The sequence below is a fragment of the Nuphar pumila genome, chromosome 5 (genome assembly GCF_984573655.1).
Source record: "Nuphar pumila chromosome 5, dmNupPumi1.hap1.1, whole genome shotgun sequence".
Taxonomy (NCBI): domain Eukaryota; kingdom Viridiplantae; phylum Streptophyta; class Magnoliopsida; order Nymphaeales; family Nymphaeaceae; genus Nuphar; species Nuphar pumila.
Window position 1 is genome coordinate 36,190,868 of NC_143253.1, and position 72,089 is coordinate 36,262,956.

Below are 72,089 nucleotides of genomic sequence, written 5' to 3' on the forward strand. Positions count from 1 at the left end.
GGATCGTACAATGAAAAAACATATGAAGATCTCGAAGAAGCGAGTTCAACACAATGACACCTCTGATGAAGCAGAGCAAGTGGGGGACATCGATGAAGAGCAGGAATCCATCATTCAGACTCAGGCGATACTTCAAAAGTCGGCCAACAAATCCAAAGAGCAATCAATAAATGACCCAGTTCAGACCCAGCTGAAGGAGATGGCCAAGATGGTCAAAGATTTGTAGGCCCGCAACAAGGTCAAGAAGGTCTTCATGAGTGAGGACTTCTATGATGGTTTAGAAGGGGATGATAGTCTTGAAGACCTTCCTCATAAATTTATCAAGTTCGATGGGACTGGCAATCCCAAGGCCTATCTTGCAGTGTTCTTCATCGAGTGCACCAAGTTCCAAAGAGACAATCATGCTCTCTTTCAATGTTTTTCATGCAGTTTAAAGGGTATAGCTGTCAAATGATACTCAGAGCACATCAACCCCATCAAGTTGAGGGAGTTCGACAAGGTGGTCAATCTATTTATTGAATGTTTTTTGTTCAACACCAAAGCACTGCCAACATTAAATCATTTGTGCAATCTGAAGCAAAAAGAGAATGAGAAAGCCAGAGACTTCATTTGCAGGTGGAGAAGCATCTGCAACAAAATGAGAACCCCCATTTCAGAGAAGCACACACTCCAGATTATCCTGAACAAGTTCTCATAGCCTTTGAGAAGTCTTATTTCCACCTCACCCTTTAAGTCTTTCATTGAGCTCACTGAACGAGCTGAATGGCTCGAGATGGGGATGGAGAACAGAGTCTATGAGGGCATCACTGTAAAACCCATAAAATTTCGATAATTATCAAAATAAATAAATGGTATAATTCTTTAGAATAAGTACGGTAACGTGATATAGGGTCGCTCTAAATGGATCTTAAATCCAAACAAGATCAAATGAATCCAGTGTTTGGATTTGGATACGATGTATGGACTCGGATCCTGGATGGATATGAAACTCAATTAGAATACAATTGGATCTTAATATGATTGAATCTCAATCAAGATCCAAAAATGTAGTTAAGAAGTTTAGAATATCTAAAATATATTTTTAATCCAACTCGTAATTGAGATTCATCAAAAAGATGAATTCATATATAAAAGAATTAACAAAGACCAATAATGCAACAAGAGGTGATGTGGTATAATAGCAAGAGGTCTTGTCTAGTTAAGAGGCAACCTGAGTTCAAATCTCATTAGCCATATACATGGATTTTAGAAAGAGGACATGTCTTTTTGTCAAAAATGTCAAACGTCGGAAGGAAACAAGAAAATTAAGGTTGCAAAGATATGCAATGAAGTATACAATGGCGCATTGGTGAGGTTCATTGCCTTTAAGGGAGGAGGACTCTGGTTCAAATCCTCCTGTGTGCCAAAAGGTTTTGCCAAAAAATGTCATTTTGTAAAACTCATCAAACTGTTAAAAGAGGATAAATACATTAACATTGCAAAAATATGCAACCAAACAAGCAATAGCGCACTCGTGGGGCTCGTTACCCCTTAGGGAAGAGAACCCATGTTTAAATCCCCCTGTGCGCCATTATATTTTTTCTAAAGAAAGCTTTTATGAGTTTTTTTTTTGAAATTCGAAAGGGCTCATAACCCCTCATTTAAGAAGGACTTAAATTAAGAAATTCATTTTTCCAAGAAAAGGGGGGCTGAATAGATGGTCTTGATGGGAAACCCAACAGCCTGAAATGGGAAGGTCCCCTTCCCACGATTTTCAAAATGAAAAGGGGAAGGTTTTAAAGAGGTAATAACGTCTCCCATAATTTTTGAAATCATTAGGAGTTTCACGACCTCAATTAAGGAGGACGGTTACAAAGAAAAAAAATATACCTAAGACGTCATTTTGGAAAGATCCACTAGACGTCTATAAGAGGATAAATAAAATTTTGTTGCAAAGATCTGCAATGAAATTGAATATGGCGCACAGGTGGGGCTCGTTACCCCTTAGGGAGGAGAACCCCAGTTCAAATCCCCCTGTGCGCCAGGGAGATCTTTTTACCAAAACATTATTTTGAAATAGGGTTTTGAAATTCGAAATACACCATAAATCAGGTATTGAAGAGAGCATTAAAGAGTGCATTTTTTTTGGAAGGACGACTGGGTTGGGTGACCAAGGCTCGAAACCCAACAACCCAGATTGGGAGGAGTTTTAAGGTTGGGGAGTTATGAGGGCAGTTATAGAAAAAAAAATGAGTTTTAGAGAGGGGGGTTTCATCTTCCTCCCTCTTCACGTCTTTTCTTTCAACTCCAGCCATTCTCCATCATTGTTCCTCTCATTTTCAGTAAGAACCCGCAAAGGGGAGACATGCAAAGCAAGAGGAAGCCCTTTCACAAAACTCCTTCGACCTTCAACGAGGTAAGGGCATGCTCTCTTTATGTGGGTGTGCATGGCCATGGGGTATCTGGATGGGTTGAACTAATTAGATGAATGAATCGTCATCTACACATACAAGTTTTTTTTTTTCGATTTTAACTAGCTATCATGATCTAGTGAGTTTGTTCTTTCGAAAATTTTCATCCTGCATGCATTTACCTTTATTTGAATGGACTGGCCTGTGTAGTAAGGAGAGGTTAGTCGTAAATGGGTAAATGTAGGCATGTGATATACAAGGTACCATTAGATTATTTAGATAATCACATACTTGACGACTCGATCGGGATTCAACTATACTTCTGTCGTGAAACCAATTACGATGTAGAGGAATTAGACCTAACCATCTTGGTTGGTCCGATTCAGCCTGTCATATGCTGACCCGAACCCAACCATGACCAGCATAGTAGAGGGAAGGGATAGTTGTACCCTATAGTTGAGGATATCACGGTCAGCAGGGGAGCACAGCAGACCGAGGCCTGTTCCAACTCCAGCCTGCTGTAGCGTAATTGTTCTTAATCGACTTGGCTTACACGGATCCCAACCTTGGTACCTTGCGTGTATGTGAACCACCACTAGGCTGTTTTGATAAACAAGTATGTATAATGATGTTGGAATACATATTGGTTTGGGTATCGATTCATGCTAAACAGAGGGGTCGACTGCATAAGTCTTGTATCAAATGCATGTAAAGAAATAAGTGTATCTCCTAATGTTTAGCCCATAATATCTTTTCATGATTTATTATGCAGAATTGCGATTCATCATTTAATAAACTATTTAGGCTGTTGTGATCGTTGCAAAAAATTTTCCTTTGTCCTCTTTTCCCTTTTCCTTTCAGCCTTTTTCTCTTTTCAAAGGAGAAAAAGAAAGAAAGAAAGAAAGAAGAGAAAGAAAGAAGGAAGGAAACTCTTTGCAAGGTCTCACTTGACCTTTATTTGAAAAAGATTTTGAAAAATTACTCGCCTCTGCTTTGAAAATTTGCAGAAAAAATGGAGAAACGCGATTCGCTCGTTGGTACGAGGTTCAACCGTTCTTGGCGACTTTACCAGGGGTAATTGAACCAAGGATCAAATTTATGCCTTTTGCTTTGCCTAAATTTGTCTAAGTTATTATTCTAAAATCCTAAATGCACATAGAATCATGCTTGTGCAATGAATTTTGAAAATGATGATGATTGAGAATATGACATATGCTTTGGAAGTATTTCAGGAATTTGGATTTTTCCAAGTGACTTTGAAATAAGTTTGAAAATATGTTTGAAGAAGTTCAAAAATTGAACTTGATTTAGAAAATTTAAAATTTTAGATCAAAACTTTGATCTGAAATGAATTTGAGATTTGAAAAGGAAATTTGAAAGTTGAAATTGCAACAGAAGTCAAAGGTAGAAATAGAATTGAGATTTTGAGAGTTTCTAGATTTGAAAAATGAAAATAAAAAATGGAATTGAAAGAGAGAGAAATTAGAAAATAAGAGGCTGTATTTTGAAGTTGGAATCTGGAAATGTTGAAGTTGAAATCTGGAAATGGAACTTGAAATTAAAAGATTTGAAATTGAGATTTAAAATTGAAGTCTAATTGAAATCTAGTTTTGAAATTGGACTTCAAATTTGAATAATCTGAAATTCTCTCATGGTACAGATGATGTTGAAAGCAAATTCATTGCCTTCGAAGATTGTGACTGAGAATACCAGAAATAACTCTTTTCTGTGCCATGAGAAATTAGCTGCCTTAAATTTACCATTTCTCCTTTTCTTTTTATATACAAAACAGAGTGACGACCATTAATGTCTGTAACCTATCCTCTTTGTGAAATCCACTAGAAGAGCATAGAGTTGTCTCGGCTGAAATGGCAAAAGCTGGAGAAGAAATGCATACTTTCAAAAGATAGAATAACCAAATTCGCATGCACCAATGCCATCACGTTTGTGTTCTATAACGCAGTGATATGGTCACCATCATGATCATCAAAAGATTTTCCATTGGATCTAATGGAAGAGGCACCGCTAAGTAAAAATGCTACCATGAGCCCCCTAATCCTTCAATTATCTTTCGTGGTTCTGATTTCATGAACTTCAAAAAGCTCATATTTACACATGTTTTGAAGAGGATTAGAAAACAGAATCATGCAAGCATAAAACCGTAGAAGAACTCACATGAATTCAATAGGTGAATATTATCAGGGAAAAAGCAGGAAAACAGATACCACCATTTTTCAAGAAAAGAAAAAAAAGAATGAGAACAACTAAAAGGAGGATGTATAAGATTTAGTGCTCAGACAACCAAGGGTTCTGTCTTCAACCACTAGATCAGAATCTCCAGTCCACATTTGGCTTTATCACAACACCATTAAAAGAATAAAAGGCATCAAACATTCCTGGGCAAAAGAGTACCCCAAAAAGAACAAATTACAAACAAAAACAAGGGGATGGATGTAGATAGAGGAGAGAAGACAGGGCACTGTGGTGATGCAAAAATTTTGGATGAAGCAGGAAGATTACAATGCTACGAAAATGATGTGAAGATGATGGCAATTCACTATGAACGAATTTAAGCAGGAGACATGATGAACAAATGTATTCACGCAACATAACAAGTTATCAAAATAAAACATGAAATTAGAGGCAAACAGGAAATCAAGATCAACAGATAATCAAGATCAACAAACGATCAAAACGAAAATAGGAACTCAAAAATCAAAAGATGATTAAAACGCAACCAAAAAATCGAAAAACCCAAAAGAGAAATCAAAATGCAATCTGATTATCAAAATGGAATAAGACATTAGAGGAAAACAAGGAATCATAGCAACTTGAGTATGTAATACATTGTACTATGCTATAGTGATGTGCATCATGGGATTGTTGTATATACATGATGTTGAATATACGTATTCATGACAAACAAATAACATATACTAATGAGCGAGCACAACATGACAGATGCATTCATGATATGATACACAAGTGAATGTCCTTGTGCGTGAGAAGACTAAAAGCTCGCACAATGAACTGAGCACCAAAATAGATGTTTAGGTGCAACATGATATGTAAACTGCATTATTCTACTAGCACCATGTGGATATACTTGTTGTTTTATGTGTGTTGTTGTTACAAGTATACATGAATAGGTGATCAGCTCATGTACGAGCCTGCAGTTCTGTGGAACCTTTATAGTGCCATATGAGCACTTATGAGAAGTTATACTTGAGACATGCTATGTGAGTGCATGATCAGTGGGGTATGAAACATACACCCTAGCTCAGAAATGATGTTTTAAAATACTGTGAGTATAAGTACTTGACTCAGAAGAAATATTGTTTGTGCCTATTGGGTATTGATTTGGTATGTGCATACACTTTATCACCCCGAGTGTGGGTTTGGGATTTTGGAAATCCTTTGTGGTGCAATGACTCGCATGGAGCAACAAACAAAATGTAATATATGCACATATAACTTAACTGCAAGATTCTGGGTATACCTGAAAGATGGTATATGTTACCGGTTTCTCAGGATTCTAGGTATACCTGAAAATGATATATGTTACTGGTTTCTCAGGGTTCTGGGTACACCTAAAAGACAGTATATGTTACCGGACCCATGGTCTACCTTGGAGAGGGTAGGTGGTACAAGCTCCATGGGACAATTATGTTTTTGTGAGAGCTAGGTGTCTCACTCGGTTTCGAGTCCTCAAAGTTAGGGGGCAGGACTACCAATGCATCCTAGGTGGTAGATTCAAGTCTTTTGTAGAAGTTACTAGGTGCATCATAATTCTAGTTTTAGCCACTGAGGAGTATTCTCTCAATCGTGAACCATCCCCTTTGGATATCCATACAGCTAGTCATACGGGGTATTAATTTGAAAAACATAATAGACCCCCATGTGGTCTCGGCCCGCTACAATGTCGAATGCCTGTGTGTACCCACAGGATAATTAACAAGAGAAACATAAAGTTAGAATACATTTGAGAGTCTTCAAGTATACACACAATGCTTGACGTTGCATTTGTTATAATATGATTGTGATTCATTTATGTGATGCATAGCTTATTCATGCTTTCCTTAATTTTGCAATTATTATAGTATAAAGGTGATTTCCTTCATATGGTGTGTAGCTTAATAACGTTTTTCCTTTATATTCAAATTGTTATAACATTCATTCATATGATGTGTCTCTCATTAATGTTTTCCTTTATGTACTAAACAATGAGTTGTTTTGTATTGGGTGAATCTCATGGAACATATATGAATTTTATTAGTTCATATCATTATTCAAATGTATTGCATATATACTTGTACACATGACACTGAGCACATTTATATTGATATTATGCTTCTTACTCAGATGGGGTGTAGTATGACCCCATCTGAATTATTATTTTTCAGGAAACAAATAAAGATATCGAGGCAATTGTGGTCGTCACTATGAATAGTGCCATGAGACCATATCTTTTGTGGATGTACTAAGAAACTCTGACTTTAAATTCATTAATTGTATTATTTATGACATGTAATATTTTAAGGCAAGGCTTTAATGCACCTAATGAGATTGAGTTTGTGTTATCACCTGTAACCCGCCCAAATTATTTGACAGAGGGATTAATAAAATATTTCCGCTATGATTTAAGAAAAAAATATATTTCAAAATTTTTGAGTTAAATATTTAGGGCGTTACAAGAGAAGTAGAGGTGTCAGACTACAACCAGTCTGAGTAAGCAACATTCTATAATTATATATGTGTATAGTGTCATGTATATAGGTAAACATGCAACTATCTAAATTTTAAATATATACTTTTGTGTAATCTATACGAATTACATCAACAATATTCCATAATCATCTAAACCCAAGTATCACCAGCTCGAAACTGCAAGGTAAAAATTTAGGTTTGTCTTATTAACTCGCATTGTGGGTAGACGCAAGCTAAATGTTATAGCAGACCAAGACCACTCGGGGGTTCATTAAGATTTTATTGACTGTTCTCATCGCAAAATTTTTAACTTTTTGCGAGTCAAACTGACCTTTGAAATAGTTTTTAAAAATAACTCACCTCCGTTTTTAAAATGCGGGATAATTCCGAAGAATGGGACTCGCCTGTCGGTACGAGGTTCAACCGTTCCTGCCACCTTTAACAGGGGTAATTGAACCAAGGATCAATCTTATGCTCTACTCTATTCAACTTGTCTAAATCATATTCTAATTTCTAAATGCACATAGAATCAGGCATGTGCTATGAATTTTCAGAAAATGCACATTTGAAAACATGATGTTTGCTTTGAATGATTGAAATATTTAGAAAATATAAATCTTGGAAATGATATCACATGAAAAATCGTGAAATGGGATTTGAAATGTACTTCTGAGAGAAGTAAAAATCGATTTTGAGGAATCCTTGACATTTGGTGAAAATCGATTCTGAGAGACTTGGTTTCTCTGAATTCAAACTTTGAAATTGAAATTCTAACTTAGAAAATTTGAATTTGGAACTTGGGAAATACTTGAAATATCATTGGCAAATCCATATTTTGAGAAAATCGATTTTTGAATAAGACTTAGAAAAAATTTGATTTCTCTAACTTCAAACTTTGAAATTGACTACATAACTTTGGAAAATTGAGTTTATGAACTTGAGAAATACTTGAAATATTCTTTGAAATTCAATGCTTTTGGGAAAATCGATTTTGCTATAAGACTTAGGAGATTTTGAGGAATTCAATTTCCTTGACTTGGATTTTGAATTGGAGTGGGCAAATGCATGAAATGAATGAATATGAATTTGAGGATTTGAGAAATACTTTTTTTGTATTTTGAGAAATGCAGTGCATTTTGAAGTTAGCCTAAGAGTGTAGGCTGAATGTGGCTAATGTGAAGATCATAAATCTAAGTATCATTCATATTCTGACTATGACCATAAATACGAATTCCACCAAGTTTATAAACTTCATATAAGCTAGTGCATGTGCCATTCGTGTAGACCATGGTGAGTTTGAATATGCATGAATCATCATCCATCACACATTGACATTATAAAAAAATAAACTATATGCAATGTTGTCTAAGCTAAGCAGGAAATGTAAATTCTTATTCCAAAGTTTAATTACAAATTACATCACTATTGAAATTTAAATACATGAAAAATAAAGTCTTCAATGTACCTGCAAAACTAGAAATCTTGGTTAGTGAATATATGTTGGCTTTTCTAGGTTTATCCAGTAATATCTAGAAATTACTGGATTTTGCTAGATATAAGCCTTTTTGCCAAGATTCCCTTAAATCAAAATGATGAAATATGAAATAAAATTGAATAAATAAGGAAGATAAGATATGCAATTTCGAAATTGGGGTCAAAATGACCAAAATACCCCTAATAACAAGACTATGGCCTTGAAATTAGGGTTTTTAGAAAGATATTTTGATAAAATGCAAGTTTTGAAATTTGAATGGAATAAACTAAGCTAAATATGATGTGACATGCTTAAATATGTGAAAATTAGGGTTAGAGATTTCGAAATTGAGGTCAAATGACCAAATTGCCCCTGATAGCAAGACTATGGCATTGAAATCAGGGTTTTTTGAAATAGATTTTGGTAAAAATTTGGGTTTTATGACCTAAATGAAATCAAATAACAACAAAATTAAACCTAAAGTATCTTAAGATGCTTATGAACATAATAAAACCCTAAAACTACATGCTTATGCACGAAAATCCAATAATATCACAAAAGATATGATTTTAACAGTGTTTTTGGAATTCTTCGGGTACCCTGTTTTGCAATTTTATTAATTCAGACATCAGATGGATTCCAAAATTCATCAAATTTGGTACCTAAACTTTTTATAATCCTAATGTAGAATTGGAATTATAAAAATATTTTTTTGACATTAAATTAATCCGAAAATTGCATTAAACCCTAAAAATATGCTATTTTTGACCTAGTTCACCAACCAGTCTCAGTCCAAGACCCGAACCAGGGGTCAAATCTCCATGAAATTTTATGAAATTTTACAGAGACTAACTAAGAATAAAAACAAAGATTTCTCAATTTACAGATTGGAAAAAGCATCTCCGGTTAGGGAGAAACCCTTCCGGCAATCTGAGCTAAAATATATCACTTTTAACAGGGATTAAAACAGCTGTTTCAGATTGAAAATACAAACATAAATAGAAAATCTAAACAAAAATCTATGAAATTTTAATAGTACACAGTATACAGAAAAATAGCAATACTCACTTTTTATAGATCATAAATCGGATCTGTGGTTTGGGATTTATGACTAACACAAGTCTGATTAGGGTTTTGGTAAACCCTAATGAGTTTTAAATTTAAAAACAGATTCTATGAAAGGGAAAAAATACTAAACAGTGATCAAAAAATCTGAAAATTTCACAGCAGACATATCTACTCAATGTGAATCCATATCACTTTACAGATCTAAAATCGGATATAAGATGAGAGAAATATCATAACAGCAAGTTACCTTCTTGATTTTAACCATGATTTTAAAGCTTTAAAAACCCGATTTTATGTCTGATTTTTTTTTACAGGGTTCCCGAGATCCAAAACCTCTGATTTTTCTACAGTAACTCAATAGCTCATGCATGCATCACATATAAAAAAATCAGAAATAAACAATGAGTACTTCAATCCGAAATAACATTATCTTTACTGTTCTAAACCTAAAACACACAGAAATTTAAGAAACTTGGAAAACCATGCATTAACTAAGGTAAATCAATAAAATAAACCATAAAACAGTAAATAAAAATTATTTCTATGCTATAGAACGTAAAACAAACATGAATAAACCATGAAAATAAAATAAAAACAGGGAATCAATGGCTGACATTTGATATCACCTTTAAAACATAGATTTAACCTATTAAAAGGGTAAATCATATATTTTATTGGTTAATAATGTAAAGAATCATATTAAAATTAATTCTAATGGATTAAAATCCCTGTAAATCACCCAAAACAGGGTTAGATCACCTTCTTAGATCGTTTTTGCTGATTCTTGATGGTTCTTGAGGTGAAACCATGGTTGAATCCATGAAATAGGAGGTATTAATGGCTAAAATTGATTTAAAACTATTAAAAACATGAAATAAAAGCTAAAAATTAAACAAAATAATTACCTTGAGGTGGCTGCAATGGAGGAAGGGCTGGAGAAGAGAGAGAAGCTCCAAGAATCCCAAGGAGAGCAAGTTGGAAAAATCGACCCCCCTATGGAGACTATTTATAGATTTTTTTTAGGTTTAAAAATTGGGAATTTTGAATTTTTTGGACTCTAACAAGGGGGGGGGGGGGGGGCGATTTTTGGGTGGAAAGACCTAACTACCTCTAGCCTAAATTATCTAAACTAGTGCCTAATTAACCCCTAGACTTTCCTAAAAAATCCCCAAATGTAATGCCACTTGGTATTTTTTAAATTTGGCTTTTTAAAACACCTTTAAAAACCTTTAAAAACACTAGTTTTAAAAACTAACTTTCAAAAATGAGTTTTTCAAAATGGTTTTGACTCTTCTAAACCTCTAACACTAACCAAGACATCAACTAACCCTAGTCTAGCCCTGACTGACTCGAATATGGCACCACCCCGAGTGGGCCCTACTTGAGTTTTTCAAAAAGCGATTTTAAAACTTGAAATTGAAGGAGTTTTCAAAAGGATTTTCAAAGACAAACTTCAAAGTTATAATTTTTGAAATGGCATAGGGTCCTAACTAGGTTAGAACTCCTCTGGATATGGTGCCAACTGAGTGGGCCCACATCGAATTTTGAAGAATTTTAAAATAAACACTGAAAATGACTTTGAAAAAGGGTTAAAATCGACATTTGAAATTCAAGATCTTTGAAAATAGGGTCTCAAGCGAACTGGAACTCCGAGTTAGAGTCCTGAACTCTTAGGACTCTGAGATCTTAGATTTTAAAAGCCAAATGAAAGAATTTTCGAAAGATTTTATCAAAAAATGATGAAATAAGTCAGAAAACACAGTCAGGGTTAGACTCCTAACTCGACCGAACTCTAAAATAGAGTTTTGAACTAACTAGACTCTGTAAAATGACCTAAATTTTGACAATAATCGAAAAAGACTGAAAATGGAAGTAAAACAGATTTCAAAACAGACTCCTGACTGGATTAAGACTCCGGGACAGAGTCCTGATCGGACTGAAACTTTCAAAACTTTGAGAAACTTGATGAATAGAGGAATTCAAAAGCGACACCACCTCAATGGGTCTCATCTGTGAATTGAAATCGATTAAAATTTGAATTTGAAATGAAGCCAGATTGTTTTCTTGAGAAAATATTTTGAAATATAAAGTCCTGGGGTTGGAAAATGACAGATTATTGAATAAAAACCCAGGTTTTGAAATTGATTTTGAAATAAAAGCTTTAAAATTCAAATCTGGATTGAATGTTTTGAAATAGGAGTGCTGGATCTCGAAAATGAGATGAGATAACATGCGATACTATGCAATGCAATGAAATGGTATGCCGAATGCATGCAATGATATGCAATGACACATGAAATGTAAGTACTGGATGAGGGTGAAAATTTGGGGTGTTTACAGATGCCCCTCTTTGCTACTAAGCCGGTATAGGGCCGAGCTTAGTGGCAAAGAAACATACCAAATTTGAACCATAAAATGCCCCAGTTAGATAAATCGGACTGGGCATGAAAGAATTAATTCAAATGACGATGGTAGATATGAAATGGAGAATAAGGAGAAAATTTTACTTCAAAAAGAAATGAGATTCAGGTTTTGCCCTTAATCTGGATGGGATGAGAAATACCTCGTATTGAACGAAGCTCAGGCTTAACCTTTAACTTGATTGGGAAATAAAATACCTCATCACGTGAGGCTCAGGTTTGTACCCTTAACCTGATTGGGAAGAAAATGGTCGGAATCCTCAAAAGAAGAGACCGTGATGGAACCTTCGGATTTCCGCACAATGAATTCGATAGGGTTTTTGCAAAAGGAAGGAAATTGGGGTCCCTAAAGTTTGAAAATGGATTGATTTTGGGCGTCTCATTGCTGAGACTAATTAACTTTTGAAATTGCCTTTTGCTGAAATTGGTGGCTTAACCTCAAGCCAAAATTGGACTGTCTATGGTGGGACAGTGGGGACACAGGGAAGTGTGCGAATCTGAGAGCCCGTGCGCTCAGATTATACCAAAGAAGGGAAGGAATCTTGAAAACTCCCGTAATCAAGTCCTAAAAAGGGACGGTGTCAGGATGCGCCAAAGATGAACCTCAAGCTCTCGCTTCATGCCAGGATAGCTAGAAAATATTGTCAAAATGTTGAAAATTGTTGTTGATTCAAAATAATTGAAAATGATGCACATTGTTTTGAAAGTATTCCGTCTTTTCTACCTGAAGTATTACCTCCGACTGGGCTTAACTCCGTAGAATCAAGATTCGAATTCAAATTGCTTGCGATTGACTTTCTTTCAAAGAAGCTATCAATTTCCTTGATATGGACGGAAAAGAAAGTATTCTTGATATTGCGAGGGCTATTGGTGAAAGAATATTGATAAAAGAATTTCACAAAATTAAAGAAGATTCTTGATAGATTTGGAAGTCTGATATCCTGAGATTCTTTTCTTATGATGATCTTTCTGCACTCTCTTTTTAGCAGATTGGAGCTCTCTTGGATTTTTCGGGAATTACATCATTCTTCATTTTGGAGATGTCTTGACTTTTCTCTCTTTTTTTCTTTTTGGAAGGGTACGTCACAAACTCCTTCATCTCAGAGATGTTCCAATCCTTCTTTTCTCTAAGGGATTATCATGACGATTATTGGCTCATTGGTTGGGATTCTCTTGATGATAGCAGAAATTAAATATCTTTTAGGGTTTGTCGGTAGGCTCATCACACTCGCCTTCATCTCGACGGTGATCTGAACTTTCCCTAGAAGGATCCATCACAAACTCCGTCATCTTGGAGATGATCCAAATCTTCTTTAGCCCCGGGGGTCGACTCGCTTAATTCGCCTTCATCTTGACGACAATTGAGAGATCCCTTTTGCAGATATTTAATTACAGCTTAGGTGATTGAGGAGATATGAAAATTGAGTGGATTTTTCTGTATCACCTAAGATATTTCAACTGCTTTATTTTTTCAAGAATGATCTTTAAAAATGTGCCATTGACTACGATCAATATCGATCACTCATGGCTTTGCAACAACATTAAATTTTCTTTGTTGGCCATATCGCGGATTTATTCTTCATCCTTTTGGTTGGCCAATAAAAAGATTTTGAACTTTGAATCCTTTTTCGTGAAAGCATTGTCCTTTTGGAAGTAATACTGAAGGTATTCTGAAGTAATAATTTTGTGCAATAAAGATTTTTGAAATCAACAAATATTTAATGACAAATTGACAAGATTTTCTTGAAATCCTTTTGTGAAAGCGAGCATTTGAAGCACAACGCAACACATCCATGACAAAAATTCTCTTCTCCTTTCCCCAAAGGAGAAGATTCAGAAATTAGAATTGGGAATTACTCCTCTCTTCCCTGAAGATGAGGTGTTTGCAAAACGAACTTTCGAAGAGAAATTAAGCTTTCGTCAAAACTTCCTAACATTAGGCTTCTCTTATGGAAAGGGGGCCAGAATTGGTGAGGTTGGTAAATTGGTCATGAAGGAACGAATTCATCACACTCTCCCTGAAAAGAGGGTCCTTCATGATGAAATGGCCTAGTCTGAAATTATGGGGCCACAAGGAAAGCAAGTCTTCGTCGAGTCTCTCCCTATAAAAAGGGTTCCTTGTGTGAAATTTGGAATTTTGTTTTGCAAATGGTTCACAAAGACACGAGTCCCTTCAAACTCTCCCTGAAAAGGGGCTAAGTGAACGAATTGGATAGCATGCGAAAAGCGCGAGCTCCCTCGAACTCTCCCTATAAAAAGGGTCTCTCGCAAGAGAAATTTTTGGAATTGGTATTGAGTGACCAAAAGGTTGAAATTTGGAATTTGGAATTTGGAATTTGGAATTTTGAATTTTTGAAATTGGAATTTTGATATTTGAAATTGGAATTTTGATATTTGAAATTAGAAATTGGAAGTTTGGAATTTGATATTCGGAAATTGGAAATTAGAATTTTGGAATTTTGGAATTTGGAAATTGATATTTGGAAATTGGAAATTAGAAATTAGAAATTAGAAATTGGGAATTTTGGAAATTGATATTTGGAAATTGGAAATTGGAAATTGGAAATTAGAATTTTGGAATTTGGAAATTGATATTTGGAAATTGGAAATTAGAAATCGGGAATTTTGGAAATTGATATTTGGAAATTGGAAATTAGAAATTGGAATTTGGAAATTGATATTTGGAAATTAGAAATTAGAATTTTGGAATTTGGAAATTGATATTTGGAAATTGGAAATTGGAAATTAGAAATTAGAAATTAGAAATTAGAAATTAGAAATTAGAAATTAGAAATTAGAAATTAGAAATTTGGGAATTGGATGAGTGATCAGTACGAAGACTGAACTCAAGAGGTCGACTGACATGACCATTCAGTGGAACACTAACACGAGTGCTCGATTTTGAAAGGATACCGGTATGCATACCGGTTTTAAAAATGTACCAATTTGGATACTGGATTTTGGTTCAGTTCTGGTGATTGTCTTTCAATCTTGAATCGTTAGGAATTGTGATGGGATTGATAGTTGAAATCTCAATACTGACCAGATCGTTATTAATGCAATTGTATGCAAATGAATGCAAATTGATGCACATGAATGCACAAGTGCGTGAAATGAGAGATTTGTTTTTCCTGCCTGCATACAGGGTATTTGTAGATAAAAACAAAATTTTAAAATGCCCCAGTGTAACTGGGAAAAAGAATTTTGATCATTATTGAAGAAAATTTGGAAGAATTACAAAGAATAGGAAATTGTTCAAGTATAGAATTTTTTCAAATGTCGAGCATTGATGGGATCTGGTAATTCTATTCCATCAGTATTGATGAGCCGATATGAATTGCGAGGTAGTGCCTCTTTGACAACATAAGGACCTTCCCAATTTGGCGACCATTTGCCACCCGGGCGGTGCCTGAGATAAGCTGTTGATCTGAGCACTAGATCATTGACCCGAAATTTTCTCTGAATGATAGATTTTGCATATTGTCGGACTATCCTCTGGCGATAGGATTAAGCATGCTCTGCTGCTCTGAGCCTTCTTTCATCGAGCAAATCAAGCTGTACCAGTCGCTGTTGCTGATACTGATCAAGAGGTAATTCTAGAAGTGATGCAAATTTCAAAGCAGGTTTCTGAACATGTAGAGGCAGTACTACTTCAGTTTCGTAGACAAGTTCTGACGGAGTAGCATTCGTTGGAGTTCGAATGGTGGTTCTGTATGCCCATAATGCATCATGAATCTTTTCATGCCAGTCACGGCCCGTTTCGAAAGTTCACTCCAGGATTCGGATCCGAATCTTGTTGGTGGCGTCTGCCTGACCATTCCCTTGAGGATAATAAGGAGCGGAAAAATGATGATGAATTTTGAATTTTGAGCAGAATGTCCTCATTCTCTCATTCTTGAAATGACTGCCATTATCCGACACAATATCATGCGGTATACTGAAACAACAAAGGATATTCTTATGGATGAAAGAAACCACATGTCGACCTTCTACTGTGCGTAGAGTGACTGCTTCTACCCATTTAGTAAAATATTCTGTTACGGCAAGAAAATATTTATGACCATTGGAGGCTGAAGGAGTGATGGGGCCTACAACATCGAAAGCCCACATGGAAAATGGCCATGGCGAGACGACAGATTGCAAGTATGTCGCTGGCGTATGTATGGAAGGCGCATGCATCTGACATTGAACGCACTTCTTTACAAAACGATAGCAATCTTGTTGCATAGTTCTCCAATAATATCCTGCTCGGATGATTTGTTTGACGAGAGTCTGATAGCCAACATGACCACCGCAAATGCCTTCATGTGCTTCTTGCACAACTTCTTCGGCTTCTTCTTCGTACAAACATCTGGAATACTCAGAACTGAATCTACGACGATAAAGGACGTCAGCAAGAATAAAATATCAAGCAGACATGCGTTGAATTGCTCGCTGCTCTCTCTTTGATAATTCTGGAGGAAATTCGTCAGTTTTAATGAAATTCTTGATATCATGATACCAGGGCTTCTTCTTTTGCTCAGCCTGGTTTATCTGCTCTACTGGGACAAAAGCAGGTTGATCAAGTCTACCAATTTCAAATCAGCGACAAGATTCTCCACTCCTAAAAGACATGATGGATCTCAGATTAGCTAAATTGTCTGCAACTTGATTGAAATCTCTCTTGATATGAAAAAGTTGGAATTCTTCGAATTTGTTGGCAAGAGCTGAGACAATCTTCTGGTAAGGAAGTAATTTCTGATCTTTTACTTGCCATTCGACTAGGACTTGATTGACGACGAGCAAGGAGTCGCCATAAGCATGCACTCTTTTGACATTGAAGTCCTGTAGAATTTTCAGACCTTGTATCAAAGCTTCATACTCGGCCATATTGTGAGTGCACTGAAAATTCAGTTTGAGAGAAAAGGGAATTATCTCTTTCTCTGGTGTGATTAGCAGAATTCTGATTCCTATGCCTGCCATATTCTTGGAACCGTCGAAGAATAAATTCCAAATTGGGGATTGTTGAATATTGCAGATCCGCTCATCGGGGAAATCATCCTCAGCTTTAGCATCCTCTGCTAGAGGAAAATCTGCTAATTGGTCTGCAATTGCTTGGCCTTTGATAGATTGCTGAGAGACATATTCCAAGTTGTATTGCATTAATAGGACTTGCCATTTGGCGATTCGTCCACTGAGAAATGGTTGTTCAAGAATGTACTTGAGAGGATTTAATTTAGATAGAATCTTGACTTCAGACGCTAATAGATAATGTCTCAATTTCTGACACATCCATACCAGAGCTAAACACGTCTTCTCTATCTGAGAGTATTTCTTCTCGTAATCAATAAAGGTCTTGCTCACATAGTAAATGGCATGTTCTATCAAGCTGCCTTCTTCGTATTGCGCCAAGAATCCGCCGCAAGCAACTTGATTAACTGAAATGTATAACAATAGGGGTTTCCCTAATTCTGGCGGCTTTAAAACAGGAGGATTGAGAAGATATTTCTTGATGCGTTCGAATGACTGCTGACACTCTGGTCCCCATTCGAACCTCACTCCTTTTCTGAGCAAATGATTGAAAGGCTCATATCTCATGGCCAAATTAGAAATGAATCGCCAAATTGATTGCATGCGTCCTTGAAGGCTACGCAATTCTTTGAGATTAGTCGGGGGCGACATGCCAATGATAGCTTTGGCCTTAGCGGGATCCATTTCTATCCCCTTTTTGCTGACCAAGAAGCCTAGCAACTTGCCTGATTCGACTCCAAAGACACATTTTTGTGGATTGAGTCTTAGCTTGTAAAGAATGAGTCGCTTGAAGACTTCATTAAGAGCTTCGATGTGATCTTTCTCTTCTTTGGATTTCACCAGAATATCATCGACATATGCATCCATAGTCTTGTGCATCTGATCATGGAAAATAACGGCCATAGCGCGCTGATAAGTGGCTCCAGCATTCTTGAGCCCAAAAGGCATAACCGTGTAACAGAAAGTGCCCCATGGCGTGGTAAATGATGTTTTGGATTGGTCGCGAGCGGCCAACTTGATTTGATTATATCCGGAGTATCCGTCCATAAAGGAGAACATAGCATGTCCGGCTGTGCTATCGACTAGGAGATCAATGTTTGGGAGCGGATAGTCATCCTTCGGGGTGGCTTTATTGAGATCACGGAAGTCGATACAGATTCGTACTTTACCATTCTTCTTAGGAACTGCCACGACATTCGCCAACCAATCTGGGTAATCAATTGCTCGAATGAATCCTGCTTTAAGCAGATCCTCAAGTCCTTCCTTGACCTGCTGCTCGATTCGAGGATCCATTTTTCTCAACTTCTGCTTGACTGGTTTCGCCTCAGGCTTCAGAACGAGGCGATGTTCCACCAATTTCGGATCTAAACCTGGCATATCCTCATAAGTCCATGCGAATACTTCTTCATGCTACTTGAGGAAATTAGTGAGCCTTTCTTTCTCTCCTGGATTCAAACCACTGCCAATCTTGAGAATTCTAGGATCATCTTCTGATCCGATATTGATGTCCTCAGTCGGATCCTGAACTAAGGATGATGGCTCATCTTGTTTCTGAATTGATGCAAATTCTGGTAATTCTTGAAGAGCTGAATCGAACTCTGCGGATTCTTCTGATTGCTTTGCAGTCTGACTACATTTTGTTCTTATTTTGACCTGATGAATTATTGCTGATTTCGAACAGGCTTTTGGATTAAAGACGAGCTTCTTGATAGATCGGGAAGACATTCTGAAAATTGGAGGATAAATTGATTTAGGGAAATTGCTCATCATGAAATAAATTGCTTTTATTGAAAATAATTGGAAAGATAAAAGAGCAAAGTGATTTCAATTTTGTGAAGATTTAATATTGAGAAGTAAAGAGACAAATGGCACCAAGATAGACAAAGGAAACTTGCAACTTTATTGAAAGATAGAATTAATCAAAATGACAATGATGAGAATGAAATGGGATATTATCCCGACAAATGAATAGAAAAGGAAACACAAATGAATTCTTCTAATGCGTTCCCTTAATGAAAACAGTCCCTTTCTGAGATCTTCGGCCAATAAAGCCCAATCCGGCCCTTTTAGGGCAATGCTGAGGAATCACTGGTTCAAGACGACCATCTTCATTTTTGCCTAAGCCTTGGAAAGGCTGGTAGCCGTGCTTTACTAGTAAATCAAATCCCTTTTTAGCCTTCATAAATTGCGAGAATAGAGGATGACCCTTAAGTGTGCTGTAATCAATTCGTTCTCCAATCTTGAAGAACTGTGGGCCTCCCCATCGGGTCGCAGCCACTGTATGCTCGGGTTGCCCTGTCATCTGTATTATTCCTGAATTCTCTTCAAAGCTGACCTCTTCAATACCCCTAATGCTAGGGATATCAGTAGTGAAAGAGGGCCTGGGAACCATGGGCTGTGCCAGCCTCTGCTCAGGATCCTCGCCCAAGACTATCGTGATTATACCACCTTTTGACCACTTGATGCACTGATGCAGAGTAGATGGTACTGCGTTTGTGTTGTGGATCCATGGTCTCCCGAAAAGCAGATTATAAGTGGGCGGCACATTGACCACGTGAAAGAGAATTGAATGGACCGAGTAGTCAATGAAGATCTCCAGGAAGATTTTTCCTTTCGCTGTTTGGCCATGATTGTCGAACCCATAAATGGTGATTGGATCTGGAATGTATTCTTCTTTAATGCCCAAAGCTTTGACGGTCATTTCCGGACATATATTGAGGCTGCTGCCTCCATCGATCAGCACATGAGGAACTGTCATCCCTCTGGTTCGAACCACAACATACAAGGCATTGTTGTGAAATACATGAGGTTTAGGGAGATCCTCATCGGAGAAAGTAACTGGAGCATTAGTCATGGCCTGATTGACTATGTGGGCCATGTCTTCCGGAGTTATGCTTGGTTTCACCTTGATTTTCTGCAACAGATTATTTAATACTTGCTGATGTTTAGCAGAAGCTTGGGTTAAGTCCAAATTTGAGACATTGGATAATGCTGTAATAGGCTTTAGAGTGGATGTCCCGCTTTTCTTTGGGGTGGACTTAATGAGATGCTTAGGGAGCCATGGTATACTTCTGGCTACCTCGGGAGATACCCCAGCGGGCTTGTCAGATACTTTCATTTTGCCGAAAGCTGAAATAAGGTCCATCTTCTGGGCCTTGGACTGAGCCTGTTGCAATACCAGGACCCAATGCTGAGCTTGCATATCATTTTCAGAGCATGGCCTGATATGCTCCTATGGTTGAAACGACTGTTCGGTAATGACTACTGTAGAATGACGAGGAAATGGCTCTTTTAGAATATCTATATTTTCATCTTCCGCACCTTCTACCAGAAGATTTTTATCAATAAGGTCCTGAACAATGTTCTTCAGAACGAAGCAATTCTCAGTGTTGTGCCCCACTGTTCGATGAAACTTGCAGAATTGGTCTTTGAATTTTCCCATAGGAGCGGAAGGATCGACCAGCCTGGGCAATTTGACCATCTCCTTGGTCAACAGATACTCGAGCACAGTCTCGAGTGATTGATCTAATGGAGTGAACTTCCTCTCATAGCTCCATCCTTCGTGCTTCACTTTCTCTCAGGGTTTTGGTCCCTGCTCTAGCTGAAGCGGCTTGCTGAATTGCAGGATCGACTTTCCTTTCTGGTCATTCTTGTTTGAACCTCCTGCCCCATAACAGAAGTCTCTATTCTGCCCCTTGCGATGATTCCGTTTATTACTGACAGAATTAGTGAAATGAGTCTTTTTTTTCGACTCATTCTGACTGTTGTTCTTGGTGAAAGTGAAACCTTCGTAGAAACCATTTTCCATACTCAATTCGAGCCATTCGGCTCGCTCTGTTAACTCTATAAAGGTTCTGGATGGTGCGGTGGAGATGAGGCCTTTTAGAGGCTGCGAGAAATTGCTTAGAATCAAGGACAAAGCATGCCCTTCTGATATGAGGTCTCTCATCTTGTTGCAAGCTGACCTCCAACGGTGGATAAAATCTCGGGCCTTTTCATTTTCTCTCTGTTTCAGGCCACAGAGGTGGCTGAGGGTCGGGAGCTTCTCAGCATTGAACAGAAAGCGCTCAATGAACATATTCACCACCTTATCAAATTCTTTCAGCTCTATGGGGTTGATGTGCTCTGAATACCATTTAGCTGCCGTTCCCTCCAGACTGCGAGGGAAGCAAAGGAAGAGTGCCCGATTGTCACGCTTGAATCGTGAACATTCAGCGAAAAACATGGCGAGGTGAGCCTTAGGGTCGCCAGAACCATCAAACTTGATAAATTTTCTGGGGAGATTATTCAGATTGTCGTCCCCATCTAAACCATCATAGAAGTCTTCGCTGGTGAAGACTTTCTTGCCCTTGTCGTGGGCCTGCAAATCTTTAACCATTTTCATCATATCTTTTAGTTGCGACTGAGTAGGGTCATCAACAGACTGATTTTTGGATTTGTAAGCCGACCCCTGGCCCGGAGTCGACCTTTTGAATTCATGTTTATTTTCACATTCCTTGTCAGTATCATCTGCTGATTCTGATTCATCAGACATTTCCTCGTGACGACTCTGCTTTTTGCTGATCTTCATATTCTTGACGGCATGACCCTTATCCTTCTGTTTGGTCTGAATTTGCTCAGCACTGGCCTCAGCTTGCTCTGCCAGCATCTTGGTCATCATTTTCTTGAACATGACGTACATTTGAGGATCAATGTCATCCTCAACCTGTTGTCCTTGATTTTTAGCTGATCGGGGGGAATCCATCTTTTCTTCCGAAGCGATCGAGTATGCCACACCTTCGATTGATGATGTTTTCTTTCCGGATCTTGTATGAACCATCGGGTATCACAAATGTTCTCTTAGATATTGCTGATGCTCTCTGCAAGGTAGAACTGATGGTTAGGCTTCTGAAGGAAGTTTGGTTGGAGGAAAATATTTGTTGAGAATTTTGGTAGACAATTGAAATAATATCCCATTACTAGGAATTGAGTCGTCGCTGGAGTTACGACAATTGCGCTACTATTCTTTGCAAAATAAACAACTAGAAATATGCCTTGTTACCTAGGCGAGGTCGTCAAACCAAAGTGAAATGTAAAATAAAGGAATTTTATTGAGGGGAAAAACATGATTTTATCAATAATACACTTGACAGAGGGGAGGGGGACAAACAATTTTCCACCACTCCGGATAATCAGAAGATACACGAGGACCAGGAAAAATAGTAAGACTGACAAAGGAATCCCAGCCATGTCTGGCAGAATGGTATGCTCCGGACCACTAATGTGATGTGAGGTCGAATTCTGGCAAGATCCCTGCTAGCGAATGAATCTCTACGCGCTTCTGCCTCTGAGAAAACTGCCTGACACATCGCTCTGGAGAGTAGTATGCGCAGAAGAATGGACCAAGTAGCCTGAACCGCTTGCCGTAAGCGTAAGTATATCTGGGAGGTGATTCCTGATGATCAAAGTAGTCCCATACGACTTCTTCCTCCTGAAGGTTGTCGATCAAGAACCGATATCGCGCAACTGGAAGAAGCTTTTCGCCATTGTATCTGAATGAACTGGCTCGGGTGGGCACATGCCGGAGGAACCAAGACTGCAAGGCATAGGTGCACCCTTCGACTAGGATCGACTCTCCGAGTGTGAAACGGGTCAACCCTCGGTATAGAAAGGCGAGTGCGGCCATGGCTATCGAGAGGCGGCTGGTCTGTCGACTTCCCCATCTCCTTAGAAGCTGAACTATTCTGATATCCATGTAATTCCGTCCATCGGGAAAGAAAGCTAATCCCACCGTGCACAGAACCATCGCGTGCTGAATTCTCTCTCGAGCTGTCCTGGACAACGAGCTGACTTCCACAAATGTCCCATACTGTCTGTAGATTTCGAGCAGGTCCACATATTCGTTTCCATTCTCCTCTATCAATGGCCAAGACTTGCGTCCTGTCATGCGAGCTAAGGCATTCTTAGGGTCCAGACCCTTAACATTAATCAGAAACTGTTTCTCCAATGGATCTCCAGGATGACCGGCTGGCTCGGGCAATCCCATAATCTTTGAAAATTCATCCATCAGTACTGTCATCTTGCCCCAAGGGAACCAGAAGGTAGAAGTGCTCGGATTCCACCGTTCTGCTAGTGCATGGATCAAGTTGCCGTTGACTGTCTGCTTTCCCACTACGGATGCCAGTTCTAACCCACAATCGTCCAAGTGGTCCGAAAACATACGAGAGAAATTCTTGAACCATAAATAGTACCACTGGGGAAAGAAGGATCCGATGCTGAGGACTCGGTGTTCTGGAAGACCTTGTCGCACCTTGTAGGAGATGTGACCCTCAGGAAAGACGGAATCAAGCTGACTGGATGCCATCAGACTGTAAAACATGGAAAATTAGAATAAGACTTGGGAAAATACAGGAAATTTGAGGGAAATGCAGGCAGGATAAAAATAAAGTAGGAAATTCGAGATCCAGAAGATAGGAAAGATGGGAAATCACCTGGAGTTTTGAAGGAAATTAAGGGAAATTTGAAAAATCGTCCAGGGTTTGATGAAATATGAAGAAATAAATGGAAAATGAAGTATTTTGAAAATCGTCCAAGGTTTAAAACATGGACAGTACATGGACATAGATTGGGGAATTTTGAGAAAATCGTCCAGTATTTTAGAAAATTGGGAAAATATGGAAAATAAAAGGAAATGACTATAACATATTCAATCACAACAAGTATGCACATACATCATTCCCTAAAAGCTGACTCTAGATGCACAAATTTTGAAATAGCTGTAGGACCTTAATCCTAACTCTAAGGTTCAGATCAACTGTATCCAATTCAGTTATGCCTATATACTCAAGCCAAGGCTCAATGTACGTGACATAAAATCAATTCCTCCTGTTTAGGTTCAAGTTTTCCAACATCCTTGAGCACCTGCCGATATACGTTGGACTATGGCCCTTGGTACGTGGCAGGGGGGTTTTCACCCAAATAGGTGCCCCAGTTGTGAGGCTCTGTCCCGAACTATGGTTCTGGAAGAGAGCCCAGCAACGTGAAGACCGGGACATTATAGGTAGGGGTGGTTTTTTGAAAACATGAACACATGCAAGCAAATAGAAGGCTCTAAGTCCTAAAGAGATAGATTTTTAAAAAAAATTGAAGAAGCAAACATTGTTTTCATACAATTCCTAAATTGAGGAGTGTTGTATTAGACCTAAGTCTATTTGAGCATGAATAATTCTCCTCAATATGGTCCTACCAAACCATACCTAGTCTATATGCATTCCATGTTAGCTGGGTTCAGGTCTAGGCTCCTAGGTTCACATGATAGCATAAATTAAAAGCTGACATTCCATGGAAATCGATTTTGACAACTTGAACTAAGTAGAGCATTAAATTGATCAGGCAAAGACAGGTCCCATCACGGTCGCCAAACCTGTTATCATCGCAAAATTTTTAACTTTTTGCGAGTCAAACTGACCTTTGAAATAGTTTTTGAAAATAACTCACCTCCGTTTTTAAAATGCGGGATAATTTCGAAGAATGAGACTCGCCTGTCGGTACGAGGTTCAACCGTACCTGCCACCTTTAACAGGGGTAATTGAACCAAGGATCAATCTTATGCTCTACTCTATTCAACTTGTCTAAATCATATTCTAATTTCTAAATGCACATAGAATCAGGCATGTGCTATGAATTTTCAGAAAATGCACATTTGAAAACATGATGTTTGCTTTGAATGATTGAAATATTTAGAAAATGTAAATCTTGGAAATGATATCACATGAAAAATCGTGAAATGGGATTTGAAATGTACTTCTGAGAGAAGTAAAAATCGATTTTGAGGAATCCTTGACATTTGGTGAAAATCGATTCTGAGAGACTTGGTTTCTCTGAATTCAAACTTTGAAATTGAAATTCTAACTTAGAAAATTTGAATTTGGAACTTGGGAAATACTTGAAATATCATTGGCAAATCCATATTTTGAGAAAATCGATTTTTGAATAAGACTTAGAAAAATTTTGATTTCTCTAACTTCAAACTTTGAAATTGATTGCATAACTTTGGAAAATTGAGTTTATGAACTTGAGAAATACTTGAAATATTCTTTGAAATTCAATGCTTTTGGGAAAATCGATTTTGCTATAAGACTTAGGAGATTTTGAGGAATTCAATTTCCTTGACTTGGATTTTGAATTGGAGTGCGCAAATGCATGAAATGAATGAATATGAATTTGAGGATTTGAGAAATACTTTTTTTGTATTTTGAAAAATGCAGTGCATTTTGAAGTTAGCCTAAGAGTGTAGGCTGAATGTGGCTAATATGAAGATCATAAATCTAAGTATCATTCATATTCTGACTATGACCATAAATACGAATTCCACCAAGTTTATAAACTTCATATAAGCTAGTGCATGTGCCATTCGTGTAGACCATGGTGAGTTTGAATATGCATGAATCATCATCCATCACACATTGACATTATAAAAAAATAAACTCTATGCAATGCTGCCTAAGCTAAGCAGGAAATGTAAATTCTTATTCCAAAGTTTAATTACAAATTACATCACTATTGAAATTTAAATACATGAAAAATAAAGTCTTCAATGTACCTGCAAAACTAGAAAGCTTGGTTAGTGAATATATGTTGGCTTTTCTAGGTTTATCCAGTAATATCTAGAAATTACTGGATTTTGCTAGATATAAGCCTTTTTGCCAAGATTCCCTTAAATCAAAATGATGAAATATGAAATAAAATTGAATAAATAAGGAAGATAAGATATGCAATTTCGAAATTGGGGTCAAAATGACCAAAATACCCCTAATAACAAGACTATGGCCTTGAAATTAGGGTTTTTAGAAAGATATTTTGATAAAATGCAAGTTTTGAAATTTGAATGAAATAAACTAAGCTAAATATGATGTGACATGCTTAAATATGTGAAAATTAGGGTTAGGGATTTTGAAATTGAGGTCAAATGACCAAATTGCCCCTGATAGCAAGACTATGGCCTTGAAATCAGGGTTTTCTGAAATAGATTTTGGTAAAAATTTGGGTTTTATGACCTAAATGAAATCAAATAACTACAAAATTAAACCTAAAGTATCTTAAGATGCTTATGAACATAATAAAACCCTAAAACTACATGCTTATGCACGAAAATCCAATAATATCACAAAAGATATGATTTTAACAGTGTTTTTGGAATTCTTCGGGTACCTTGTTTTGCAATTTTATTAATTCAGACATCAGATGGATTCCAAAATTCATAAAATTCGGTACCTGCACTTGTTATAACCCTAATTTCGAATTGAAATTATAAAAATAATTTTTTGACATTAAATTAATCCGAAAATGGCATTAAACCCTAAAAATATGCTATTTTTGACCTAGTTCACCAACCAGTCTCAGTCCAAGACCCGAACCAGGGGTCAAATCTCCATAAAATTTTATGAAATTTTACAGAGACTAACTAAGAATAAAAACAGAGATTTCCCAATTTACAGATTGGAAACAGCATCTCCGTTTAGGGAGAAACCCTTCCGGCAATCTGAGCTAAAATATATCACTTTTAACAGGGATTAAAACAGCTGTTTCAGATTGAAAATACAAACATAAATAGCAAACCTAAGCAAAAATCTCTAAAATTTTAATAGTAAACAGTAGACAAAAAAATAGCAATACTCACTTTTTACAGATCATTAATCGGATCTGTGGTTTGGGATTTATGACTAACACAAGTCTGATTAGGGTTTTGGTAAACCCTAATGAGTTTTAAATTTAAAAACAGATTCTCTGAAAGGAGAAAAATAGTAAACAGTGATAAAAAAATCCGAAAATTTCACAGCAGACAAATCTACTCAATGTGAATCCATATCACTTTACAGATCTAAAATCGGATATAAGATGAGAGAAATATCATAACAGGAAGTTACCTTCTTGATTTTAACCACGATTTTAAAGCTTTAAAAACCCGATTTGATGTCTGATTTTTTTTGACAGGGTTCCCGAGATCCAAAACCTCTGATTTTTCTACAGTAACTCAATAACTCATGCATGCATCACATATAAAAAAATCAGAAATAAACAATGAGTACTTCAATCCGAAATAACATTATCTTTACTGTTCTAAACCTAAAACACACAGAAATTTAAGAAACTTGGAAAACCATGCATTAACTAAGGTAAATCAATAAAATAAACCATAAAACAGTAAATAAAAATTATTTCTATGCTATAGAACGTAAAACAAACATGAATAAACCATGAAAATAAAATAAAAACAGGGAATCAATGGCTGAAATTTGATATCACCTTTAAAACATAGATTTAACCCATTAAAAGGGTAAATCATATATTTTATTGGTTAATAATGTAAAGAATCATATTAAAATTAATTATAATGGATTAAAATCCCTGTAAATCACCCAAAAAAGGGTTAGATCACCTTATTGGATCGTTCTTGCTGATTCTTGATGGTTCTTGAGGTGAAACCATGGTTGAATCCATGAAATAAGAGGTATTAATGGCTAAAATTGATTTAAAACTATTAAAAACATGAAATAAAAGCTAAAAATTAAACAAAATAATTACCTTGAGGTGGCTGCAATGGAGGAAGGGCTGGAGAGGAGAGATAAGCTCCAAGAATCCCAAGGACAGCAAGTTGGAAAAATCGACCCCCCTATGGAGACTATTTATAGAATTTTTTTAGGTTTAAAAATTGGGAATTTTGAATTTTTTGGACTCTAACAAGAGGGGGGGGCGATTTTTGGGTGGAAAGACCTAACTACCTGTAAACACCCCAAATTTTCCTCACTCATTCTCAAACAATCCTCCTCAGGCAATGCCAACCCTGTCAGGTCAGTGTAGGAGTCAAACCCCGAGTCAGTTTCAGAAAATCACCATTTTACCCATTTTTATTAGGAAAATTACCATTTTACCCCTAGGTCATCCCGGACCCCAGTCAGTCGGAGTCAACCAAGCTCATTGGTCAGTTCAAGACAGTTAGAATATCAGTCATCTCAAGCTCATCTGAGCTCACAATGAACAGACCATTTTCATTTCTGACCATTCCTGCCAAAATGGGATCATTTCTTCAAAAATGAGCTCATTTCTCACTTGAATCCAAGCCAATTGTCTCTAAGTCAGTCATTCTCAGTCAGTCATGTTCCCAAGAGTCTAACTTGAGCTCACCAGGAGTTCAAGTGCTCCAGTTTCAGTTCAAAACCATTTCCAAGTGTCTAGGAGCCCATTTTAGTCCATTTTAGCTCTTTCAGCTGAAATTGAGTTGAGTTCAGTCAATTGAGCTAGTGTTCAAGCTTTGATTTTAGTTCATATCAGTATTACTGACCTTTGTTCTAGCTCAAACCCAGTTCAGGTTCGTAATTCACTTCACTCTAGTGATCATTCCGTACCATTTTATAAAAATGGCAGCTTTTCTTGAAAATTCAGTCGAAAAGGTCAGTTGAGTCAGTGCCTGGTCTGTTCATTTGAGTTCTAAAACTCTAAAACCCAACTCAATTCAGTTCATTTCAGTTTAATCCAGCTCAAACCCTAATTTTCAGTGTTACTCTAGCTTGGCAGAGCTCGAAAATCATTTCTTCAACCATTTTTGCAAATTTTGTCAATTTTAACACTTTTTGAACTGGTACAAGTGTCAATCGGGGTCTAACATCCAAAATTCTTCATTCAGGGTTAGCATTTCGCATAGCATTTCATGTCATTTCTTATCATTTCATATCATTTCTCAGCATTTCATAACATTTCATCACATTTCATTTCATTTTCGAAGTCCAGAACTCTAGCTTTATAAATTTCAATCCAGATTGAGTTTTAAAAGTTTTCAAAAATCAATTTCAAACCTCGGGTTTCCAAAATTGACATTTTTACCCCCGGGAGTCTAAATTTGGAAATATTTTCTCAAGAAAAACAATCTGGATTTCTTTCAAAATCAAATTTTCAAATTCTACACTGGATTTGCTTCGCAACGGGGTATTGAACTTCAAAATTCGAGCTCGTTTCAAAAACTGCCAAAAATAACTCGTTTTGTTTGGAATTTTTTTTTGAAAAGACTATTTTACCCCTTTAATCGTCAAAATGAATTTCAAAAGTGGAATTTGGACCCGCTCTGAGATGGCCCATCCATTTGCATTTTCTTGTTTTAATTTATAAGAAAAGAAAAAAAAAAATTCTTTTTCTTTATTTTTTTGGTTTGTTTTATTTTATTTATTTTAAATTTTTTTTTTAATTATTTTATTCTTCCTAAGGTGGGACCCACAAGGGGGTCACCCAAACCTCCAGCCCATTTCCTTTCTTTCTTCCTCCATTTTCTTTTTTTTTATATATTTTTTTTATTTTTATTTTCTTTTCTTCTCTTCTTTATTTCTTTTCTTTCTTTTCTTCTTCCTTTTTCTTTCTTTTTTTCTTCCTTTTCTTTCTTTCTTTCTTTCCTCTCCAGCACACTCACGTAAACCCCTTCTTCTTCTTTCCTTTTCCTTCCCTTCCTTCTTTCCCCTTTCTTCTTTACCTCCTTTCCATCTTTTTCAAAACCCAAATGGCTACAGCCAATTCACGTAGGCTGTTTCATGAGACAATATTAGAAACTTAGGTTTTGATTTTTATCAAAACCTAAGTTGTCATAAGAAGAAAAAAAAAAGAACGGCCGCCAAGGATTCCGATCTCACGTCTTTCTCTCTCTCTCTCTCTCTCTCTTGGTTTCCATTACACAACTTCTCACCTCTCTACAACAGCTTCTCCTTCACCACCTCTTCTGGCAGCAGCAGCACACCATCTCACCAGTTTGCAGCTCTTCTTCAGCCACCAGAGGGGAGCACCAGCCAACAACCACTCCTCTCACTCAACGCCTCCCTTGCAGCCACTTGCAGCAGTCAACCCACTCCATCAAGTTTCCAGTTGGAGCCTCCTCCACCTCCAGCTCTGTAGCAAATACTTCCAGCCATTAAGACCACCACCAAGCTTCCCCATCTCCAGCCATTAAGACCACCCCCAAGCTCTCTGCTCCAGCCAACAACCACCAGCCGGTTCAAGCTCCAGCCGACGCCCCCTTTTGAAGCCTCCATCCCTTGAAGTCCAGCCGACGCACCTTTGAAGCATACATCCCTTCAGGTCCAGCTTTCTTCACAACCAGTTCAACTAGCACGGCTCCTTCAATCTTCTAACAGCCACATCAAAGTGCAGCCCTCTTTCACCAAGGCAGCCACATCCTCAAGCTTTAGTTCCAGCCGGTGCAAGCACAACCCAAGGTAGATCATTTTTTTTTTCCTTTTTTTTTTATATTCCTTCTTTTCATAAAAATATCATTGTGAACCCAGTCCCAAGCTGGATTCACATGTTTGATTTTATTTCATAAACCTATGCTTTTGATTTGGTTGTTAAGGCTGCATAAAGGAAAAGATTCGTCCGATGCATGGATCGGATCATTCCTTCCACAGCTAAAAAAAAAAAAAACTATGATTCATATGCCCTGTTCATTTTTTTTTTTTTTTAATGTTCTCATATAGGTAACGTGTGCTAGGGATCATACGTTTTGCATTTAGTTGTTCGACATTAATTCTAATAGTTTAATTAACATATGCTTTTCAGTTCGTAAAGGCTGATTTGGGTGTCCAGTCCAATTATGATTTCATGCTCAAATTTTTGTTTAAAATTTCTGAGTTTTTCGTTATAGATGCATATATGTGTTTGTGATTCTCTGTAAAAAACCCAGATTGATTTGGGTTATGCAACTTCATTTCAAAAATCAAATCCCAATTCGGGTTTTGAACTTCTGTGAATTTTCAATTTCTGCTTTAGCAGAAAAGAACCTCTGGCACCACCCTTGTGGGAGATTCGGATCGTCCTACAAAAATCATAGTAGATTCATCATTGAATCTACTAATGATCTGGAAATTTTTAGTTTTTCCAAGTAGTTTTGACCTCTATAAAAAATCGGATTTTACAGCTCCCTGGGAAAATCTCAATTTTCCTTTGTCAGGGTATAAACAGACCCTAATGCATCAAGTCCGCCAAATCTGTAACCTGTCTGCAAAAACTTTCAACATGAAAGTTTTTCCTAACATAATGTTCTGCAATTTCCCAAAATGTGGGAATTTTTGGATCTGTTTAATTATTTTTCCCGGATTTTCTCTTTCTGTCTAACAGATTCCAATGTCCAGAAATTCCAGAGATTTAGGTCTCTGATAACAGTGTAGCCTTTTCCAAACCGTAACCCGAATCCTAATAGTGTCAAAATATCAAATCTTCCTCTGTTTGTCAGGGACATTTTCCCACAATTTCAGCCATTTTCCCATCGGTCTGCTATTTTCCCCATATTTTCTACCAAAACCTATCTGTTTCCTTCATTTACTAGAGTCGCCGGATTCCGATCCGACTTGCCAGAGTGGTACAGCTCCGACCATAGGTCAAAACCAGAAAGTGTCAAAGGAACAAATCCTTGTCTTACTGTCCTCTGTCATCCCATAAAATTTGGGAAATTTTTATGGAAGATTGATATCCTAAATTCCCTTTAGAATCAATATTTTAGGCAAAAATCATGAAATTTAGGGTTTTTATTTGAATTTCCATATTTAAAAAATACAAAAAAAAAATAGATTTTCGAGCTTCATTCTGTTTTTAGGGTTATTTTAGGTGTCCATGCCAAATTTGGTTTAATTCCAAGTTCATTTTCTCCATGTGTTAGTTTATCTTTAAATTCAGAAGCGAAAATCAGGTTAAATTTGATATTTATGATATTTTCGCCATTTTAGGGTTTTTATCATGTACATAAGCATGTAGAATCATATTAGGGTTAATTTTAATCTCATTTGCATTTCATATTTTTCCATTTTGCAAAATTTATTTCAGAAAACCCTGGTTTCAAGGCCATAGTCTTGTTATCGGGGGTATTTTGGTCATTTTGACCTAAATTTCGAAATTTCAATTTCTAGTTCTCCAAAATTTCATGCATATCATCATATTTCATCATATTATGTTTGATTTATTTCATTTGATTTTCAAATTTCCAAAATTTATAAAAATTCTTTTAGAAAACCCTGATTTCAAGGTCATTAGGGGTATTTTGGTCATTTTGACCCCAATTTCGAATTTTCAAGTTTATTTTCGAAATTTATTCATTATTCATCATGTTTATATCAAAGGGGGTATGATTTTGGGTTTATATCTGAATAATATCCGATAATTTCCCATATTTTCGGATAAATTCAGAAAAACCTACATTTTTGTGCTAACCTTGTTTTCTAGTTTTGCAGGAACATTCAAGAAGAAGACTTAGATTTTATTTTTTTATTTCAATTCAATGTAATCTCAAATGTAATAATTTGGAAAAAGAGTTACTTTTCTGCTTAGAATAGGGCTGCATTGCATATAATTTAATTTATGCAAATTTCGATATTTGATGTATGATTCATGTGCATTTATTTCAAATCTACTATGGTTTACACGAATGGCACGTGCACAAGCTTTTATGGAGTTTATAAACTCGGTGGGATTCGTATTTATGGCCATAGTCAGAATACGAAGAAAACCAAGATTTATGATCTTTATATCAGCCACATTCAGCCTACACTCTTAGGCTAACTTCAAAAATGCACTGCATTTCTCAAAGTTTCAAAAGGATTTCCCAATTCCTCAATGAAATTCCCTTTTCAAATTCATATTCATTCATTCATATCATTCAAATTGCATTATTTTCAAACTCATTTTCCAATTTCAATTTCAGAAAATTCAATTTTCTCAAGAATTTCCAAGTCTTTGTCAAGATCTGATTTTCTCAAAATCCTAAGTTTTCAAATGACATTTCAAAGCATTTCTCAAGTTCAAATCAAGATTTTCCTATGTTTTTGAATTCTCAAATTTCAAAATCCCAAGTTTTCAGAAATTCATTTTCTCATATTTTCCAGTTTTCTTGAGAATTCATTTTCCATTTCAAAAGTCATTTTCCAATAAATTTCTTAGACTTTCTCAAGATTCTCAAATCCATTTTCTCATAAAAGCAATTCCAAGTTTCCAATCTCAAAACCAATTTTCTCAGATTTTTAAGTTTTCCTGAGAAATCACTTTTCAATGCAAATTTCTGATTTCCCATGAAATTCAATGATTTTCCCAAAAACTCCAATTTCAAGCACTTTTCCAATCATTTTCCAAATGTATTTCAATTTTCTAAAGCAAACATCATATTTTCTCAAACTTGCATTTTTTAAAAAAATTCCATAGCACAAGCCTCATTCTTTGTGCATTCTAGGAAAAATAGAGCATAATTTAGATATTTGAGTCGAGTTAAAGCACATAATTGGTCCTTGGTTTAATTACCCCTGGTAAAGGCGCCAGGAACGGTTGAACCTCGTACCGACAGGCGGATCCCATTCTACGGAATTTTCCCGCAAATTTTCAAAACGGAGGCGAGTAAATTTTTGACCTTTTTAGCCAATCAATTTTAAAAAAACCTATTGAACCCAGGTCGAACCCCTGCGAAACCAATGCCGTTCTCAATAGAACCAATGTCATTCTTAGGAGGAATCCCTATAGAACCCATGTCATTCTCAGTAAACCAATTCACAATTTTGACCTTTTTAGCCAATCAATTTCCAATTTCCAATTTCCAATTATCAATTTCCAATTTCCAATTTCAAATATCAAATTTCAAAATTCCAATTTCCAAAATTTGACCCTTTTGGTCATCCAATACCAATTCCAATAAATTTCTCTTGCGAGAGACCCTTTTTATAGGGAGAGTTCGAGGGAGCTCATTCTTTTCGCATGCTATCCAATTCGTTCACTTAGCCCCTTTTTAGGGAGAGTTTGAAGGGACTCGTGTCTTTGTGAACCGTTTGCAAAACAAAATTCCAATTTCACACAAGGAACCCTTAGTTCAGGGAGAGCTTCGACGGAAGTTCGCTTTCCTTGTGACAATAATTTCGTACTAGGCCATTTCATCATGAAGGACCCCCTTTTCAGGGAGAGTGTGATGGACTCGTTCCTTCATGACTAATTCACCGACCTCATCATTACCGGCCCCCTTTCCATAAGAGAAGCCTAATGTTAGGAAGTTTTGACGAAAGCTTAATTTCTCTTTGAAAGTTCGTTTTGCAAACACCTCCTCTTCAGGGAAGAGAGGAGTAATTCCTATTTCCAATTTCTGAATCTTCTCCTTTGGGGAAAGGAGAAGAAAATTTTTGTCATGGGTGCGTTGCGTTGTGCTTCAGATGCTCGCTCTCACCAAGGATTTCAAGAACATTTTGCCAATTTGTCATTAAATATTTGTTGATTTCAAAATTTTTATTGCACAAAAACATTACCTCAGAATACCTTCAGTATTATTTCTGAAAGGTCAAAGCTTTCGTGAAAAAGGATTCAAAATTCAAATTCTTTCTATTAGCCGACCAAAAGAATGAAGAATAAATCCTCGATATGGCCAGCAAAGGAAATTCAATGTTGTTGCAAAGCCATAAGTGATCGGTATTGATCGCAGTCAATGGCACATTTTTAAAGATCATTCTTGGAAAATAAAGCAATCAAAATATCCTGGGTGATACAGAAAAATCCATTCAATCCCTATATCTCCTCAATCACCTAAAGCTGCAATTAAATATCTGCAAAAGGGATCTCTCAACTGTCGTCAAGATGAAGGCGAATTAGGCGAGTAGACCCCCGGGGCCAAAGAAGATTTGAATCATCTCCAAGATGACGGAGTTTGTGACGGATCCTTCCAGGGAAAGCTCAGAGCACCGTCAAGATGAAGGCGACTGCGATGAGCCTCCCGACAAACCCTAAAGGATATTTAATTTCTGCTATCATCAAGAGATTTCCAACCAAAGAGCCAATAACCGTCAATATAATCCTTGAGAGAAAAGAAGGATCGGAGCATCTCTGAGATGAAGGAGTTTGTGACGTACCCTTCTAAAAAAAAAAAGAGAGAGAAAAGTCAAGACATCTTCAAAATGAAGGATGATGTAATCTCCAAAAACCCAAGAGAGCTCTAATTCTGCCAAAAAAAAATAGTAGGCAGAAAGATCGTCATGAGAAAGAATTCCAGGATATCAGACTCCCAAATCTGCCAAAGAATCCTCTTTAAATTTTGTGAAATTCTATTATCAATATTCTTTCACAAATTGCTTTTACAATATCAAGTATACTCTCTTTTCTGCTCATATCAGGGAAATTGATAGCTTCCTTGAAAGAAAGCCAATTGCAAGCAATTTGAATTCGAATCTTGATTTTACAAAGTTAAGCCCAATCGGAGATAATACTTCAGGTAGAAAAGAGGGAATATTTTCAAAGCAATGTGCATCACTTTCAATTATTTCGAATCAACAATAATTTTCAACATTTTGACAATATTTTCTAGCTATCCTGGCGTGAAGCGAGAGCTTGAGGTTCATCTTTGGCGCATCCTGACATCAGTTGTTATCCCTTTTAAGGACTTGATAATGGGAGTTTTCAAGATTCCTTCCCTTCTGTTGGTATAATCTGAGCGCATGGGCTCTCAGATTCGCACACTTCCCTGTGTCCCCACTGTCCCACCATAGACAGTCCAATTTCGGCTTGAGGTTAAGCCACCAATTCCAGCAAAAGGTCACCAATTTCAAAAGTTATTTAGTCTCAGCAATGAGGCGCCCAAAATCAAACCCCTTTTCAAGCTTTAGGGACCCCAATTTCATCTTTTTGCAAAACCCCTATCGGATTCATTGTGCGGAAATCCGAAGGTTCCATCATGGTTTCTTCCTTCGAGGATTCTATTCATTTTTCTGCCCAATCAGGATAAGGGTACAAACCTAAGCCTCCTTTGATGAGGTATTTCATTTTTCTGCCCAATCAGGATAAGGGTACAAACCTGAGCCTCCTTTGATGAGGTATTTCATTTTTCTGCCCAATCAGGATAAGGGTACAAACCTGAGCCTCCTTTGATGAGGTATTTCATTTTTCTGCCCAATCAGGATAAGGGTACAAACCTGAGCCTCCTTTGATGAGGTATTTCATTTTCTTCCCAATCAGGATAAGGATACAAACCTGAGCCTCCTTTGATGAGGTATTTCATTCCCCGGTCAGGTTAAGGGTCAAACCTGAGCTTCGTTTCTACACGAGGTATTTCCCGTTTCATCCAGGTTAAGGGCAAAACCTGAATCGCACTTCTTTTGAAGTAAATTTTTCTTCTTCATTCTCCATTTCATATCTACCATTTTCATCAGGGCTAATTTCTTCATACCCAGTCAGATCCTTCTAACTGGGGCATTTTTATAGCCCAAATTTGGTGTGTTTTCTTTGCCACTAAGCTCGTCTTCAAGCCGGCTTAGTAGCAAAGAGGGGCATTTGTAAACACCCCAAATTTTCCTCATCTATTCTTAAAAATCCCTCCTCGTGTAGTGCCAACCCTGTAGGTCAGTGTAGGAGTCAAACCCTGAGTCAGTTTCAAAAAATCAACATTTTACCCATTTTCATTAGGAAAATTACCATTTTACCCTAGGTCATCCCGGACCCTAGTCAGTCGGAGTCAACTAAGCTCATTGGTCAGTTCAGGACAGTTAAAATATTAGTCATCTCAAGCTCATCTGAGCTCACAATGAACATACCATTTTCATTTCTGACCATTCCTGCCAAAATGGGATCATTTCTTCAAAAATGAGCTCATTTCTCACTCGAATCCAAGCCAATTGTCTCCAAGTCAGTCATTCCCAGTCAGTCATGTTCCCCAAAGTCTAACTTGAGCTCACCAGGAGTTCAAGTGCTCCAATTTCAGTTCAAAACCATTTCTAAATGTCTAGGAGCCCATTTTAGTCCATTTTAGCTCTTTCAACTGAAATTGAGTTGAGTTTAGTCAATTGAGCTAGTGTTCAAGCTTTGATTTTAGTTCATGTCAGTATCACTGACCTTTGTTCTAGCTCAAACCTAGCTCAGGTTCGTAATTCACTTCACTCCAGTAATCATTCCGTACCATTTCTCTAAAAATGGCAACTTTTCTTGAAAATTCAGTCGGAAAGGTCAGTTGAGTCAGTGCCTGGTCAGTTCATTTGAGTTCTGAAACTCTAAAACCCAGCTCAATCTAGCTCATCTCAGTTCAATCCAGCTCGAACCCCAATTTTTAGTGTCACTCTGACCCAGTAGAGTCCCGAAAACCATTTCTTGAGCTATTTTGCAAATTTTATCAATTTTAATGCTTTTAGAACTGATACAAGTGACAATCGGGGTCTGACATCCAAAATTCTTTATTCAAGGTTAGAATTTCGCATAGCATTTCATGTCATTTCTCATCATTTCATATCATTTCTCAGCATTTCATAACATTTCATCACATTTCATTCCATTTTCGAAGTCCAGAACTCCAGTTTTATAAATTTCAATCCAGATTGAGTTTTAAAAGTTTTCAGAAATCAATTTCAAACCTCGGGTTTCCAAAATTGAGATTTTCCCCCCTAGGATTCTAAATTTGGAAATATTTTCTTGAGAAAAACAATCTGGATTTATTTCAAACTCAATTTTTTAAATTCTACACTGGATTTGCTTCGCAACGAGGTATTGAACTTCAAAATCTGAGCTCGTTTCAAAAACTGCCAAAAATAGCTCGTTTCGTTTGGAAATATTTTCTCAAGAAAAACAATCTGGATTTCTTTCAAAATCAAATTTTCAAATTCTACACTGGATTTGCTTCGCAACGAGGTATTGAACTTCAAAATCTGAGCTCGTTTCAAAAACTGCCAAAAATAGCTCGTTTCGTTTGGAAATATTTTCTCAAGAAAAACAATCTGGATTTCTTTCAAAATCAAATTTTCAAATTCTATATTGGATTTTCTTCGCAACGAGGTATTGAACTTCAAAATCCGAGCTCGTTTCAAAAACTGCCAAAAATAGCCCGTTTCGTGTGGAAATTTTTTGAAAAGACTATTTTACCCCTTTAATCGTCAAAATGAATTTCAAAAGTGGAATTTGGACCCGCTCTGAGATGGCCCATCCATTTGCATTTTATTGTTTTAATTTATAAGAAAAGAAAAAAAATTATCTTTTTCTTTATTTTTTGTTTGTTTTATTTTGTTTTTATTTTATTTTCTTATTTTATTTTTCCTAAGGTGGGACCCACAAGGGGGTCAACCACCCTAGCCCTCAATCCAGCCCACTTCCTTTCTTTTTTCTATTTTCTTTTTTTTTTATTTCTTTTCTTTCCTTCTTTCTTTCTTTTCTTTCTTTCTTCTTCCTTTTTCTTTTCTTTCTTTCTTTCTTTATTTCCTCCTTTCTTTCCTCTCTCTCCACTCACGTATGGTTCTTCCAGCCCCCTCTTCTTTTTCTTTCCTTTTCCTTCTTCCCCTCTTCTTTCCTTTTCCTTCCCTTTCTTCCTTACTCCCTTTCCATTTCTTCCAAAGCAAAAGGGCTGCAGCCATTGACGTAGAGTCATTCATCAAAGCCATCTAATATTATTAGAAACTTAGGGTTTAGATTATTAAAACCTAAGTTATCAAAAACAAAAGGAAAAAACAAAAAAAAAAGAACTACGGCTGGCTCCCCATCTCAACTCACGTCTCTCTCTCTCTCTCTCTCTCTCTCTCTCTCTCTCTCTCTCTCTCTCTCTCTCTTTTGAGTTGCAGCCTCCATGGCTGCATTTTCAAGCTTTCTTCAGCCGCTCCCTCTTGCATCTCTTTGAAGTCCAACATCTTCAAATCTCACAGCACCACCAAGGAGCTTCTCTCTCCAGCCAAGGCAGCAACATCTCCAGCTCTTCAACACCATCAGCCACCTTCACCAAAAAAGCTTCAGACTTGTAGCCATCTTCAAGTGCTCCTTCTCAGCCACACATCACCTCCAGCCAGCTCACAAGCCACGGCATCCATCCAGCCTCCTTGGTAGCAGCTGATACTACCCCAACCTTCAGCCATGTTCAAGCAGCACTACCAGCTTCAGCCTCCACACCCATACGGCTGGACATCTTGGGAGGGTTAGTAAAAAGAAAAAAAAAAAGGAGAAGAAGACTCTCACACGGCTGCCCATCCTCTCCAAAAATCAGCCTCCTCCAAGGACTCCATCCAGCATCATCAACGTCTTCACCTCCAGCCACCTCTACAGCTTCTTCAACGTTTGCTGCCTCCTCCCTTGGTGATGCCCAACAAACATCTTCTTCTACGTTGCAGCCACCTGCTACCTCCTTGCTCCAGTCGGTACAACAGATCTTGAAGCCAGCCCTGCTTCAACGCCATCTCCAACTACATCTTGCTGCAGCTCTAGCATCTTCAAGCAACCATTATCCCAACCTTGAAGCTCCGGCCGGTGTCCACCTTGAAGCAGCTCCAGCCTGCTTCCTTCAACCTCAAGACACCCAACCACCAAATAGCAGCTCCACAATCCTTTGATAGCAGTCTTCACTTCCAGCCGATCGCCTCTGGCACCTCCTCAAGCTGTGCCTACACCTTCCTCAGTTTAACCTCCATTCCCGCCAACCCAAGGTAGGTTTCTTCCTTTTGAATTGATTAAATTCGCATGCTCAGTCTCCTTTAGTTGCATGTTCCATCTTGTTGTTCTTTTGAGAGAGATAAACTTGATTTTTATTTTTAAATCTCTTAAGTAAAGAAGAGCAAAATAGGGAAATTTGGGTAGAATATCATATGGGATTTAGATTTATTTTGTGATATAATACAGTTTCTTCCCAACTTGAACCGTTTTAGGCTTGTCATGAGAGTTTTATTTTGCATTTTGGGCATGTTTTATGTTAAATACATATGTTTTATATGTATGAGCTAAAAGAATGAAAGATCCATCTAATCGATGGATTGGATCTTTCATTTCATAAGCCAAAAAAAAAAAATGTATTATGCCCCCATTGATTTATGTTTTAGTTTTATGCTTCATGCTATTTGATGTTAGAAAATGCATTTAGATTAATCCATTTTGTTATTTATTTCATATTATATAGGATTCATTGTTACTTAGTTTAAAATCTACAGAATTTCAGTTTTAGGTGAAGTCCAGTTGTTATTTTATGAATGTATTTTCTTTCAAAAAAAAAAATTGTGATATCTTTAGTTGCATGTTTTTGTTTTACTGCCGAAAATTTGATTCAATTGGGGTTTCGGAACCCATCTAAGTCGGTAAAACTCTAAATCGGGTTTTCTGTCTCTCTGAGATTTCAATTTCGGCTTTAGCAGAAAAGAACCTCCGGCACCACCCTCATGGGAAATTCAAATCGTCCTCCAAAAATCACAGTATATTCATGATTGAATCTACTAATGATCTGGAAATTTTGAGGTTTTTCCAGTCAGTTTTGACCTCTGTAAAAAATCGGATTTCTCAGACCCTTGGGAAAATCTCGATTTTCTTTTGTCAGGATATAGACAGATCTTAATGCACCGACTCCTCCAAATATGTAGTTCTTCTGCAAAAACTTTCAACATAAAAGTTGTTCCTAACATGATTTCCTGTCATTTCCCAAAATTTGGGAATTTTTGGATCTGTTTCATTATTTTTCCCGGATTTTTTCTTTCTGTCTAACAGATTCCAATGTCCAGAAATTCCAGAGATTTAGGTCTCTGATAATAGTGTGGTCTTTTCCAAACCGTAACTCAAACCCTAATGGTGACAAAATATCAAATCTTTATATGTTTGTTAGGGACATTTTCCCACAATTTCAGCCATTTTCCCATCTGTCTGCCATTTTTCCCACATTTTCTACCAAAACCTATCTGTTTCCTTCATTTACTAGAGTCACCGGATTCCGATCCGACTTACCGGAGTGGCACAGCTCCGACCATAGGTCAAAAACAGAAAGTGTAAAAGGCAAAAATCCTTGCCTTACTGTCATCTGTCATCCCATAAAATTTGGGAAATTTTTATGGAAGTTTGATATCCTAAATCCCCTTTAGAATCAATATTTTAGGCAAAAATCATGAAATTTAGGGTTTTTATTTGAATTTCTATATATAAAAATACAAAAAAAATTAGATTTTCGAGCTTCATTCTGTTTTTAGGGTTATTTTAGGTGTCCATGCCAAATTTGGTTTAATTCCAAGTTCATTTGCTCTATGTGTTAGTTTATCTTTAAATTCAGAAGCGAAAATCAAGCGAAAATCAGGTTAAATTTGATATTTTATGATATTTTCGCCATTTTAGGGTTTTTATCATGTACATAAGCATGTAGAATCATATTAGGGTTAATTTAAATCTCCTTTGCAATTCATATTTTTCAATTTTGCAAAATTTATTTCAGAAAACCCTGGTTTCAAGGCCATAGTCTTGTTATCGGGGGTATTTTGGTCATTTTGACCTAAATTTCGAAATTTCAATTTCTAATTTCAAAATTTCATGCATATCATCATATTTTATCATATTATGTTTGATTTATTTTATTTGATTTTCAAAATTCCAAAATCTACAAAAATTCTTTCAGAAAACCCTGATTTCAAGGTTATCAGGGGCATTTTGGTCATTTTGACCCCAATTTCGAATTTTCAAGTTTATTTTCGAAATTTATTCATTATTTATCATGTTTATATCAAAGGGGGTATGATTCTGGGTTTATATCTGAATAATATCCGATAATTTTCTATATTTTCGGATAAATTCAGAAAAACCTACATTTTTGTGCTAACTTTATTTTCCAGTTTTGCAAGAATATTCAAGAAGAAGACTTAGCCATTTTATTTCTTTTATTTCAATTCAATGTAAAAAATCAATGTAATATTTGGAATAAGAGTTACATTTCTGCTTAGAATAGGGTTGCATTGCATATAGTTTAATTTCTGCAAAATTTTAATATGTGATGTATGATTCATGCACATTATTTCAAATTCACTATGGTTTACACGAATGGCACGTGCACAAGCTTTTATGGAGTTTATAAACTCGGTGGGATTCGTATTTATGGCCATAGTCAAAATACGAAGAAAACTAAGATTTATGATCTTCGTATTAGCCACATTCAGCCTACACACTTAGGCTAACTTCAAAATGCACTGCATTTTTTAAAGTTTTAAAAGGATTTCCCAATTCCTCAATGAAATTCCCTTTTCAAATTCATATTCATATTCATTCATTCATATTATTCAAATTGCATTGTTTTCAAATTCATTTTTCAATTTCAATTAAAAAAAAATCAGTTTTCTCAAGAATTTCCAAGTCTTTCTCAGGATCTGATTTTCTCAAAATCCTAAGTTTTCAAATGACATTTCAAAGCATTTCCCAAGTTCAAATCAAGATTTTCCTATGTTTTCAAATTCTCAAATTTCAAAATCCCAAGTTTTCAGAAATCGATTTTCTCAGATTTTCCAGTTTTCTTGAGAATTCATTTTCCATTTCAAAAGTCATTTTCCAATGAATTTCTTAGATTTTCTCAGAATTCTCAAATCCATTTTCTCAGAAAAGCAATTCCAAATTTCAAAATCGATTTTCTAAAGTTCAAATTTTCCTGAGAAATCACTTTCCAATGCAAATTTCTTATTTCCAATAAAATTCAATGATTTTCCCAGGAATTCCATTTTCAAGCATTTTCCAGTCCTTGTCTAAATGCATTTCAATTTTCCAAAGCAAACATCATATTTTTTTTAAACTTGCATTATTTTTAAAATTCCATAGCACAAGCCTGATTCTTTGTGCATTCTAGGAAAAATAGAGCATCATTTAGATATTTGAGTCAAGTTAAAGCACATAATTGATCCTTGGTTCAATTACCCCTGGTAAAGGCGCCAGGAACGGTTGAACCTCGTACCGACAGGCGGATCCCATTCTACGGAATTTTCCCGCAAATTTTCAAAATGGAGGCGAGTAATTTTTAAAACCAATTTCAAAACTTTGGTCGAGTTTGACTCGCGAAATTCGTTTCTCTCTCGCAAGGGAGGGGAAAAATTTTGCGATGATAACAGGTTTTAAAAAAAAAAAAAAACCAATAGAATTTTTTTTTTTTATCATCATATTTTATCATATTATGTTTGATTTATTTTATTTGATTTTCAAAATTCCAAAATCTACAAAAATTCTTTCAGAAAACCCTGATTTCAAGGTTATCAGGGGCATTTTGGTCATTTTGACCCCAATTTCGAATTTTCAAGTTTATTTTCGAAATTTATTCATTATTTATCATGTTTATATCAAAGGGGGTATGATTCTGGGTTTATATCTGAATAATATCCGATAATTTTCCATATTTTCGGATAAATTCAGAAAAACCTACATTTTTGTGCTAACTTTATTTTCCAGTTTTGCAAGAATATTCAAGAAGAAGACTTAGCCATTTTATTTCTTTTATTTCAATTCAATGTAAAAAATCAATGTAATATTTGGAATAAGAGTTACATTTCTGCTTAGAATAGGGTTGCATTGCATATAGTTTAATTTCTGCAAAATTTTAATATGTGATGTATGATTCATGCACATTATTTCAAATTCACTATGGTTTACACGAATGGCACGTGCACAAGCTTTTATGGAGTTTATAAACTCGGTGGGATTCGTATTTATGGCCATAGTCAAAATACGAAGAAAACCAAGATTTATGATCTTCGTATTAGCCACATTCAGCCTACACACTTAGGCTAACTTCAAAATGCACTGCATTTTTTAAAGTTTTAAAAGGATTTCCCAATTCCTCAATGAAATTCCCTTTTCAAATTCATATTCATATTCATTCATTCATATTATTCAAATTGCATTGTTTTCAAATTCATTTTTCAATTTCAATTAAAAAAAAATCAGTTTTCTCAAGAATTTCCAAGTCTTTCTCAGGATCTGATTTTCTCAAAATCCTAAGTTTTCAAATGACATTTCAAAGCATTTCCCAAGTTCAAATCAAGATTTTCCTATGTTTTCAAATTCTCAAATTTCAAAATCCCAAGTTTTCAGAAATCGATTTTCTCAGATTTTCCAGTTTTCTTGAGAATTCATTTTCCATTTCAAAAGTCATTTTCCAATGAATTTCTTAGATTTTCTCAGAATTCTCAAATCCATTTTCTCAGAAAAGCAATTCCAAATTTCAAAATCGATTTTCTAAAGTTCAAATTTTCCTGAGAAATCACTTTCCAATGCAAATTTCTTATTTCCAATAAAATTCAATGATTTTCCCAGGAATTCCATTTTCAAGCATTTTCCAGTCCTTGTCTAAATGCATTTCAATTTTCCAAAGCAAACATCATATTTTTTTTAAACTTGCATTATTTTTAAAATTCCATAGCACAAGCCTGATTCTTTGTGCATTCTAGGAAAAATAGAGCATCATTTAGATATTTGAGTCAAGTTAAAGCACATAATTGATCCTTGGTTCAATTACCCCTGGTAAAGGCGCCAGGAACGGTTGAACCTCGTACCGACAGGCGGATCCCATTCTACGGAATTTTCCCGCAAATTTTCAAAATGGAGGCGAGTAATTTTTAAAACCAATTTCAAAACTTTGGTCGAGTTTGACTCGCGAAATTCGTTTTTCTCTCGCAAGGGAGGGGAAAAATTTTGCGATGATAACAGGTTTTAAAAAAAAAAAAAAAACCAATAGAATTTTTTTTTTTATCATCATATTTTATCATATTATGTTTGATTTATTTTATTTGATTTTCAAAATTCCAAAATCTACAAAAATTCTTTCAGAAAACCCTGATTTCAAGGTTATCAGGGGCATTTTGGTCATTTTGACCCCAATTTCGAATTTTCAAGTTTATTTTCGAAATTTATTCATTATTTATCATGTTTATATCAAAGGGGGGTATGATTCTGGGTTTATATCTGAATAATATCCGATAATTTTCCATATTTTTGGATAAATTCAGAAAAACCTACATTTTTGTGCTAACTTTATTTTCCAGTTTTGCAAGAATATTCAAGAAGAAGACTTAGCCATTTTATTTCTTTTATTTCAATTCAATGTAAAAAATCAATGTAATATTTGGAATAAGAGTTACATTTCTGCTTAGAATAGGGTTGCATTGCATATAGTTTAATTTCTGCAAAATTTTAATATGTGATGTATGATTCATGCACATTATTTCAAATTCACTATGGTTTACACGAATGGCACGTGCACAAGCTTTTATGGAGTTTATAAACTCGGTGGGATTCGTATTTATGGCCATAGTCAAAATACGAAGAAAACCAAGATTTATGATCTTCGTATTAGCCACATTCAGCCTACACACTTAGGCTAACTTCAAAATGCACTGCATTTTTTAAAGTTTTAAAAGGATTTCCCAATTCCTCAATGAAATTCCCTTTTCAAATTCATATTCATATTCATTCATTCATATTATTCAAATTGCATTGTTTTCAAATTCATTTTTCAATTTCAATTAAAAAAAAATCAGTTTTCTCAAGAATTTCCAAGTCTTTCTCAGGATCTGATTTTCTCAAAATCCTAAGTTTTCAAATGACATTTCAAAGCATTTCCCAAGTTCAAATCAAGATTTTCCTATGTTTTCAAATTCTCAAATTTCAAAATCCCAAGTTTTCAGAAATCGATTTTCTCAGATTTTCCAGTTTTCTTGAGAATTCATTTTCCATTTCAAAAGTCATTTTCCAATGAATTTCTTAGATTTTCTCAGAATTCTCAAATCCATTTTCTCAGAAAAGCAATTCCAAATTTCAAAATCGATTTTCTAAAGTTCAAATTTTCCTGAGAAATCACTTTCCAATGCAAATTTCTTATTTCCAATAAAATTCAATGATTTTCCCAGGAATTCCATTTTCAAGCATTTTCCAGTCCTTGTCTAAATGCATTTCAATTTTCCAAAGCAAACATCATATTTTTTTTAAACTTGCATTATTTTTAAAATTCCATAGCACAAGCCTGATTCTTTGTGCATTCTAGGAAAAATAGAGCATCATTTAGATATTTGAGTCAAGTTAAAGCACATAATTGATCCTTGGTTCAATTACCCCTGGTAAAGGCGCCAGGAACGGTTGAACCTCGTACCGACAGGCGGATCCCATTCTACGGAATTTTCCCGCAAATTTTCAAAATGGAGGCGAGTAATTTTTAAAACCAATTTCAAAACTTTGGTCGAGTTTGACTCGCGAAATTCGTTTCTCTCTCGCAAGGGAGGGGAAAAATTTTGCGATGATAACAGGTTTTAAAAAAAAAAAAAAAACCAATAGAATTTTTTTTTTTATCATCATATTTTATCATATTATGTTTGATTTATTTTATTTGATTTTCAAAATTCCAAAATCTACAAAAATTCTTTCAGAAAACCCTGATTTCAAGGTTATCAGGGGCATTTTGGTCATTTTGACCCCAATTTCGAATTTTCAAGTTTATTTTCGAAATTTATTCATTATTTATCATGTTTATATCAAAGGGGGTATGATTCTGGGTTTATATCTGAATAATATCCGATAATTTTCCATATTTTTGGATAAATTCAGAAAAACCTACATTTTTGTGCTAACTTTATTTTCCAGTTTTGCAAGAATATTCAAGAAGAAGACTTAGCCATTTTATTTCTTTTATTTCAATTCAATGTAAAAAATCAATGTAATATTTGGAATAAGAGTTACATTTCTGCTTAGAATAGGGTTGCATTGCATATAGTTTAATTTCTGCAAAATTTTAATATGTGATGTATGATTCATGCACATTATTTCAAATTCACTATGGTTTACACGAATGGCACGTGCACAAGCTTTTATGGAGTTTATAAACTCGGTGGGATTCGTATTTATGGCCATAGTCAAAATACGAAGAAAACCAAGATTTATGATCTTCGTATTAGCCACATTCAGCCTACACACTTAGGCTAACTTCAAAATGCACTGCATTTTTTAAAGTTTTAAAAGGATTTCCCAATTCCTCAATGAAATTCCCTTTTCAAATTCATATTCATATTCATTCATTCATATTATTCAAATTGCATTGTTTTCAAATTCATTTTTCAATTTCAATTAAAAAAAAATCAGTTTTCTCAAGAATTTCCAAGTCTTTCTCAGGATCTGATTTTCTCAAAATCCTAAGTTTTCAAATGACATTTCAAAGCATTTCCCAAGTTCAAATCAAGATTTTCCTATGTTTTCAAATTCTCAAATTTCAAAATCCCAAGTTTTCAGAAATCGATTTTCTCAGATTTTCCAGTTTTCTTGAGAATTCATTTTCCATTTCAAAAGTCATTTTCCAATGAATTTCTTAGATTTTCTCAGAATTCTCAAATCCATTTTCTCAGAAAAGCAATTCCAAATTTCAAAATCGATTTTCTAAAGTTCAAATTTTCCTGAGAAATCACTTTCCAATGCAAATTTCTTATTTCCAATAAAATTCAATGATTTTCCCAGGAATTCCATTTTCAAGCATTTTCCAGTCCTTGTCTAAATGCATTTCAATTTTCCAAAGCAAACATCATATTTTTTTTAAACTTGCATTATTTTTAAAATTCCATAGCACAAGCCTGATTCTTTGTGCATTCTAGGAAAAATAGAGCATCATTTAGATATTTGAGTCAAGTTAAAGCACATAATTGATCCTTGGTTCAATTACCCCTGGTAAAGGCGCCAGGAACGGTTGAACCTCGTACCGACAGGCGGATCCCATTCTACGGAATTTTCCCGCAAATTTTCAAAATGGAGGCGAGTAATTTTTAAAACCAATTTCAAAACTTTGGTCGAGTTTGACTCGCGAAATTCGTTTCTCTCTCGCAAGGGAGGGGAAAAATTTTGCGATGATAACAGGTTTTTAAAAAAAAAAAAACCAATAGAATTTTTTTTTTTATCATCATATTTTATCATATTATGTTTGATTTATTTTATTTGATTTTCAAAATTCCAAAATCTACAAAAATTCTTTCAGAAAACCCTGATTTCAAGGTTATCAGGGGCATTTTGGTCATTTTGACCCCAATTTCGAATTTTCAAGTTTATTTTCGAAATTTATTCATTATTTATCATGTTTATATCAAAGGGGGTATGATTCTGGGTTTATATCTGAATAATATCCGATAATTTTCCATATTTTCGGATAAATTCAGAAAAACCTACATTTTTGTGCTAACTTTATTTTCCAGTTTTGCAAGAATATTCAAGAAGAAGACTTAGCCATTTTATTTCTTTTATTTCAATTCAATGTAAAAAATCAATGTAATATTTGGAATAAGAGTTACATTTCTGCTTAGAATAGGGTTGCATTGCATATAGTTTAATTTCTGCAAAATTTTAATATGTGATGTATGATTCATGCACATTATTTCAAATTCACTATGGTTTACACGAATGGCACGTGCACAAGCTTTTATGGAGTTTATAAACTCGGTGGGATTCGTATTTATGGCCATAGTCAAAATACGAAGAAAACCAAGATTTATGATCTTCGTATTAGCCACATTCAGCCTACACACTTAGGCTAACTTCAAAATGCACTGCATTTTTTAAAGTTTTAAAAGGATTTCCCAATTCCTCAATGAAATTCCCTTTTCAAATTCATATTCATATTCATTCATTCATATTATTCAAATTGCATTGTTTTCAAATTCATTTTTCAATTTCAATTAAAAAAAAATCAGTTTTCTCAAGAATTTCCAAGTCTTTCTCAGGATCTGATTTTCTCAAAATCCTAAGTTTTCAAATGACATTTCAAAGCATTTCCCAAGTTCAAATCAAGATTTTCCTATGTTTTCAAATTCTCAAATTTCAAAATCCCAAGTTTTCAGAAATCGATTTTCTCAGATTTTCCAGTTTTCTTGAGAATTCATTTTCCATTTCAAAAGTCATTTTCCAATGAATTTCTTAGATTTTCTCAGAATTCTCAAATCCATTTTCTCAGAAAAGCAATTCCAAATTTCAAAATCGATTTTCTAAAGTTCAAATTTTCCTGAGAAATCACTTTCCAATGCAAATTTCTTATTTCCAATAAAATTCAATGATTTTCCCAGGAATTCCATTTTCAAGCATTTTCCAGTCCTTGTCTAAATGCATTTCAATTTTCCAAAGCAAACATCATATTTTTTTTAAACTTGCATTATTTTTAAAATTCCATAGCACAAGCCTGATTCTTTGTGCATTCTAGGAAAAATAGAGCATCATTTAGATATTTGAGTCAAGTTAAAGCACATAATTGATCCTTGGTTCAATTACCCCTGGTAAAGGCGCCAGGAACGGTTGAACCTCGTACCGACAGGCGGATCCCATTCTACGGAATTTTCCCGCAAATTTTCAAAATGGAGGCGAGTAATTTTTAAAACCAATTTCAAAACTTTGGTCGAGTTTGACTCGCGAAATTCGTTTCTCTCTCGCAAGGGAGGGGAAAAATTTTGCGATGATAACAGGTTTTAAAAAAAAAAAAAAAAACCAATAGAAATTTTTTTTTTCGCCATTTTTTTTTTTATCATCATATTTTATCATATTATGTTTGATTTATTTTATTTGATTTTCAAAATTCCAAAATCTACAAAAATTCTTTCAGAAAACCCTGATTTCAAGGTTATCAGGGGCATTTTGGTCATTTTGACCCCAATTTCGAATTTTCAAGTTTATTTTCGAAATTTATTCATTATTTATCATGTTTATATCAAAGGGGGTATGATTCTGGGTTTATATCTGAATAATATCCGATAATTTTCCATATTTTCGGATAAATTCAGAAAAACCTACATTTTTGTGCTAACTTTATTTTCCAGTTTTGCAAGAATATTCAAGAAGAAGACTTAGCCATTTTATTTCTTTTATTTCAATTCAATGTAAAAAATCAATGTAATATTTGGAATAAGAGTTACATTTCTGCTTAGAATAGGGTTGCATTGCATATAGTTTAATTTCTGCAAAATTTTAATATGTGATGTATGATTCATGCACATTATTTCAAATTCACTATGGTTTACACGAATGGCACGTGCACAAGCTTTTATGGAGTTTATAAACTCGGTGGGATTCGTATTTATGGCCATAGTCAAAATACGAAGAAAACCAAGATTTATGATCTTCGTATTAGCCACATTCAGCCTACACACTTAGGCTAACTTCAAAATGCACTGCATTTTTTAAAGTTTTAAAAGGATTTCCCAATTCCTCAATGAAATTCCCTTTTCAAATTCATATTCATATTCATTCATTCATATTATTCAAATTGCATTGTTTTCAAATTCATTTTTCAATTTCAATTAAAAAAAAATCAGTTTTCTCAAGAATTTCCAAGTCTTTCTCAGGATCTGATTTTCTCAAAATCCTAAGTTTTCAAATGACATTTCAAAGCATTTCCCAAGTTCAAATCAAGATTTTCCTATGTTTTCAAATTCTCAAATTTCAAAATCCCAAGTTTTCAGAAATCGATTTTCTCAGATTTTCCAGTTTTCTTGAGAATTCATTTTCCATTTCAAAAGTCATTTTCCAATGAATTTCTTAGATTTTCTCAGAATTCTCAAATCCATTTTCTCAGAAAAGCAATTCCAAATTTCAAAATCGATTTTCTAAAGTTCAAATTTTCCTGAGAAATCACTTTCCAATGCAAATTTCTTATTTCCAATAAAATTCAATGATTTTCCCAGGAATTCCATTTTCAAGCATTTTCCAGTCCTTGTCTAAATGCATTTCAATTTTCCAAAGCAAACATCATATTTTTTTTAAACTTGCATTATTTTTAAAATTCCATAGCACAAGCCTGATTCTTTGTGCATTCTAGGAAAAATAGAGCATCATTTAGATATTTGAGTCAAGTTAAAGCACATAATTGATCCTTGGTTCAATTACCCCTGGTAAAGGCGCCAGGAACGGTTGAACCTCGTACCGACAGGCGGATCCCATTCTACGGAATTTTCCCGCAAATTTTCAAAATGGAGGCGAGTAATTTTTAAAACCAATTTCAAAACTTTGGTCGAGTTTGACTCGCGAAATTCGTTTCTCTCTCGCAAGGGAGGGGAAAAATTTTGCGATGATAACAGGTTTTAAAAAAAAAAAAAAAACCAATAGAATTTTTTTTTTTATCATCATATTTTATCATATTATGTTTGATTTATTTTATTTGATTTTCAAAATTCCAAAATCTACAAAAATTCTTTCAGAAAACCCTGATTTCAAGGTTATCAGGGGCATTTTGGTCATTTTGACCCCAATTTCGAATTTTCAAGTTTATTTTCGAAATTTATTCATTATTTATCATGTTTATATCAAAGGGGGTATGATTCTGGGTTTATATCTGAATAATATCCGATAATTTTCCATATTTTTGGATAAATTCAGAAAAACCTACATTTTTGTGCTAACTTTATTTTCCAGTTTTGCAAGAATATTCAAGAAGAAGACTTAGCCATTTTATTTCTTTTATTTCAATTCAATGTAAAAAATCAATGTAATATTTGGAATAAGAGTTACATTTCTGCTTAGAATAGGGTTGCATTGCATATAGTTTAATTTCTGCAAAATTTTAATATGTGATGTATGATTCATGCACATTATTTCAAATTCACTATGGTTTACACGAATGGCACGTGCACAAGCTTTTATGGAGTTTATAAACTCGGTGGGATTCGTATTTATGGCCATAGTCAAAATACGAAGAAAACCAAGATTTATGATCTTCGTATTAGCCACATTCAGCCTACACACTTAGGCTAACTTCAAAATGCACTGCATTTTTTAAAGTTTTAAAAGGATTTCCCAATTCCTCAATGAAATTCCCTTTTCAAATTCATATTCATATTCATTCATTCATATTATTCAAATTGCATTGTCTTCAAATTCATTTTTCAATTTCAATTAAAAAAAAATCAGTTTTCTCAAGAATTTCCAAGTCTTTCTCAGGATCTGATTTTCTCAAAATCCTAAGTTTTCAAATGACATTTCAAAGCATTTCCCAAGTTCAAATCAAGATTTTCCTATGTTTTCAAATTCTCAAATTTCAAAATCCCAAGTTTTCAGAAATCGATTTTCTCAGATTTTCCAGTTTTCTTGAGAATTCATTTTCCATTTCAAAAGTCATTTTCCAATGAATTTCTTAGATTTTCTCAGAATTCTCAAATCCATTTTCTCAGAAAAGCAATTCCAAATTTCAAAATCGATTTTCTAAAGTTCAAATTTTCCTGAGAAATCACTTTCCAATGCAAATTTCTTATTTCCAATAAAATTCAATGATTTTCCCAGGAATTCCATTTTCAAGCATTTTCCAGTCCTTGTCTAAATGCATTTCAATTTTCCAAAGCAAACATCATATTTTTTCAAACTTGCATTATTTTTAAAATTCCATAGCACAAGCCTGATTCTTTATGCATTCTAGGAAAAATAGAGCATCATTTAGATATTTGAGTCAAGTTAAAGCACATAATTGATCCTTGGTTCAATTACCCCTGGTAAAGGCGCCAGGAACGGTTGAACCTCGTACCGACAGGCGGATCCCATTCTACGGAATTTTCCCGCAAATTTTCAAAACGGAGGCGAGTAATTTTTAAAACCAATTTCAAAACTTTGGTTGAGTTTGACTCGCGAAATTCGTTTCTCTCTCGCAAGGGAGGGGAAAAATTTTGCGATGATAACAGGTTTTGGCGACCGAGATGGGACCTGTCTTCGCCTGATCAAGTATGTGCTTTAACTTAGCTCAATTATCAAAATTAGGCTCTATGGAATGTCAGCTTTTAATTTCTGATATCATGTGAACCTAGGAGCCTAGACTTGAACCCAGCTGACATGGATTGCATGTAGACTAGGCATGGTTTGGTAGGACCATATTGAGGAGAATTATGCATGCTCACTTAGACTTAGGTCTGAAATACAACACTCCTCAATCTAGGACTTGTTTGAAAACAATGTTTGCTTCTTCAAAAGTTTTCAAAATTCTATCTCTTTAGGACTTAGAGCCCTCTGTTTGCCTGCATGTGATCATATTTCAAAAACCACCCCACCTATGTCTACCCGGTCTTCACGTTGCTGGGCTCTCTTCTAGAACCATAGTTCGGGACAGAGCCTCACAACTGGGCCACTTATTTGGGCTAACGCCCCCCTGCCACGTACCAAGGGCCATAGTCCAACGTATATCGGCAGGCGCTCAAGGATGTTGGGAAAACACAAGCCTAGTCCCGGAGATGAATTTTTATGCCACGTACATCGAGCCTCGGTTCGAGTATATCGGCATAGCATGATTGGACACAGTTGATCTGAGCCTAGAGTCAGGATTAGGGTCCTAAAGCTCTTTCAAAATCGATGCATTTAGAGTCAGCTTCTTAGGAAATGCTGTATGTGCATAATTGTTTGTAATTGAATGTATGATAGTCACTTTTGCCTTATTTTCTCATATTTTTTTTTCAAATTTTCCAAAATATCGAACAATTTTCCAAAATACCTCATTTTCCATCTTTTGTGAAATATCTCCTTTTTCTCAAAAACCCTGGACGATTTTTCTAAATTATCCACCTTTTCTTCAAAACTCCAGGAGATTTTCCATTCTTTCGTTCCTCTGGACTTCGAATTTCCAGCTTTCATTTTATCCTGCCTGCAATTTTCAAAATTCTTGTATTTTTCCAAAGTCTAATTCCAGTCTTCTTGTCCCTAAGTCCAATGGCATCTAGTGAGCTCGATTCTATTTTTCCTGAGGGTCACATCTCCTACGAGGTGCGACAAAGTCTTCCTGAGCATCGATCTCTTAGCACCGGACCCTTCTTCCCCCGGTGGTACTATGTCTGGTTCAAAAACTTCTCTCGTATGTTTCCGGACCTCTTGAGCGATTGCGGGTTAGAACTGGCATCTGCAGTGGAAAAGTTGACAGTCAACAGCAATCTGATTCATGCACTGGCAGAGTGGTGGAATCCGCGCACTTGCACGTTCTGGTTCCCGTGGGGCGAGATGACACTACTGATGGATGAATTTTCAGAGATTATGGGACTGCCTGAACCAGCCGGTCAGCCTGGAGATCCGTTAGAGCACCAGTTTCTGATCAATGTCAAGGGTCTGAACCCCAAAGATGCCGTAGCTCGCATGACAGGGCGCAAGTCTTGGCCACTGATTGAAGAAAATGAGAATGAGTACGTGAGCCTGATCGAGATCTATCAACAGTACGAGGCATTTGCAGAAGTCAGCTCATTATCTAGAACAACTCGAGAAAGAAATCAGCGTGCGATGGTTCTGTGCACTGAAGGGCTCGCCTTCTTCCCAAATATACATATGTGTATGGCAAGCAGTTCAAGCTACTTGGCCCATTTTTCTGTACCTACTACTATCCAGAGTGATGTGTCAGGCAATTTTCTCAGAGACAAAAGCGCGTAGAAGCTCGGCTACTATCAGGGGTTATGCTAGAGTTCAACCTTGTATCAGCGCAGTGGTCTGGAACATACCATTCTGCCAGATATGACTGGGATTATTTCATCATTCTCACTCTTTTCTCGGGTCCTCGTGTCTCTGCTGATCATTAAGAGTGGTGGCAGACTGTCTATATGCTCCCTCTTTCTCAAGTTTATTATTAATACAAGCATGTTTTCCCTTCAATGAATAAAAATCTTTCAAATTCTTCATTCTTGGTTTGACGACATCGCCTAGGTGACAAGGCATATTTGCAGTTGTTCGTTCTTCTTACAAAGAATGACAACATAATTGTCGTGACTCCAGCGGCGACCCAATCCCTAGTAATGGGATGTTCTTCCAATTGTCTACCAAATTCTCATCAAATATTTTTTCTATATTCATTTCTATCTTGAATCTTCATCATCGAAATTTAATCATCCATTCTGTAGAGAGCATCAGTATTCCCAAGTGGTTCAGATCAAATCAAGCAAGAAGACACCACTGTATCAGGGCATCAGTGATTTTAGAAGCAGGCAAGAAGAAATGGATTATCCAAGATCTGCCAGAAGACAGAGTTTGAATGATAGGGATGGCATTGATCCTACTACATATCAGATGTTCAAGAAAATGATGATTAGGATGATGTCTGAGCAAGCTAAGGACTGTTTCAGAAAGGCTCCCATAAAAAAGAAGACATCTGTCTCCTTCTCTTAGAATATCACTGGTAAGAGTAACGAGCGATTTGGCATGTGTCTGCCCGATATTTTATTATTGCCGATGTCCTCTATCATCGTGGATTCAGTTCTAAATATTTCAGATGCCTAGACGAAGATGAAGCCAAAGAAGTTGTCCAGGAGGTTCACGAAGGCATTTGCAGTAGACTCATCGGCTACCAAACTCTTATCAAGCAAATCATCCGGGCATGATCTTATTGGAAGACTATGGAACAAGATTGCTACCATTTTGTGAAGAAGTGTGCTCTATGCCAGATACATGCACCTTCTATTCATGCGCCAGCAACATATTTGCGAATCGCCATCTCTCCATGGCTATTTTCTATGTGGGCCTTTGATGTTGTGGGCCCCATCACTCCTGCTTCAAACAGCTACAAATATTTTTTTTGCCGCAACAGAATATTTCACTAAATGGGTCGAAGCTATCACTTTGCGTATAATAGAAGGTCGACACATGGTCTTATTCATCCACAAGAATATTGTTGTTTCGGCATACCGCACGATATCGTGTCAGACAATGAGAGTCATTTCAAGAATAAGAGAATGAGGACATTTGGCTCGAAGTTCAGAATTCAGCATCATTTCTCCGCTCCCTATTATCCTCAAGGGAATGGTCAGGCAAAGGCCGCCAATAAAATTTTGATTCGAATCCTGGAGCGAACCTTGGAAACAAGCCATAATTGGCATGAAAAGATCCATGATGCATTATGGGCATACAGAATCACCATTTGTACTCTAACTAATGCTACTCCGTCAGAACTTGTCTACGGAACTGAAGTAGTACTGCCTCTACATGTTCATAAACCTGCCTTGAAGTTCGCATCACTGCTGGAGTTATCGCTTGATCAGTATTAGCAGCAGCGACTGGTACAACTTGATTTGCTCAATAAAAGAAGACTCAGAGCAGTAGAGCATGCTCAATCATATCGTTAGAGGATAGCCAGGCAATATGCAAAATTTGTCATTCAAAGGAAATTCTGAGTCAATGATCTAGTGATCAGATCAACGACCTATCTCAAGCACCGCCCGGGTGGCAAATGGTCATCGAATTGGAACCTATGAGCTCTTCTTTTGAATGCAAATGAGATGCAATTGGCTTTTGAGGTTGTTGAAATACTCTCCTCACGAATTCACTATCTCTCAAAGGAATTTGAGTGAAAAACTGAAGTAAAAAATATCACGTGAGTGAGAAAATGAATATGAGTGAAAAACAAAGAGTAATTGATTCAAATTGATTGAATTGAAGTGCTTTTGAGTGTAAAATGCACTCATATTTATAGTTGAAAGTTTCCATACATTGAGGGTATGAAAGGATGTCAAAACAGTCCATTTTGAACGATCAAAACGTTTGAAAAATGAAAAGACATGCCTTTTTGAAGTTTCAGAAAAAATGACAAAATTAGTCGACTAAAACAGTAGTTAGTCGACTAATAGTTAATTATTAGTAGACTGACAGTTATCGTCGGTCGACTGATCTGTTTATCGAGTCGTTTGAAAATCTAAACTTTTGAAACTTAGTCGACTAGAGATAAAATTAGTCGACTGATAATATCATCAGTAGACTGAAAAACCTTTCAGTCGACTGCTACTAAAATCTTCTGAAAAACATACATTTTGTCCGGTCGACTGATAAAAGCATTAGTCGACTGCTGCTAAATTTTCAGAAAACATATGTTTTGTCCAGTCGACTGATAAAGTCATTAGTCGACTGCTGCTAAATTTTCCAGAAAGCAGATATTTTGTCCAGTCGACTGATAAAATCTTCGATTGACTAATTTGACAAAAATGACTTTTTAGAAAATATGGCGCGAAAGGATTAGTCAACTGATGAGTCTATTGGTCGACTAATAAACACAAAAATTTAAGAAAAGAGTTTTCTAAAAAGATTTTCATGAAGGGTTCTTTTAGAAAAGTTTTTTTAAAGACTTTTTATGTAAAATGCAACCTAAATATGCACTCTAAGTAAGGCTCTTACAAGAATCTAAGACTTTTAATGAATTTAACATTTGCACACTAGTCTTCAAAGATTCTTCATTGAATTCTTCAAATTCTTCATTGCCTTAGCTGAAATGCCGTTGATTTCACTTGCTCATCATCAAAACCTTGTACTTGAATGATCATGTAAGGCTTCATTGTCGTAACAATCTCCCCCTTTTTTATGATGACAAACTTAATCAAAGATGAAACATTTAGATGCATAGATGGAGATTTTACTCCCCCTATCAATATGCTGCAAAACATTAAAAGTTAGTCTATTTAAAGCACATATATCACATATTGATTGGTTTGCATTTCCATCATTACCTCATGCATTTTTAAATCTTTTTCATAAATGAAATTTTCAGTGCTTTCACATGATGTAATTTCCATGTCATAATGCAATATGCAATTTCTATCTTTTTCTCTTAATTTCGCATTTCTTATGTAAAATGCTATCTTTTTCTCCCCCTTTGTCATAATAAAAAAGAGTAAGGGCAAAAATAACATAAGCAAAATGTAAATACAAGTTTAAAATATTACAACCCATAAAATATTAAAGTTGAGTAAAGACAGAAAATAAAGATTAGAAAAGTGAGTTGAGCAAGTCCTTGATTGCAGTAACATTTTTCTGAATCGAAGAAAGTTGTTGAGTCACATCTTCATGAAAAGTGCGTTGATGCAGCTCTAAAGCTTTCAGTCGCTGCAAAACTTCATCATTGTCTTGACTTGTAGAAAATTTCTTTCTTTTTGCTTGAGATGAATGTGTCGCAGAAGATGGTGAGGGTTCAAAAATTGATGGTTCAGTAGGATCAGATGGTTCAGTTTGAGCAACATTTAAAGGAGGCAGATATTTGATTTTCATCCTTTTAAAAATAGTTTGATCAAAGAACTCCTTTTGCTCAATATATTTTTCATTAGTTAAGGGAACTTTGAAATGTCTGAAAATACGAGTTAGAAGACATCCATAAGGAAGAAATGGTTTTTGTTTCCACAAATTTGTAAAATACACATTGGCCCAATTTACAGAAATATTTCTAAATAATACATAAAGAGTTGTAGATAGATCTGTGGAATAATAATCAAAAGAACCAGTTTTAGGAAGAACATTATGGGCAAGGATTTGTCCAGCAATGCGTGCACGAGTTTGAAGATTAGTATTTTTGAAAGGAGGGCAATGAGGTGCACCGGGAAGAAGAATTTGTTCAAAAATTCTTTCATCATTTAGTTCAACAGTATTGAAAAGAGTGTCTCAAGGTGGAATTTCTAGGATTTCTCCAAGTAGTTTAGAATCAAACTCAATTTCAACATCACGAACAAGAGAGGAAAGAACTCCAGTTTCATGATCAAAATGTAAATTCGCATAAAACAAGTGAATTAGAAAAGGATAGTGAAGGGTGTCTGCACAAGCATCAAAAAGATGTGAAGTTCTTGGAAATAATTATCTTATTTTGTAATGAGAAAACAGATGAAATAGTACATTTCGGCCTGGTAAAATAGGTAGTGCAAAAATCGATCCAAAAGTATCATATAAAAGAGGATTTCAGAGTAATCTTAGAGAAAATCCATGTCTTGAAGATGGTGTAGGAGGAGGAAAACCTAAACCTTTTGCAGATGCAGTCTTCGAATGAGGCATGGTTAAAAAACAGATTCACCTCAAAAAATAGTTGCAGAGAATGATGTTGACTTTCAAATGGCATTCGACGGGAGGAAGATGTTGTCGTGCGTCGTGCAATAGAAATAGAGGAGGATACGATGACTGACGGCGGGTGAGAACGCTACCACAAGGGGATTCCGACGAGGACTGAAGATACACCGTCACGGCAAGAGGATTCCGGCGAGATCTGAAGATGCGTCGCTTACTGCAAGAGGATTCCGGCGTTTCCCTGTCACGGCCAGAAAATTCCGTCAAGGATAGGTTCGAACGACACTCCGAGGTTTTTTCGGAAGAGAAAGAGGAAAGAGAGAGAAAGAGGGTTTTCGTTTTTCAAAGGGTTTCGTTTTTAAGAAAAATGAAAAGGTGTGAAAATGAAATGAAACAATGCCCTTTTTAAAAAAAAACGGGTGTTTAAAAAAAATCCAAGGGGTATCGGGTCCCTTTAGTTAAAAATTTTAAAAAAAAATTTAGTCGACTAAAATTTTATCGGTCGACTAATAATGTGCGACTCTTTCAAAAAAATTTAAAGCATCAGTCGACTAGAAATTTATCAGTCGACTAATATAGTGCGATTTTGAGTTTTTTGTTCAAAAAATTAGTATTTTATAAATCCAAAAATGAACAAATACCTAGTTCTCTCCTAATTCTCATAAAATCTTCATTTTTAAGTGGTTTAGTGAAGATATCATCATGTTCTTTTATTAAAAATACGATAAGCTTTACTTCTAGAAGAATATCCAAGAAATATTGATTCATCTAATTTTGAATCAAACTTATCAAGATTATCTTTGGTATTTAACAAGAAGCATTTACTACCAAAAATTTTGAAGTATGAGATCTTTGGTATACGATCATAATACAATTCAAAACATGTTTTATGTAAAATTGGTCGAATAAGAACACAGTTTAAAACATAACATGCTGTATTTGTTGCTTCAGCCCAAAAGTATTTTGGTAATTTTTTATCTTGAAGCATGGTTCCAATACATTCTTGCAAAGTTCTATTCTTTCTTTCAACAACTCCATTTTGTGGAGCCGCTCTAGGAAAAGCAAAGTTGTGAGATATACCATGTAAATCACAATACTTTAGAAAAGATTCATTTTCAAATTCACCACCATGATCACTATGAATTTTAATTATAGATATAGATTTTTCATTTGTAATTCTTCTACAAAGTTTGGAAAATTTCGAAAAAGCATCATTTTTGCTTTTTAGAAAAATCACCCATGTAAACAGAGAATAATCATCTACTATAACAAAAGCATACTTGCTACCATTCAAACTTTGAATTCTAGATGGTCCAAATAGATCTAAATGTAAAAGTTCAAGAGAACGTTTTGTTGAAACTATATCTTTTGCTTTAAAAGAACTCTTGATTTGTTTACCCCTTTGGCAAGCATCACATAAGTGATCTTTCTTATATGGTATTTTAGGTAGGCCTCTAACAAGATCATTCTTGGATAACTTGGAAATAATTTTAAAGTTAAATGTCCAAGTCTCTTGTGCCATAACCATTGAATTTCATTTGAAACAATAAGACATTTTTCATTAAAAGTGAGTAACTCATCTAGATATAGTTCATACACATTGTTCCTTCTTTTACCTTTAAAAATGATCTTTTTAAATTGAAAATTAGAAATTAAGCATAAATCATTTTCAAAAGAAACATGAAAACCTTTATCACATAATTAACTAATAGATAATAAATTATGCATTAAACCATCTACTAAAAGAACATTTTCTATCAAGGGAAATTTTGGATTACCAATATTACCAATACCTATTACTTTTTCCTTGTTATTGTCACCAAAGGTGACAGTTCCTCCATCCTTACTTTGGAGGGTGGAAAATAACTCCGGCCTTCCAGTCATATGTTTGGAACAACCGCTGTCCAATATCCATTTGCTCCTTATTTTGTGTACCTACAACAAATTTAGAAGACAAAGCATTTGACCCCTTTCTATTTTCGGGTCCATGAGAGTTAGTCTTAGGAACCCATATTCATTTGGATTTTGGTTTTCTTTGATAATAAATATTCTTTCTATAAAAAGATTTAGCATTTCTAGAATAATCATGTCTAGGCTTATAAGCATTATAAGTTTCATGATTAGATGCATTTCTATTAGAACTGAAAAATTTAGTTCTATGAATAAATGATTGAGAATATTGTCTTTGATTCTTCACCACATAGTTTGGTCTATTTTGAGTATCAAAGAAGCTATATCCCAATACGGTTTTATTAATCGAGCATCTTTGAGAACCAAGAAGTCTTTCTAGATTCTCTTGACCATTTGTGAATTTGGTTACTATAGAAAGAAGATCATTTGATTTTTCTTTTAGACTAGTTATTTCTTTTTCTAAGAGATTGGTTCTTGTTCCAATTTCTTTTATCTCAAATGCTTGACAAGAGTTTCCCTTCTTGAGATCTTCTATCTCTTGAAGTAACACTTTGTTTTTAGAGTCAAGAGTTAAATTTTCAGTTTTTAACTCTTTGTTTTTAGAACTTAGACTCTTAAATTTAGCATATAAATCATTGAATGCTTCTAATAAATCATCATAGTCAAATTGACTTAGCGAATCTTATTGTGCTACAAAACACATGTTGGCGACTTCTTCATTTGATTCTTCATCGAAAGAGGAGTCACTATCATCCCAACATGCTTGAAATGCCTTTTTCTTCTTGAATTGATCCTTGGGCTTGATTTTGAGAAGAGGACAACCTTTCTTGATATGTCCTACCTTTTTGCAGTTAAAGCACTTGACTTTATTGGGATTGGAAGAATCCGCTTTCTTTACCTTTCTTTGAAATTTTCCCTTTTTGATGAATCTTTTGAATTGCCTTGTAATGAGGGCTATATCTTCATCTTCATCTTCTTCTGAATTTTGAGAGTCAAAAGTAGCCTTAAAAGTAAGAGATTTCTTCTTGGGTTCTTCTTCTTGTCTGTCTTGAAGTTGAACTTCATATGCCATTAGGTTACCAACCAAATCTTCAAGAGTGAGAGTGTTTAGATCATTTGCCTCTTCAATAGCTGTGGTTTTTCTCTCCCATTCAGGAGTTAAACACCTTAGGATCTTTCTGACTAAATCCACTTGCGAATATTCGTTTCTAAGGGATTTCAGAGTGTTAGTTATATCGGTCATTCTTGTTACCATGTCCAATATAGATTCATTTTACTTCATTTTAAACAATTCAAATTTATGAACCAAAGAGGCGATTTTAGATTCATTTACCTTTGACGTACCTTCGTGAGTCACGAGAAGAGTATGCCAGATTTCATTTTCTGTAGAGCATTGGGAGATGCGATTGAACTCTACCTTGTCAACGACACAATATAATGCATTCATTGCCTTGGCATTAAGTGAAGCAGTCTTCTTTTCTTCATCGGTCCATCGACTGAAATCAATTGATGGAGTTTGGTATTTATCTGAAACAACTCTCCAAATATCGAGATTCATGGATTGCAAGAATATTGTCATTCTTACTTTCCAGTATCCATAGTTTGTTCCGTCAAAGAGAGAAGGGCGAACAAAGGAGCATCCTTCTTTGTGCTGAGATGTTGTAGTTGCCATGCTAGATGATGATCAAATCAAAATAATAGCAAACCTGCTCTGATACCAAATAAAAATGCAGTAGGATTGAGGCAACAAGCACTAGAGGGGGGGGGGGGGTAAATAGTGCATTTAAAAATTGTCTGCAGAATATTGACGGATTTTGCAATTTGAAAAGCAAAAACACAAAGAACACAAAATTTATCCTGGTTCGGTCTTTCCCGACCTACATCTAGTCCCCAAGCAAAACCCGCTTGAGATTTTCACTATCAACCTTGTGTAACTACAAGATCATACAGACCAAATCCGGTCCCACTTTCAGTAACACACCTATTGAAAGCAAACAACTCCTTTAAACCAATGAGTCCTTCCTTTTACAAAAAATAAGTAACAACTTACAATACAACCTATGAGCCCTTCTTTTGAATGCAAATGAGATACAATTGACTTTTGAGGTTGTTGAAATACTCTATTCACGAATTCACTATCTCTCAAAGGAGTTTGAGTGAAAAACTAAAGTGAAAAATATCACGTGAGTGAGAAAATGAATATGAGTGAAAAGCAAAGAGTAATTGATTCAAATTGATTGAATTGAAGTGCTTTTGAGTGTAAAATGCACTCATATTTATAGTTAAAAGTTTTCATTCATTGAGGGTATGAAAGGGTGTCAAAACAGTCCATTTTGAGCAATCAAAACGTTTGAAAAATGAAAAGACATGCCTTTTTGAAGTTTCAGGAAAAACAACAAAATTAGTCGACTGAAACAATAGTTAGTCGACTAATAGTTAGTTATTAGTAGACTGACAATTATCGTCGGTCGACTGATCTGTTTATCAAGCCGTTTGAAAATCTGAACTTTTGAAACTTAGTCGACTAGAGATAAAATTAGTCGACTGCTGCTAAAATCTTCTGAAAAACATAAATTCTGTCCAGTCGACTGATAAAAGCATTAGTCGACTGCTGCTAAATTTCCAGAAAACATATGTTCTGTCTAGTCGACTGATAAAGTCATTAGTCGACTGCTGCTAAATTTTCCAGAAAACAGACATTCTGCCCAGTCGACTGATAAAACCTTCGGTCGACTAATTTGACAAAAATGACTTTTTAGAAAATATGGCGCGAAAGGATTAGTCGACTGGTGAGTCTATTGGTCGACTAATAAACACAAAAATTTAAGAAAAGAGTTTTCTAAAAATATTTTCATGAAGGGTTCTTTTAGAAAAGTTTTTCTAAAGACTTTTTAGGTAAAATGCAACCTAAATATGCACTCTAAGTAAGGCTCTTACAAGAATATAAGACTTTTAATGAATTTAACATTTGCACACTAGTCTTCAAAGATTCTTCATCGAATTCTTCAATTTCTTCATTGCTTGATTTCACTTGCTCATCGTCAAAACCTTGTACTTGAAGTATCATGTAAATCTTCATTGTCGTAACACAATGTCCCTGCAAAACTAGAAAACTTGTTAGTGAAGATATGTTGGCTTTTCTAGATTTATCAAGTAATATCTGGAAATTACTGGATTTCTCTATATATAAGCCTTTTTCCATGATTTCCCATGATAAAATAAGAAATAAAATTGAAGAAATATGAAAATGAGATTTGAAAATTTTGAAATTGGGATCAAAATGACCAAAATACCCCCAATAGCAAGACTATGGCCTTGAAATCAGGGTTTTCAGAAAGATATTTTATAAAATACAACTTTTGAAATTCAAATAAGGATAAATCAAACATAAGATGACATGATATGATTAAAAATATGAAAATTAGGGTTTAGAATTTCGAAATTGAGGTCAAATGGCCAAAATGCCCCTGATAGCAAGACTATGGCCTTGAAATCAGGGTTTTTTAAAATAAATTTTGGTAAAAACTTTGGATTTAGGATTGAAATAAACATAAAATCGACCATAAAGCATCCTAATATGATTTTAAACATGAACAAACCCTAAAAATATGAACTTATTATGATCATCGCAAAAATTTTCCTCTCGTAATATTCTCTCTCTTCCTTCTCTTTTCCTTTTCCAACCTCTATTTTCCTCCTTTTTGAAGGGAGAAGAATAAAAGACAGAAGAGAAAGAGAGAAGAGAAAAGAAAAGAAGAGAGAAGAGAAACTCTTTTTGCAGGGTCTCACTTGACCTTAATTTTGAAAATATATAGAAAATAACTCACCTCCATTTTTGAAATATTTGCGGGAAAACTGGGAGACGGGATCTGCTCGTCGGTACGAGGTTCGATAGTTCCTGGCGCCTTTACCAGGGGTAATCGAACCAATGGTCGAATTTATGCCTTTTGCTTTGCTAAGAAATTATCTAAGAATTTATTCTAAGTCTAAATGCACAAAGAATCATGCTTGTGCAATGCAAGGATGTATGCTCCTTTTGAAAATGATTTGAAAAATTCCCAAGTGTTTCTGAGATGAATCTGATAATGGAGTGAAGAAATGGTTTCTAACTTAGAATTTAAGATTTAAAGTTCTAAGTTTTTGGAATAATCAGAGTTTGGGAAAATAAATCTGAACTTCAAAAGAATGGTTTTGAGGAGAAGAAAGGAAAATTCAAAGTCATTAATGGGCTTTAAATTAGGATTTTGAATCAGGATGAATATTTGGAATGAAATTTGAATTCTAACTTTTAAGTTTGAAATCAGAAGGAGATTTGAAAAATCTAAATAGAATTGAGAAATGGGGTTGATTTAAAAGTTAGAATTCAAGATGGAATTTGAATCCAAAGTCTGGATTTTAAATTGAGATCAAAATTGAATTCTGGATTTAGAATCCGAAGATGGGAATTGGATCTGAAATCTGGGATGAAATGGAATTGGATTTAAGAATTGGAATTGAGAATAGAAGTTGATTTGAAATCGGGAATTCAAAATGGAATTTGAATTCAAAGTCTGGATTCTAAATAGAGTGGAGATTCAAGATTGAATTTTGGGGGTTAGAATCCTAAATGGGAATTTAATCTGAAATTGGATTCTAAATTTTAAATGAAATTGGATCCAAGATTTGGTATCCAAGATGGAATTTGGATCTGAAGTCTGAGATCCAAAATACAGTTGGACTCTGGACCCTAAGATGGATTTTGGATCTAAAGTCTGAGATCTAAAGTGAAGTTGGATTCTGAATCCTAAAATGAAATTGGATCTGAAGTCTGAGATCCAAAGTGAAGTTGGATTCTGGATCCTAAAATGGAATTGGATATAAAGTCTGAGATCCAAAATGAAGTCGGATTCTGGATCCTAAAATGGAATTGGATCTGAAGTCTGAGATCCAAAGTGAAGTTGGATTCTGGGTCCTAAAATGAAATTGGATCTGAAGTCTGAGATCCAAAACGAAGTTGGATTCTGGATCCTAAAATGGAATTGGATCTGAAGTCTCAGATCCAAAGTAGAATTGGGTTCTGGATCCTAAAATTGGATCTAAAAATCTGAGATCTGAAGGTAGGGATTATGCTTGGAAATCCGGATCCAAGTTGAGATTAGGATCTAACTGTGGATTTGGATTCCGAAAATCCAAATGGTTCTATTGAAGATGGATCTGGGTTTTGAAAACCCAGATTGAATTTAAAATTTTAAGAAGAGTCAAGTTTTGAGATTCAAAATCAATCTCAACTTTGATTTTGATTTTTGAAGATGAACTTGATTTCAAATGTGAAATCAGAAGATAACTCAGAAGTTTTCAAAGTCAAATTGAACTTTGAAAATGGAATTGAATTGATTTTGAATTTTGAATGTAAGATGATTTTCTTTTTGAGATTTCAGAGACAAATTGGACTTTTGAATTTGAGATAGAATTAGAGTTTGAGATAGAAATTGAAGAAAGATGTTCAAAATCACTTGGGTTTTGAAAAGAACTTTGAAAATATGATGCAATTCTATCCTAAATGATGAATAAATTTGAAGGATTTGAAATTGGTTTTTGAAAAGCTATTTCATTCTTTAAATGAATTAAGAATGAGGTTGAAGATATAATACATCCCTGACTATGGTCATAGAATGTATTATATAATAACCACATTTAAATTCAAGTGAAGAATAAAATACATTTTTTTTGTGCTTTAAAATGAAATTAACTCTCAATATACCCTGACTATGGCCATTGGTATATATATATTGAATTAATTTTAAATTAAATTCTGATAAAAGAGGAAAGTATTTACAGAAAATATGATGATTTTTGAAAAGGGTCTAGTGTGGATCCAATGTTATTTTATAAAAGATAAAAATCCTAAGTTTTGTTTACATCCTGACTATGGCCATTGATGTAAATCATCAACTTAGGATTAATTACCTCTTACAAAATGGTGTACGTGCCATTCGTGTTTCACCATTGTGAGATTTTGAGAAATAAAGCCAAAAAGCATGAAAATAAGTAATTTATGATATTTACAATGCTCATTCATTCTATCTAGAACAGGAAATGTAAATTCTCATTTAAGATCTAACTATTACAATACATAAAATTTTTACAACTCCAAGTAGTGATATCTTTCACATATTCCCTGCAAAACACTTGATTAATATATAAAGAAATAGAAAGGAATCACACATATCACATGGAAATCAACGGTGAAATACTCATATGTTAAGATATATATAATGAAAAGGATGGAAAATGGTATATATATGTAAATATATATATATATATATATATATATATATATATATATATAGGTGTATATATGTATAGGTAGATGTATATATATCAATAGCTTGGGGAAACATAGGGGTATATATAGGTATATATATATGTATACACATGTGGGTATGGACCTATATATGTATATATATTTTTATGAGTACAGAGCATCTGAAATCAAATGAGAAATTTCATATGAAAAAGACATTCAGAACTTTTGCTTTGAAATAAATGATAAAATGCATCTTTACATAGTTTGTTTATTGTGTAGTGAATGGCATACTATGCACATGCATGGTAATTCAGCAAATGGGAAAATTTAGCAGATGTGTAAGCATTAGAGAAGAGGCCTGGGCATTGGTAGTGGATGGTGTCAGGTAATGACCACAATGTTGTAGTGGCAGCAAGAAGCTGAGTGGGGGCGACACAGAGGCTATGTGCTGGTTTTGTGAAGATGGTAAACAATATATTTTGCAGGAAATGGCAAGTGTGTGGCTGATGCACATGTGGTGTAAGAAGGGATATGATGGGTGGGCCTAAAGAGGTGCTTTAGATACTGCTACAGTGTTGTTTGCAGCAAGACTATCTAATTTGGGCAATGACATAGTGGTGAGAGGGCTATTATTATGCAGATTGTAGGGAATGAATGGCAGCAGAACCAAATGCCTATATGGTGACGGATGGTGATGTTGTAGTGTTCTGACAATGGCAGGCCATATGCCTTTGATGATGCACAGTATGTGGCCGTGCCAATGTTAAAATTGAAGTTGCTGAAATGATGTGCTGAAAATGACAATTTAAGGGACTGTGTGAATAGAAGCCACAATAAGTAGATGCAGAAGTTGTTTCTACAGGAAATAGGGAGAACATTATATGGGATAATTGAAAGACAGCCCGACATAATTGAGAACAGAGCAAACTATTTTGGAAGGAAGATGGGAACATGCTTAATCCTGGTAATGTGGACTTTCCCCCATATATGAAGAATTTGAATAGGAATGGATGATAAACACAATTTACTAAGTACTTTTTATGACACAGATTTCAGCAACCTCAACTCATGCATGTGCAAAAGAAAACAAAACAAGGATATGGTCGAGGTGTTTCATTTCAAACTAATATAGCAATCTATGCGCTAGAACTAAATGTTTGGTTTTAATCCAGCAAGTCAGACTAAATCATAAATTTGATCTTGAGTTGGATAAACAAATTTTTTTTTTTAGCTATCCTAACTGGTTCCACAACAAGAATTGAGAATAATTTTATCTGTTTGGCAGATGAAAATGGAATCATGGACACCTATATGCTTAATCAAAACTAACAACACTACTATCCTGGATTGCCTAAACAGATCTCTTGAAGTAACAATCAGGGCAACCATAACAGCAGACTTCAGTCCTGCTGGTTTTACACACAATGCAAACTGAAATGCTTTCAACATGACCCACGCAAGGAGTTTCCCTACAATATTACACAACAATCTGCTGAAGACAATTTCGAACCAGCTCCAGTTTCAAAGACTGAAAAGGTCAGTCAGTCCCCAATTATCCATGTTTTAATCATAGATGTCGGTTTATGACACCAAACAATAATGAATTCTACCTGTCTATAATGATGTATGACGAAAACAATTTAAACTAATAATCCTGAAAATCATTTTTGATAAAGAGAAAAGGGTCCATAGATTGGATAGGACATTAAGTGGAGATTTTAGTCGATGTTCATAACATAAAAAAAAATATGATGGAAGAGCTAGTACTTACAAGTCTGAAACGTTAAAACTCTTTGATAGCTTTCTCAACCACGGCCAACTTAACTGTATAACACAACCATGAAGTTAGACTAAAGGAAATGTATACAATCTGGACATCAGGATTCCAGAAAAGAAAGAAAAAAAAAAAAAAGAACAAAAGGAGTCTGTGAGATTTTATCCATCTCTTTAGACACAGAACATTTAAGGAGATTTCCATCTTATAATACCCCTTCAAAGCAAAGCATGTTGGATAAAACCTGTGAGAATCTTGATGTGGCTTCCTGTTTCTGAGATTTCACCTCCAACCATCTTACAAAACCCAAAACTGGAATCATAATGATAGAACATTTCTGATGCAGAAAATAGTGAACAGGATCTACCGAGTCTTTAAACATCGGAATGAGGACAAATTTATTGAAATCTACATGTCCTGAATTCTGATGGGTATAAATGTCAAAACATCGCCCCTACTACAAGGGGGTCACGGCATTGATTGCTTTTATGGATTTGTTATGAATCAACTCTCACAGAGTTCAATCTGTTTTAGATATCGATAATTGGCAGTTGATGCTTATCAGGCGATGGAAATGTCACACATGCGTGAGATGGAGACGGCCCAATAGACAAACCTAGGGGGGGGGGGGGGGGGGGGAATAAGCCCAAACATAGACGTTGGATGAATCGAATTTGCTGATCAATGTCATTAAGAGAGAAATCAAATGTAGAAGATAGTAATGAAACGTGGCCAGGAAATATAAAAAAAAATCAAGGAACCAACCAGGGATTAGAAATCATATAAGAAATAAAAAAAAAGAAGTTGAGCTAATATCGATGGGATTAAAAGGACGAGGCACAAGCTTTATACAGAACTACAGTAAAAAAAAACAGAAAAAGGAAAAAAAAAATAATAAATAATAAAATAAAAAAGGGAAAAATCAAAGCATGTACGTTGAGATACAGATTAAAATTCAAATTCTGATGAATCCATGATGCTATTGGGAAGCATCATTGATTTCTATCAAAAGAGAATTTAAGGATCCGATGTAAATCCCATGATTGAAATGAGCGTAAAAAAAAAGAAACTGCAATGCCTAATGAGGAGCTGAGTATAAACAAATAGTGCAACTAAAATCAGAGAGAAATCAATAAACATGAGAAGGAATTGTAGGAATAGATGTCTCTTTGTTATGGCACAGAGGTAGGTTGATGTTGCATGAGCAACTCAACACTGCCAGGGGTGCGTTAAAAACAAAATGAAGAAAGAAGAAGAAATGAAATAAATAATAAAAAATAAAAACTAAAAAATAAAAGGAGCTAAACAGGAATTTCAGGTAAAAAAAAACGGAGATGGAGGGTATGGATGGCTTACCCGATTGCTTATAGGAGTCAAGAGGGGCCTTTCTTAGTCCTTTTTTTTATTGAGGAAGGGAAGGTGGATCAACCTTCCTGTTCGCAGAATTTCTGAAGGAGGGGAAATGGCTTTTTCTCCTTTCTACTGAATCTTCCGGCATAATGGATTCAGTTGCGGGATTAATCAATCTCCTTCAGCCGATTGGGGAAGAGGACTAGTGAGACACAGAGAACCAGGAAAGGAAAGAGGGCCGCTGTGTGATGGAGATGGAGGATGTTGATAAGAGATCCACGAGATCGATTGTTGTGTGAGTCGTTCAGGAAAAGAGGGGTCCAGTAGAGAACTTGATGCCTTCCAGGAAGAAAAACACGATGAAGTTGATGGATTGTAAGGGATTTTTGCAGAGAAAACTCGATAATAATGGGTTTAATAGATGCCCAACCCTTCTCCTTCACGCCCTTTTTAAAGAAAGGGAGGAAGCTTCAGGAATTCCTCCGTTGAAGATGGAAGGTGTGAAGAAGAAGGGTTCGTTTTAGATCAACGATGGAGAGAGGAGGGGAGAACGCGCGGGAAGGGGTCATTGGAATTTTCCATTTTTTTTCCTAAAGGATGTCCTCTTTTTATTCAAAAAATGGTTTAAAAATGAGTTTTTCAGAAAAATTAACTTTAGAAAGCTTTAAAACCATTTGTTTTTCGCGTAGTTTTTTTAATTTTTTTGGTTTTTTGTGTTATTTTTCTATTTTTTGTATTTTTAGAATAAAATCCCAAAGTTTTACGAGAAAACAAAGATTAAAACTATTTTTTTGTGTTTTTGCAAAATATTTACACAAGGGGGTTTTTCTGAGAGCTCAAGGCGATTTTTGAGAAAATTTCTTCAGAAAATGAATTTATATCCGGAATTTTAAGAAATATTCGAGGTTTACCACCTCGAACTGAGAAATATAGGATTGGGGATCCAACAGAGTGCCAGATGAATTGCCCGAGCCATTTAGAACCATTTTTTGGTATTTTTATACTTTTAATTTGGAAATTGGACAACGAGGCTCAAATTTGTATTTAAAACACTAGGCTTGGTTCCAGAATTGAATTTAAATGGAATTTTATCCCGAAAATCCGAAGATCAACTGAAAATTAGCTTTGCTTTTCTCAGAAAATGGAACTAGGGACAAAAGGGTCATTTTTACAAAATTTTGAAAAATTTGGAGTGTTCACACTTATACACGATAATAAAAAAATATCATGAAAATCATGATTTTAGCAGTGTTTTAGGATCCTACGGGCACCCTGTTTTGTAATTTGGCTCATCTAAGCATCAAATGGATTCTAAAATTGATAAAAATCGGTACCTATACTTGTTATCACTTTAAAATCAGATTGAAATCATAAAAATATATTTTTGACATTATTCCAATTCAAAAATTGCATTAAAACCCTAAAATATGCTATTTTTATCTATGGTCATATACCAGTTTCAGTGTTAGACCCGAATCAGGGGTCAATTCACCATGAAAATTTCTGAAATTTTACAGAGGTAAATTAGACAAAAAACAGAGAATCTCCTATTTACAAATTGGGAAAATCATCTCCGATGAGGGAGATACCCTTTTGGCAATCTGGACTTAAATATAACGAATCTAAAATTGGTTAAAATAGGTCCTTCCGGTTGAAAATATAGAAACAGATAGCAGATTTCATTAAACATTTCTGAAATTTCAGCAGTGAACAATAGACATAAAAATAATGAACTTCCCTTTTTACAAATCATGAATCAGATCTACGGTTTGAGATCTATGATCAGTATAATTCGGATTAGGGTTTTAATAAATCATAACAAGTTTTAAAAGATGAATCCGACTTTCTGACAAAGGAAAAATACCAAACAGAGGCAAAAAATTCTAAAAAATTTGTACAGTAAATATCCTATATCAACACAAAGCTATTAAACTTTACGAATCTTGAATCGGATATTAGATGAGAGAAATAACACATCTGCAAGTTATGCTTGAAATTAAACAACGATTTTAATCAACAGAAATCCTGATTTGACTTTGTATTTTATTAACAAGGTTCTCGAATCCCAAAACATCTGAATTTTCTATGTAGTTCACTGACATATCTGTGAACAACATATAAAAAGATCAGAAATTTTTAATGAATATTTCAATACGAACTAACATGCTTTCTACTGGTTTGAAATTAAAATCTACAGAAATTTAAGAAACACTAAAAAAAATATGATTTA